Genomic DNA, 72,089 nt, shown 5'->3' with positions numbered 1-72,089 from the left:
TTTAAGGTTGAATTGGAGCTGGAAAACTTGGGAATTAACAGGGATTCTGCTTAGAAAAGGAGTTCAGCTAAAGAGGTAAGTTATAATTATGAATTAGAGGCTTAAATTCAAGTTTTGCATGGATGGTTTTAGTGTTTGAAGTTCTTGAGTTTCAGAAATTGAAGATGGGATTTCCATGAGTTTTAGGTTGAGATTTTAGTTGAATTATGTTGTTTAAGTCACTCTAAAAGTGTTGGGATTAATTGGTTTTGAATTAGGAAACTTTGGGGTGTTTTTGGGTAAGGTTTTAAGCTTGGAAATGGAGGAATTTCTGGGTTCGAAGGGAAGGGTTGCGGCTCTATTCTAGAGCACTGCGGCCCTAGGATGAAGATGAGCCAGGAAGGCTCGGCCAAGGGTGAGCGCCGCAGCGCCCAAAGCAAGGGCCGCGGCGCATGTCTTCTTCCAAGGAGGCCCTAGGTTTTGTTTTAGGGCAGGGTCGCGGCTAGGCTTCAAGGGCCACATCCCTTAGGTGTGTACTTGAACATTTAGGGTTTTAAAGCATGGGAATCTAGCCTAGAGTGATCGGGATCGATTTCACCACCGTGCTTGGTGGAATTTGGTTTCCCGGAAGTTAGTTCTGTATCCGGAAATCTATATTTGAATGTTAATGGAACCCTATATCTTGGTTGTGACTAGGTGTTGAGGCTAGGGCTCAGGAACGGATCGTGCTTGAGAAGCGTTGCTCGTAAACAGTAACCGCAAAGATCAAAGGTAAGAAAACTGCACCTGGTTGTATGTCTGTAATGGGACTAAGGGTTCCCTAATTTGTATGCTTGAAAGGATGGTATTATGCCATGCAAACTAATCAGTGAACCAACGGCCTAAGAGTGCCAAGGGTTACACTAGCGCACAGGGTGTGGCTTGGCCACTAGTAGCCAGGGACAGCTTATTATGCACTGAGCTCAGTTTAAGTGGACCGAAGTCAGTGGGGTAAACAGAGGGTGTGGCCTAAGTTGTAGGCCCTGATTATTATGTGTTATGGATGTTATGAGACTTGAGTGCTATAAGTGATTAATTGCATCCTTGATTCTGAATATATGCTGAATGGTTAATGTGGGTTATTTGATGAAAGACTATGCTTAGTGAATTTACTATTTGTTATTATTGCTTGTGTTGCACATTATGTTTTCTTGCTGGGCCTTGGCTCACGGGTGCTATGTGGTGTAGGTAAAGGCAAAGGAAAACTTGATCAGCCCCGATTTGGAGAGCTCTGTGAGCGAAATGTACATGACCAGCTGCTCAGCTGTCAAGGTTGAGGTTTTAGGCAGGGACGCGAGACCCAAAAATGTTCATTTTGCCTTAGTATGGCTGACAGTTGTCTGTATTTTGGAGAGTCTGTAATCAAACTTTTAAACTCTGTTTCTTATGGGATCCCATGTATATAACTGTTTGATTATATAAAATGTAACTTTTGAGACCAAAACCTTTTTTAACCATAGCTCATACATGTTTAGTGACACGTTTTTAAATTAATGACTTGATTAACAAGTCTTGCACCTTTAAAAGTACACAGTGTAGCGGTCTTGGCTATCCAGGGCGTTACAACTTGGTACCAGAGCATCCTAGGTTTAAGGGTTCCTGAAGACAGGCTGGACATGTACATTCGCTGCTAGAGACAAGCTCAAATCAAGGTTCGGTAATGTGTATATGTGCTTAGATGCTTATATGTCTGGAATGAGTTATGAATGCTGTTATTGACTGGATTAATAGGAAGCATGAGATACTGATAGGGCCTGGCCCTTGACTGTTGTGTGAGAATATTGAGGCATGTTTATCAGAATAGTCGTGCATGTATATGAATATTTGGATGATTAACTGCATATTGTGTATGGATGGATGCTTGATACATAGCTATTGTGTGATGAGATTGGGGCATGCTTATTAGCAGACGGTGCATGTGGATAAATGCCTATATGTTGATTATTGTGTGTGGTTATGTTCCATTGGTGGATTTTGGAGAAGCTTTTACCCTGTCATCATGGTCTGACTGCCGAGTCGTTGATTGCAGATTAACTTGGATAGTTATGCGTCCAAGAAAATCTACGCGACTAGCCGGCACTAGGTCTGGGACCGGGGGTGATGACCAGGGCCAGGTTCCTTTGCCAGTCCCTGAGAATTAGCAGTAGTTAATGACAGATATGCAGGCTCGATTACAGAGCCAGGATGAACAGATTCGCCTATTGCGACAGCAAGCTCCATCTGGGAGCGCTGCCCCCATTGTACCACCTGCAGTGGTACCGGTTGTTCAGTCTGGGGAGGTTGGGAACAGGTGGGAGCCGTTATATGAGCGGTTCAGGAAGCAGCAACCTCCAATCTTTGAGGGTGGACCAGATCCATTGAAAGCCGAGCAATGGCTAACTATGATTACTATAATTCTGGATTTCATGAGAGTAGAGGGGCATGATAGAGTGGCATGTGCCACTTATATGTTGAGGGAAGATTCCCGCATCTGGTGGGAAGTGGCATCGTAGACCAGGGATGTTACTGCTTTGAGTTGGGAAGGTTTCAGAGATTTGTTCAGTCAGAAATACTACAATGTTGCCGTCAGGGCAGCGAAAGTTAATGACTTCATGAGTCTGGTGCAGAGCAATATGACTGTTACCGAATATGCCCTAAAATTTGATAGGCTTACAAAGTTTGCACTAGATCTTGTGCCTACTGATGCTGCTAGGCAAGATCGATTTATCAAGGGGCTTAATGCTATGATAGCCCGGGATGTCAGGATCACAACGGTACCTGGAGGAACAGCTTATGCCCAGGCCGTTGAGAAAGCTCTTACCATTGAGGAAGCGGAGAACAAGATATGGAGGGAAAGTGCAGTGAGGCATGAGGGCCGCAGAGTGGTGCCACCTTATTCAGGGACAGGTAGGGGCGGAGGCCCCAGTGACTTCAAGAGAAAGGCTCCTGACACTTCGACCGCTACTGGTCCTGATAGGAGGGATCGTGGCCGTCAGGGTGGCGGCGAGGCATGGCGGACCTATCCAGAGTGCCCGAGGTGTAGAAGACACCATCTGGGTGAGTGTCGGGCCAAGGCTTGCTTTGTGTGTGGAACAGTAGGGCATCTCAGGAAAGACTGCCCAACAGTGAAGAAAGGTGAAGCGGGAAAGTTGGATAGCTTGACTCCAGCTCGAGTATTCACCTTAACTCAGGCAAAGGCCAAGGCTAGTCCCTCAGTAGTGGCAGGTCAGCTTTCTAGCGCTGACACTTCTTTTTCTATATTGATTGATTCTGGTGCTACACATTCCTATGTTTCTAGTAAGGTGATTGATAGATTGTGTAGACCTAGTGAGTATCAGACTGCAGGGTTTAGGACTTTATTTCCCATAGGGGAACTGGTAGTTTTCTAGGAGATGGATTAGGGCACTGCCAGTGATAGTTGATAGTAGGGAACTTGCGGTGGATCTGATTGAGTTAGATATGGAGGATTTTTATATGATTTTAGGGATGGATTGGTTGGTCAAGTATGGAGCTACTATTGACTGTAGGAAGAAGATGGTGACTTTTGAGCCTGAGGGCGAGGATCCTTTTGTCTTTGTGGGTGCGGTGTCTGGATCCCGCGTACCCATGATTTTAGCGTTGAGAGCCAGAGACTTGTTGTAGGGAGGATGCATAGGTTTTCTGGCCAGTGTAGTGGACACTACTAGGGTTATGCCGGCACGGCCGGGAGAGACCAGATTGGTATGTGAGTTTTTGGATGTATTTCCTGAGGATCTACCAGGGTTGCCGCCGCGCAGGGAGATTCAGTTTGAGATTGAGTTAGCACCGGGGACAGAACCAGTATCAAGGACACCATATAGGATGGCACCAGCAGAGTTAAAGGAATTGAAGATACAGTTGCAAGAGCTTCTGGATTTGGGATTCATCAGGCCTAGTTATTCTCCATGGGGCGCTCCAGTATTGTTTGTTAAGAAGAAGGATGGGACTTTGAGGATGTGTATAGACTATAGATAATTGAACAAGTTCACTATCAAGAATAAGTACCCTCTACCAAGGATTGACGACTTGTTCGATCAGCTGCAGGGAAAGACGGTGTTCTCAAAGATTGATCTTCGATCTGGTTATCACCAGCTGAGGATCAAAGATGAGGATATACCGAAGACGGCCTTTCGGACACGGTATGGGCATTATGAGTTTTTGGTCATGTCTTTTGGTTTGACCAATGCCCCAGCAGCTTTTATGGATCTGATGAACAGGGTGTTCAAGGACTTCTTGGATCAGTTTGTCATTGTCTTCATCGATGACATCTTGGTTTACTCCAGTTCGGAGGCAGAGCATGAGCAGCATCTTCGACAGGTTTTACAGAGGTTAAGGGAGCATCAGCTGTACGCCAAGTTTAAGAAGTGTGAGTTTTGGTTGCCAAAGGTGAATTTTCTTGGGCATATAGTTGGAGTGGAAGGGATTAAGGTGGATCCGTCCAAGGTAGAAGCGCTAAGAGATTGGCTAAGGCCAAGGAACGCCTCGGAGGTGCAGAGTTTCCTTGGATTGGCAGGTTATTACAGACAGTTCGTAGATGGGTTTTCAAAGATTTCTTCATCGATGACAGAGTTGACAAGAAAGAATCAAAAGTTTGTTTGGTCAGAGAAGTGTGAGAACAGTTTTCAAGAGTTGAAGCGACGACTTATTTCTGCACCTGTGCTGAGTCTTCCTTCGGAGGAAGGAAAGTTTGTAGTCTATTGTGATGCATCGAGGATGGGTTTAGGCTGTGTGTTGATGCAGAATGAGAAAGTTATAGCTTATGCATCACGGCAGCTGAAGGAGTATGAGCAGCGGTATCCGACTCATGATTTGGAACTAGCAGCAGTTGTATTCGCACTGAAGGTGTGGCGTCATTATTTGTATGGGGAGAAGTACGAGATATACACTGACCATAAGAGTTTGAAATATTTCTTAACTCAGAAGGATCTGAACATGAGGCAGAGGCGTTGGTTGGAGCTGGTTAATGATTATGATTGTGATATCCTTTACCACCCTAGAAAGGCCAATGTGGTGGCAGATGCGTTAAGCCGGAGGGGCCCAGGACAGTTGTATAGTTCCACCCAGATCTCGAGAGAATTAGCTGATGAGATGGCTAGGGCAAATATAGAACTGGTGGTAGGCCAGTTAGCTAGTATTACCTTGCAGTCGACCCTGTTAGAGCGGGTCAAGGAGGGTCAGTTGGTGGACGCGCAGTTGTAGGAGGTTAGAAAGCATGTCTTAGCGGGGACAGCTAAGGATTATTCTGTTTCTTAGACAAGTTTGCTTCGATATCAGGGACGGATTTGTGTTCCAGCAGATGAGGGGATCAGATGGGAGATACTGGATGAGTCTCACACTACGCCATACTCGCTTCATCCGGGTACCACAAAGATGTATCGGGATCTACATACATTATATTGGTGGCTTGGGAAGAAGAAGGATGTGGTGGAGTATGTGGCGAGATGTTTGACGTGTCAGCAGGTAAAGGCTGAGCATCAGTGACCAGCAGGATTACTTCAGCCTTTAGGTATTCCAGAGTGGAAGTGGGAGGACATCACGATGGATTTTGTGGGAGGATTACCCAGAATAGTGGGACTTTGTGACTCGGTGTGGGTGAAAGTAGACAGATACACCAAGTCAGCTCATTTTCTACCAGTGAAGTCGACCTATACAGTGGAACAATATGCAAAATTGTATGTGAGGGAGATAGTTCATCTCCATGGGGTTCCAAAGTCTATTGTGTCAGATCGAGATCCCATCTTTACCTCCAAGTTTTGGGAAGCTCTGCAGAGAACTATGGGGACTCAGTTGAAGTTTAGCACAGCTTTTCATCCTCAGACTGATGGACAGTCTGAGAGGACGATTCAAGTATTGGAGGACATGCTTAGGGCGTGTGTGATTGATTTCGAGGGGTCTTGGAGTAAGTACTTACCGTTGATCGAATTTTCATATAACAACGGTTATCAGTCCACGATTGGAGTGGCTCCTTATGAGATGTTATATGGAAGAAAGTGTAGATCACCCATTCATTGGGATGAGATGGGTGAGAGGAGATATTTAGGGCCAGACATGGTTCAGAAGACCAATGAGGCTATTGAGAAGATTCGGGCTAGAATGCTTGCTTCGCAGAGTAGACAAAAAAGCTACGTTGATCCTAAGCGTAGGGACGTGGAGTTCCAGGTTGGAGACCACGTGTTTCTGTGAGTTTCACCACTAAGAGAGGTGAGGAGATTTGGGGTAAAGGGCAAGCTGAGCCCTCAGTTTGTTGGACCTTTCGAGATTTTGGAAAGGATTGGACAGGTGGCTTATAGGTTGGCCTTGCCACCGTCGCTGTCAGGAGTTCATGATGTGTTCCATGTCTCCATGTTGCGGAAGTATGTTTCAGATACGACACATGTGCTGAAGTATGAGGACTTAGAGTTGCAGACAGACTTGTCCTATAAGGAGCGACCAGTTCAGATTTTGGATCGGAAGGACAAAGTCTTACGGAATAAGACAATTCTGTTAGTGAAAGTGTTGTGGAGAAATAGTAAGGTCGAGGATGCGACCTGGGAGTTAGAGACAGTGATGCGGGATCAACATCCCGAGCTATTCAAATAAATTTTGAGGACGAAATTCTCATTAGGAAGGGATAGTTGTAACGACCCCAAATTCGCTAATGAGGCTTAAGGGCCTTGATTAGTGTGCCGGGAGGGCATAATTGGGTTAAATATGGTTTGCATGAATATATTGATTTAAATGCATAATTATCTGATTAAAATGCCTGTATGATTATATTGATGTTAATGTGATATATATATATGGTATATGTGAGAACCACATTATTATGTGGGTAGGTTTGCAGAGCACGACTCGAGGCGATCCTAGGGCTAGATAACGGGAAAAGTCACAACGGGGCTTAATAGTTGACTTTGGATAAGTCAGGGGTATTTTAGGTATCGGGTAGTTATTTAGACTATCGGGTTATGAAAATAAATATATGGAGATATATTTGAGGTTAGGAAGTCTAAGCGGGAATATTGGGGAATTTTACCGTTTTGCCCTCGGGGACGTTTCCGGCACCCCGAGCCTCGGGATTGACCTAAGTGATAAAGGATAGACTTACAAAAATAGAAAACAGTAGAAATAAATAAACCGACCCTTTTTCCTTCTCAGCTCTTCTCTTTCTCTCAAGGAAACTAAGAAGAAAACACAAGGAACACTGAGAATTTTGGAGAAATTGCTGGAATTTGAGCTGGGATTTCAGAAGAATTCAGAGGGGAAATTAGAGGCTAGCTCAAGGATTATCCAAGGAACATTTAATCAAGGCTAAGGTAAGAATTAAACTGTGTTTTGAAGTTAGAAACTTTGAGCTTTTGGCTGAGTAATGAGATGATTGTGATATTGATGTTTAAGGTTGAATTGGAGCTGGAAAACTTGGGAATTAACAGGGATTCTGCTTAGAAAAGGAGTTCAGCTAAAGAGGTAAGTTATAATTTATGAATTAGAGGCTTAAATTCAAGTTTTGCGTGGATGGTTTTATTGTTTGAAGTTCTTGAGTTTCAGAAATTGAAGATGGGATTTCCATGAGTTTTAGGTTGAGTTTTCAGTTGAATTATGTTGTTTAAGTCACTCTAAAAGTGCTGGGAGTAATTGGTTTTGAATTAGGAAACTTTGGGGTGTTTTTGGGTAAGGTTTTAAGCTTGGAAATGGAGGGATTTTTGGGTTCGAAGGGAAAGGTCGCGGCTCTGTTCTAGAGTGCTGCGACCCTAGGATGAAGATGAGCCAGGAGGGCTCGGCCAAGGGTGAGCGCCGCGGCGCCCAAAGCAAGGGCCACGGCACATGTCTTCTTCCAAGGAGGCCCTAGGTTCTGTTTTAGGGCAGGGCTGCAGCTAGGCTTCAAGGGCCGCATCCCTTAGGTGTGTACTTGAACATTTAGGGTTTTAAAGCACGGGAATCTAGCCTAGAGTGATCGGGATCGATTTCACCACCGTGCTTGGTGGAATTTGGTTTCCCGGAAGTTAGTTATGTATCTGGAAATCTATATTTGAATGTTAATGGAACCCTATATCTTGGTTGTGACTAGGTGTTGAGGCTAGGGCTCGGGAACGGATCGTGCTTGAGAAGCGTTGCTCGTAAACAGTAACCGCAAAGATCAAAGGTAAGAAAACTGCACCTGGTTGTATGTCTGTAATGGGACTAAGGGTTCCCTAATGTGTATGCTTGAAAGGATGGTATTATGCCATGCAAACTAATCAGTGAACCAACGGCCTAAGAGTGCCAAGGGTTACACTAGCACACAGGGCGCGGCTTGGCCACTGGTAGCCGAGGACAGCTTAATATGCACTGAGCTCGGTTTAAGTGGGCCGGAGTCAGTGGGGTAAACAGAGGGTGTGGCCTAAGTTGTCGGCCCTGATTATTATGTGTTATGCATGTTATGAGACTTGAGTGCTATAAGTGATTAATTGCATCCTTGATTTTGAATATATGTTGAATGGTTAATGTGGGTTATTTGATGAAAGACTATGCTTAGTGAATTTACTATTTGTTATTATTGCTTGTGTTGCACATTATGTTTTCTTGCTGGGCCTTGGCTCACAGGTGCTATGTGGTGCAGGTAAAGGCAAAGGCAAACTTGATCAGCCCTGATTTGGAGAGCTCTGCGAGTGGAATTTACATGACCAGCTGCTCAGCTGTCACGGTTGAGGTTTTAGGCAGGGACGCGAGACCCATAAATGTTCATTTTGCCTTAGTATGGCTGACAGTTGTCTGTATTTTGGAGAGTCTGTAATCAAACTTTTAAACTCTGTTTCTTATGGGATCCCATGTATATAACTGTTTGATTATATAAAATGTAACTTTTGAGACCAAAACCTTTTTTAACCCTAGCTCATACATGTTTAGTGACACGTTTTTAAATTAATGACTTGATTAACAAGTCTTGCACCTTTAAAAGTACACAGTGTAGCGTTCTTGGCTATCCAGGGCGTTACATTTGTAGTGGTGGATTGTTCCTTGGCGTACTACGCCATCTTGGGACGACCTGCACTGGTGGAGTTTTGGGTCGTCACCTCCATCTGTCATCTGTGCATGAAGTTCCCCACGGATGCAGGTATCGACACAGTCCGTGGTGACTAGAAAGAGGCGAGACAGTGGTACAATGTCTCCCTCAAGGCTCCAGTGATGATGGTAAGGGAGGAAGGTCACGAGAAGTTCAAGGCCTCGAAGGTACAAGCTGTCTAAGAGTTGGGGCCCGACGAGTTAGACCCAAGGGTTCAAGAGGAGAGGTCTGTTGAACCAATAGGGAAGGTGAATGAGGTAGTTCTTGATACCTCCACCTCGACAGGAAAGTAAAAGTTGGGGGAAGCTTGAAAGCAGAAGTCTGTGAGGCATTGGTAGGTTTCCTTTGAGGAAACCAAGACGTGCTCACGTGGTCACATTTCGTTATGACTGACATTGATTAGAATATCATATGCCATGCCATGCCTTGAATATCGATCCTAGCTTTGCTTCCATCTAGCAGAAGCAACAGACGTTTGATCAAACGCAGAAAGAGACCCTCAAGATTGAAGTGGACAAGCCCTTTTCCAATGGGTTTATCCGAGAAGCCCAATATCACAGGTGGCTATCCAATCTTGTCCTCGTGCCAAAGTCGAATGGCACTTGGAGGACATGTATCGATTTCTCGGGCCTTAACAAGGTCTGTCCGAAGGACTGCTTTCCACTTCCCAAGATAGACCAGATGGTCAATGCCACCTCTGGTTACGAGTTGTTGTCGTTCATGGATGCATACTCGAGATATAACCAGATATCCATGCATGTCGCCGACCAAGAGCACACTAGATTTCAAACCGACAAGGATGTCTATTGTTACATTGTGATGCCTTTCGGGTTGAAAAATGCTGGCGCAACCTACCAAAGGTTGGTTAATAAGATGTTCAAAAACCAATTGGGTCGGAACATGGAGGTCTATGTGGACGATATGTTGGTCAAGTTCAGGACCACCCCAGATCACGTAGGCGATTTGACTGAGGTGTTCGCGGTGCTCCACTAGTTTGGGATGAAGCTCAACCCCCAAAAGTGCACATTTGGGGTAGCCTCCGACAAGTTCCTAGGCTTCATCGTAAGCGCTCAAGGGATTGAGGCGAACCTCGAGAAGATAAAGGCTCTAATCTAAATGCCCTCTCCCTGGAAACATAAAGATGTTCAAAGCCTGATAGGAAGGATCACAACTTTGAGCCATTTTGTCTACGAGGCAACAGACAAGTGCATCCCTTTCTTCAATGTTCTCCGGGAAGTCAAAGGTTTGAATGGACAGAAGAGTGCGAACATGTGTTCCAACAGCTCAAGGTGCACATGGCCAACCCTCCGATCCTATCCAAGCCAATAGATGGAGAGCCCATCCTCCTCTACATGGTTGTGTCGGAAGACACCATCAGTGCTGCATTGGTAAGGGAAGAAAGTCGTGTTCAGCACCCCATCTATTATGTCAGCAAAAGACTCCTCAGGGCAGAGTCTAGATACCCGATGATGGAGAAGTTAACATTGTGCTTAATGGTTGCCTCTCAGAAGCTAAGACCCTACTTCTAGGCACATACAATTAAGGTCCTCACAGACAAGTCATTTTGAAGCCTGAGTCGTTGGGAAGGCTTTTGAAGTGGTCGGTGGAGCTGAGTTAGTTTGACATCACCTATCATTCGAGGACAACCATAAAAGGTCAGGCACTCGCCGATTTCATTACTGAGTGCACCGGGAATCAAGAGAGGACTGAGTGCACCCCAGTGGTCGGACCGGCCTGGAAGTTATTCGTGGATGGGTCTTCGAATGAAAATGGCATTGGGGCGAGACTTATTTTGGTTTCCGCTGAGGGACATAGGGTGCATTGTGCCCTCCACTTTGGGTTTAGCACCTCTAACAACGAAGAGGAGTACGATGCCTTAATATATGGGCTCTGCGTGGCACTGGAGCTCAAGGCCGAAGGACTCGAGATCTTTAGTGATTCCCAACTCATGGTGAACCAAGTTATCTGAGAGTACCAGGCCCAGGGAACAAAGATGCAGCATACTTGGCAAAGGCTCAAGAAATGTTGCATAACTTCCGAAGATTCACTATTCAGCAAGTACCACGGGAGCAAAATTCCAATGCGGACGCCTTGGCTAAACTGGCCATGACCAAAGATGTTGAATTAATCAATGTGGTCCCCATTGACTACTTGGAGTCTCCAAGTATCTTGGCTCCATACGAGGTGGAGTCAATACAACCCAAAGATGGGTGGATGGAGCCAATAGTTAAATACCTTGCCTCCGGGGAGTTGCCCCAAGATAAGAAAGCTGCTCAAAATTTGTTATACCAAGTACCGAGGTACATGGTTATGGATGGTAGGCTTTACAGGCGAGGTTATTCTTTGCCTTTGCTTCGGTGTGTATCCAAGCAAGAGGCAAGTTTAATACTACGAGAGGTACACAAAGGTTTATGCGGAGATCACGCTGGGGGGCAGAGCCTATCCAAGAAAATCTTAAGACAAGGGTATTTTTGGTCCACCATGAATGGAGACGCGATGGATTGCGTCAAGAAATGCGACAAATGCCAACGCTTCACCAACATCCCCCGAGCACCTCCAAATGAGCTTACTCAGATGACCAGCCAATGGCCTTTTGCTTTCTGGGGCATCGACCTTATGGGGTCCCTGCCTACAAGGAAGGGAGGGTGAAATATGCCACAGTGGATGTCGACTACTTCACGAAGTGGGTTGAGGTCGAGCCGCTCGCCACAATCACCTCCCAAAAAGGCTTTGGATTTCTTTATAAAAAATATCATTTGTCGGTATGGGTTCCCGAGGAAGATAGTCTCCGACAACGGATTGTAGTTCGACAGTGAAGTGTTCACGGACTTCTGTCAATGGCATGGTGTCATCAAGATCTTCTCTTCCGTGGCCCATCCGCAGGGCAATGGCCAAGTGGAAGCAGTTAACAAGACACTTAAGTCCACTTTGAAGAAAAGACTAGAGCAGGAAAAATGAGCTTGGCCCGAGGAGCTGCCCATGGCATTGTGGAGCTACCGCACCACTACCCAGACCTCCACCAGCCATTCTCCCTTCTCAATGGCCTACGGGTATGAGGCTATGCTCCTAGTTGAAGCAACAACCTCCATTCACCGATGGGATACGTATGATCCGACCACGAACCATGCTTTACTTTGGGAGTCCCTGGACCTCGTGGAGGAGCTACACGAAGTTGCTCAGCTTCGAGTAGCGTCTTATGATAACTCTACAAAATAGAATTATTCTACCACTTTTTTTGTGCTAATTGTTGCTTAATTCTTGAGTTTTTAAGTAATTTATTAAGTTTTTAAGTAATTTTGAATTTATTAGTCTTATCATGATTTTATATACTTTTGTGTGTTTTTATAGTTATTTTGTTGTAAAATGTTGTAGTTAATTATTTGAATTATTATTGTTAAGTTAGTGGTAAAAAATGTTGTATTATTGAACTCAAATATAAAATATAAATTAAGTTATAATTAATATTTTCAAAGAATTAAATTGATTTATTTTATAGTTGAAAATATTGTATTATGATTTATTTTATATTTATTTTGTAGGAAATTTATGCTCTTGAAAAGCAAGAAAAATGATGAAAAAAAGTGGCATTTTTGTGAAAAATAACAAAAGAATGTGACATTTCTGAAGCAGCAAAATCCAGCCAGCCCAACAGCATGGCCCAGGCCCAATGCCATGCACCCATTCTAGCCACCACGTTCAGCCAGCTTCAACCATTTATTTGCTTTAGTCAAATGCCACTTGAAGACCCAAGACAAATGCCACCTGCCAGCTTCAGTTCCTGCGCCTATCTCCACCAAGCTCACCATTTGGCCATCACCCATCCCAGCCACTGCCACAAATCAACCAACCTTCAGCAATTAAACCATCAATGCCCAGCATTTCCCAGGCCCAACGCCTGGCACCATACCCATCAGCCGCCTAAACACAAGCCACAAAGCAGCCCCTTCATTTATCTTGAGCCCATAAATTGTCCAAAAGCACATTTGTCCCCTATGACAAAAATACCACTTTTTATCTCACTTTCTACATATTTTACCCAAAAACATCATAATTACACCCTATAATTTACCCCTATTTGCCATATTATAATTAATTTAATCAATTTAATTAATTTGAATTGATTATTTTAATCATCATTTTTTGCTATAAATAAGGGATTTGTGGTGTCCATTTTTGGGAGGAGGTTACTATACCATAATTTCTACACATTCAAAACCTTTCAATTCTCTTCTTCTTCTTTTTATTTTTTTTCTATGTATTTTTAGAGGAAAAATTTGGGGGTTCATCCTCCAAATTTTCCTATTTATGTTTGTAATTTTTAGTTTGTATTTGCTATTTTAGTTATGTGTTTCTAATCTTTTTAAGATTATTAAGGTGGTGATGAAATAATATGTAACTAGATAATGTTTATTTTGTATGTTGATTTCCCATTTTGTGCAATAAAGTTTATGAATTTTCTTCTTCAAATATTTTCTTTCATCTTAAATATCATGTATTTTGGATTGTTAGCACATATTTAAACTTTGTTCTTCATTAGTGCAAATACATAATAGTCTTTGTGTAAGATGTGTCATTAAATTGTACACATCCATGCTTAGAACAAAAATATTATGTTTTGCCTTATAAATAATGTTCATTGATTTATTTGTTATTTCATTAGATTGATTTACACTAAATGCTTTGAAATTATAACTTTGAAAAGTGAAGAAATATCCTATCTTTTTAGAATTAATTTGTGCTTAAAATTATAAATCTATTTTGAAAATGATAGTTTGATTTATTTTAACTATCACTAAAACTTGGGAATCAATGTATTTATAAATATTATTGAACTTATATTTTGTGGATTCTATTATCTTAATAATCTTTATTTTACTATCTTCATTTCCACTTTCAATTTATGTTATATATATTGTTTTTAATTTCTTTATTATTATCTTTTATTTTATTTTTATTATACAAAAATCTCATCAATCTTTGGAGCTAGGTTAGAATTTACTACTTTTGATTTAAAATAGTTTTCTCTTTTCAATTTTAGACAACTCCTTTGGGTTCGACATCCTTGCTTACACGATCACTATTCTATATGAACGATTCGTGCACTTGTGATATAAATATTTAAAACATACCCGTTTTGGGTCCATCATCTTACCAGCAGAAGGTAGCCAAATATTTTAACTCCAAAGTAAAAGATAGAAAACTTGGGGTCGGAGATTTGGTGTTGCGAACAGTCTTTTTAGCCACCTGAGACCCCGGTGCGGGAGTGCTGGGACCCAACTAGGAGGGTCCATACCAAGTCGAGAGCGTTGTGTGTTCAGGAACATACAAGTTAGACCGACTAAGTGGGGAGCTGGTTCCTCACGCCTGGAATGTCGAGCATCTTCGTTGGTATTACCAATAGTATGAGCAATAAATATTTTTTGTTTCTGTAATACCCCATGTAGCCTTCAGGCATATGTAATGGAAACCGTGTATGTAAAACACGGTAAGAAATTTATTGTCTGCTTATATTCTTTGGTTCCCTTTACTTTCTATTAATGTTGTGTAAGAGCACCCGCTCGCTTAGACAAGTGATCATAGACTAGTCTTCGACCACTTGGGAGCATGGAGTTAGGGAAACACTATGTCTCACAAGAAACGACCTAGGAAACTAAACTTGTCAATTGTTAAAAGGATTAAGCCTAGCGTCGCCATCCCGAAAATAGAAAGTCCTAGGAAATTAATAAAGTCTAGCCTAGAGGGCAGCTTGTTCCAGGTAGAACTAAGCTTAGCACCTAGGAGATAGATAACCCAAGTAACGCGAGAATAGACTATTGTCACCTCCCGTGGACACCAAGCTCGATGAGCTCTGGCTAAGTCTCTTGGTCTCGAGGTGCAAATGGAAGGCCAATGTAACGCCCTAAACTCCAGGGACCATTACGATGTGCATTTTAAACAGTGCTAAACTCGCTAATTAAGTCATTTGGCCATAATCGTGTAACTAAGTATGATTAGTGATTTAGGGTTAAAATTTTTGGTTAAGATACAATGTTTCTACCGTATACATTGGGATCCCAAAAATATAATTTAAAGTTTAATTACAATAAAATATTTACAACCAGCCGTTCCAAGCGGAAAAACAGGGTTTAACCCTAGTTCCTCTTTCAACCCTCGGCCGTGGTGGTCGAGCAGCCGCATATGTACACATCGTCACCTAAGCTCTCCAACTCAAGGATGGTCCAACTTTCTTTTGCCTTTACCTGCACCACATAGCACCTGTGAGCCGAAGCCTAGCAAGAAAACTCAATATGCTCATGAACAGTAATACACATGTTACTAAATCATAATGTGCATGCCTAGCATTATTAGCCCTATTCACGCATGCAAATAAATCCAAATAAGAATGGTTGTGGGCCATGCCCTCCTGTATGGATGACTATCAAGTCAATCCTAAACAGATAAGTGATTAACACTAAAGGTTCTGATAACCATGTTGGGGCTTGTAGCCCTAATCAAATGAGTGACAGAGGAGTAAGTTACTAACATGGGTTCCACACCCTCAGATGAGTGACTGATGAGCAAGTCACTAACTTAAACCAGATGAGTGACTGATGAGCAAGTCACTAACTTAAACCAGATGAGTGACTGATGAGCAAGTCACTAACTTAAACCAAATGAGTGACCAGGGGGTCACTAGTGTGGGTTCTGTACCCTTAGCCATGTAACGATGCGGTCACCTGGACCTTCTAGTCCTGGCTCTAAGTAACTAGTCATAGACTAGACAAGCGCTTTTAGTTTTTCATCGAACTTGGGGTCGGTCCGGCATTAATGCTCATGATGAGTCATTCAATGCAAATATCGATTAGATCTAATCTTTCACCGGATCTGCGTTCATAACGCTTATGCCGCTCCTGACTCTTAGGTCAGTAACATACGACCAGTGCTCAAATCTACTGTCGAACTTGACTAGTAAGTCACAGCTTCACAGCTAGTTCTGACACTATTGCCGATTCTGACTAATAAGTCAGTGCCATTCACAAGTAAGAAATATTTGCTAAGCATTTGATATGCAATCCATGTCCACATTTAAACACTTCAACATACCTCAATAATAACCATGCATGTCACATATGGGGTGCAGTTTTCTTACCTCGGGTTCAAGCAAGAATTAGTAAAAGAACGACCATTGAGAACAATCTGACTTTTAGTTCCTTAGCGGTCACCTAGTCATAACCAATTGGAATCCATCAATAAAGTAAATTAATAAAAGGTTCATAATCTAAAACCTCACTTCCGGAATCAGTCATGCACTCCCAGGACTCCCAATCCACCCAAACGGGGTAAAGGAACCAATCCCCAAGCCCCCAAAATCATCCCGAGCCCTAAAAATATGACTTGCTGAAGCTGACCTAGAGATGGGGCGCTGCTAGGTAGCGCTGAGGCGCTGCCCCAAGTCAGAGAGACCCACCTCCCTGCTCTGCCTAGCGCTGGGGCGCCACCTACAGGACCAGATTTTTCTGGTCTTTTCCCCTGTGACTTCCCCTGAAGACCATGCTTTGAAACCAACCCCAAACATCATTCAAACATGCCATTTAACCCCAAAACTTCATCCATACCACAACCTCATCAAAACCCTAGTAAACTTACTCAAAAACTTCCATTGATTCCCAACTAATCACTTCAAATTTCTCAACTGAAAACCATTAGAAAAACAGAGTATAACTAAAGTTTCATGGCTGAATTCTTACCTCAAGCTGGAATTGAGTCCTCTTCAATGGATGAACTAAAGTTCTAAGCTCCAAACTTTGATTCCCTAGCTTGGTTCTTAAAATTGGTGTTCAAAAATTGAAAAAGAAAAGGAGGAGGAATGATGATCGGATGAGGGAGGAGAGGTGCTCTGTTTTTTATAAGCTTCTACAGCCTTAATGGTTGATATATATCCTTTAGGGTCAAAAGACCAAAATGCCCCTAGGGTATTTAAAGTTTTCTAAAGGCTCCCAAGAGTAAAACCGTCATTTCCCTCCTATTTCGTTAATCATAATTAACACCCTTCAATTCCCGTTACTTCCAATATTCTCAAATGCTAATATACCATATCCCATTACCCTTTAATTCCCGGCAATGTCTTAATCACCAAATTACCCCGAGACTCACCCCGAGACCCGAAACTAATCCTGTTATGACCAGACTGATAAGTTGCATTCAAATATCGTCTCATGCCGAATGGCTCGAACAAATCCACATATAATGTGGTATTATTTGTAATTCACCACATGCATGAAAATACACAATTACGCCCTCAACAGGCCAAATTGCCAAAATGCCCTTATAATTAAATGTGGACCCATATGCATGCATTTATCATCATATAATAATATAATTCACATAAACATTCATATAATCATTTAATGGCATAATAAGTCAATTATGGCCCTCCCGACCTCCTAATCAAGGTCCTAAACCTTATTAGGAAATTTGGGGCATTACAGCCAAGTTCCCTGTACTTGGCCTCAGGATATCCATGACAGGGGAAGCTTGGTTAGTCGACAAGCGAAGCGCCCCCAATGTCACTATATCCCATATCTAGAAAACCCAGTGTAACACAGACTAAGAATTTAGGTTACCTCCCGAGGACAGTGCGCGCCTGGAGAGTAATAATCAAATCCTAAACTGTGGGATACGAACGGATGCCCAGGCAGCATACGCCTGGGCTCCTCGTTAACATCACCCCCCAAAAAGGTGTAAGATGGGATGGAAATGATAAGATATGCACTCAGAGAGCAGTGCTAAAACCCCCGACCTCTCGAGTAGTGCATACTCGGGGGGCAAGTGGTTTCACATGCTAAGACCCCTAAAATCCCAAATCTTTGGATTATGAGGGCATAAGATTCCAAGTGAAGACCAACAGTGAATTCTGCGTCAAAGTTACTTCTAGGACTATGGGCCTACAAGGGACTAAACGTGGGAGCCACCAGTAGAGTAGTTTGAGTTCTTGTTCTCATGACATTCGTGTTACGTTGAACTTATAGAACCAAGTGTTTAAAGTGGTTTGAATTCTTATTCACGTGACATTCGTGTTACGTTGGATTTATAGAGCTAAGTGTTTAAAACGACTTGAGTTCTTGTTCTCGTGACATTCGTGTTACATTGAATTTATAGAACCAAGTGTTTAACATAGTTTGAGTTCTTGCTCTTGTTACATTTGTGTTACGTTGAATTTATAGAACCAAGTGTTTAAAACGGTTTGAGTGCTTATTCTTGTGGCAATTAAAGTTACGGTGAATTCATAGAACCAAACTAAATAAAAAGCAGGGCAAGCTACATAATTCTTAAACGGGTGAATAATTACAACTATGCTCGGGGCTCGGGCGATTGTTTGTCTATACCCCAATAAGTTTATGGCACACAGGCCTAAGTGCAAAAATTATAATCAGTCTTCAGGAACCTCCACCACCAGTTCAATAATCGAATCTCCACTCAGGGCATCCCCTGCCTAGGCCATCTCAGTAGCTAGGATCGCCTCAATTGGTTGGGTGGCATTGGCAGATGGGGTCGCCTCGGCTGTTGGAACCACTTGGGTCGCCTCGGCAGCTTGGGTAGCTCGAAGGCACTTGGTGAAAAGGAGTTTATACTTCTTGGGCTCCTCAGTGAAGTCTAAGTTCATGTCCTGGTTGTGATACCAGGCCACATAGAAGGAGTCCTCGATGATAGTCTCGGTCTCCCGTTTAAGCTTCTCCACCTAGCACCGAGCAGAGCTGTTCATCTCCATGGCTTGGAGAGCCTTCCTCTCAGCTAACTTAGCCAAGTTGCTAGCCTCCTTAGTCTGCTCCTGAAGTTGGGAGTTCTCCAGGGCCACTCGGGCAATCTCAGCTGTGGCTTTCTTAGCCTCCTCCTGGGCTCGCTGCATGCCCTCAATGGCCGCCTTCATTTCCCCTTTGGCTTGTTGTATATCCTCAAAGGTCGTTTGGATGGTTTCAAGCTCCCATGAGCATTTTTGCTCGCCCTTAAGGGCAGCCTTGGCTTGGGCAAGTTCTTCCCGAAAGCCTTCATCTTCTCCTTAAGGGAGACAACCTTATCCTGGGACTTCTGAAGTTCGTATGACTTCTCCATCATGATGTCTACCAGGCGCTAATAGGCCAAGGAAGACTTCAAAATGAAAAAATAAAAGGAAGGAAACCTTGCTGAGTTGAATTCAAGCATGGGAACGATTAACTTACTTGGATAGAGGCGTACCGACACGAGGCCACGATAGATGCCTCGTTACTATCACTGAGTTGGGAGAAGCTTCGGGCAATCAACTCGCACATGGTGGAGCTGACCCCCTGGAGGAGCTCGACGGCGAGAGGAGCAACGATCTCCCCTAGCTTGATGGAGAACAAAGTCTTCAGCTCGGCCCAACTAATTGGAGGGATGATGGGGCTCTCTCGGGGTGGTTTGAGTTGACGAAGGGCCTTAGTTGTCTCGTGCAAGGCTTTATTGCCTTCTTCTAGCCTTGCTTCAAAGTGTTGAAGCATCTTCTTGTACTGTTCCAACAAAGCCCCCTCATACTTCTCAGGGTACACCAGGAGATGGATTTGGGGTGGCACCGCCTCCTGCTCCGAGTCTTGAACCGACCCTTGGTCCGATTTTGGGACCTCCTCCTGCCTTGCCTCTTGAACGCCTCATCTGACCTAGGCGAGGAGGGGATCTCCACTATCGGGGGCAAGTCAGCTGTAGGGCCCTCCGTAGGGGGAGTGGAGACTCTCTACCTCTTGGCCGGAGGAGAGGGTTCAGGTTGCTCCCTAGGATGCGACGACCCCTCTTCTGCCGAAGATCTGGGGGGCACTCCTAACCTTAGCATAGACCGGGCAATGTCCGCCAATCCCATGTGAGATGTAGGACAAGTTAAATAGTTAGCGTACATTTTACACAAAAGGAAAATGCAATAAAATAAGCTACTCGGAGGCTCACCGTGAGTTAAGCCTCGGTGCAAACAGTGAGGGTGTACTATCCTATTCCCGACCTCACAACTAATGTTGATGCCATATTGGCAAATCCAACTCGAGATGAAGGACGTCACTCGGAATAAGGGTACGAATCCATGAGAGGTGGACTACCTCCTAGGGCGGTGGAGATAAATGTCTATGAGATCTAGGTAATCCTGGAATTCTTTCCTAGTCCAACGCCGATGTGAGATTTGACCACAACGAAGGAGTGATGGGGAAGCCCAGACATGCTCAGGACTTATCCTATCACCTACTCGGAAAGTAGAAGTCAGAGTGAGAGGTGATTTACCTGAGTCCAGGTGGGAAGCTTCCTTCCCTGCCTGAATCTCTTCCACGAGCTCCTGATCCTCTTATGACTCTTGGGCCTCTTCTGCAGCATGCCCATTCACCAACCTTTCCTCCACCAACCGTTTGTGAAACGATTTCTTGGCCAGCCTTTCTATGTAATTGATATGATGGGACACCAACACCCAAGACTTCTTGGACTGACGGTATTTGGTCAGCTCTAGGTTGCTTATTCGTTGTTCGACGTTGAGAATCCCCGACCTAATAAGATTCGATCTTGTTACCAGGACGCTAAGGTCAAAGTCCCGGTCGGGGAGAGCCTTCATTGCCTGGAGATGATCCTCGGAGAGCTAAACATAGGGAGTTCGGCGGAAAGAACCTATTCAAAGGGAAATAACTAAGTATCGAATACAGAAAGGCCCTAGTGAGGCAAGGAATAAGCGCGTTCAGAAAGATACTCACCTACTCGGGTGAAGTCGAGAATCAAGGTCGGGTTACCACGAGTCGGGAAGCCGTCCGTGAAGAAAAAGGCATCCTTGTAGTCCTAAGCGTGATTCTCGTTATGGTGGGGAGCCTTGTAACTAAGTGACAAAGTTGGGTACTTCGCCAGGGCATAGTATCCATCTCGCTTGGAGCCTTTCTTCCAAGGATTGGTTTTGAAACTGTAGAAATAAAGAATCTCTGTCGGTGAATGCTCGAGCCATTTCTGCTTCCAGTACAAAATCTACATCCTCGTGAGCACTCTGTAGCCGTTGGGGGAGAGATGGAAGGGGGCTATCCCCACGAACTTCAGGAAGTTCACAAAATATTGCTTGAGGGGTAGGGCAGCCCCCGCCATCAGGTGGGCTTGGCTCCAAGTGCCCAGGTCGTAGACACTGCGATGCGCCCTCTCGGACTCTCGGCAGAGGCAGATGAGGCATTTGTCTCCGAGCGAGTAATACCTCATGATCGCCTTGTGGGCCTCGGGGTGTCGAAGCAGAGTGTGGTAATCCTTTGCTTCGAATGCATCACCCTCGTATTTTTGTGTAGGGTGTGGAGTGGGGGCCCTGTTTACCTCCTCCATAGTGAGCCCCCGGTCTTCGGACATTTCGGGCCTCACCGCCACGTGAAGGTCAGGACGAATGACTAATTCCCCGGTCGGCTCTTGAGTTACCGTCCTTACATTGCTTTCAGAAGCATCTCATGCTCGGGTCATATTAGAGATCTCCTGGTCGAAGAGACAGAACCCGTGTTTGTGTAGTTGATGGAGTTCCTCGGATATCTGAGACAAAAAAACCAAGCAGTTAGTATTCTGATCGAAGGAAAGATGGCCAAAACATGAACGACTCTTGGAATACTGCTCGGGAAGGAAAGTAGAGTTTTGGAAATGCGAGGTATCCCCAGTGCCTAAGGACAAACATGAGAAGATGAACCTACCGGAATTTGGAAAATTCCCAGATTCCGGTCATAGGCTTAGAAATGCAAAGTTGACAAAAAGACTCCTGAAGGTCATTTCGAACGAGCCTAATATTGAAATGTGCCTAAAATGACTCGTGAAAACAAGAAGCAGGCTCCAAAATTCCATACTACTGCCATTCTTAAATGTATATCGAAAAACACCAAGCACACACCAAAAACAGAAAAGTGGGTTGAAGGTACTTACCCGAGATAAAGTGAAGGTAGGTGCTGAGGCGAGTCCTAACCTTGAAGTACTGTTTGCCGTCTGACTAGAAGTAAGACGATTCACGCCAGTCATCCAGAACTCTGGGAAAGGGTTGAAGATGAGAGGCAGACGAGAGAGAAGAAAGTGTGCTGGGAAAGTTTTTGATTTTTGAATGGTTATGGTATGAGACTGAAGGTTTTTCTTGGATTTTATACCTAGTAAAACGTATTAGGGAAGAAACTTCCCCACAACCATCAGATGGCTTACCCTAGTAAGTTCACGAAGGTGATCCGACGGTCAGGGTTCAAAAGGCGCGGATCGCAATCATTGTTTCTTTGGGAAAAGAAGCCTCGGGCGCAGAGTGGACGTTTGGGATATCGAGTTGGCCCCTAATTAAATGCACGGATTGATGGGCCCAACAATGGGCATTGACATGTGGTTTTGCTTTCCAGAGTGACATCAGCAGAAGTCCAAACGTTTCCTATCCGAGGACTTTTCGAAGTCTTCCTCAGTTTGAAGTCTCCATTGTCCGAGGACGAGTAGAGACTTGAGGGGCAAATGTTGTCCGTATTTTCACCTCCAACATGTGGCAACCCCCAATGACTGGCTTGGATGTTCGTAGGCATCCTCGGGGCATGTTACTACCCGAGGTCTTTAGTCGGAGCAAGGGTCCTCTTAGGTGAGACCTTGCCTTTGACAGTGGATCGCGGGTGCCCTAGTAGATTACTTCCGATGTTCGTTCTTGGAGCTGGAGGTTCTCCAGCTCGGGCAGTTAAGGCGAGGGGTCTCGCCTCCCAGTCGTCTCTCAGGTTCGAGGTTCTGGTACTCAGACCTAAGATAAGGCACAACGTGTCAGAAAATGCGGGTTTTCAGAGCCAGATGATCGTCTGACAACCTTTATGGGTGTCTGACAACCTTTATGGGTGATCCATCAACAGTGTTGTCGAGTGTACGGCTCGACAATTCGCACACCCACTACGCCGCCTGACATTGATGTACTTACAACACGCCCTGACAGTACCTGGGGCATGTTCCCTATAAAATAGGTGCTTTTCGACAGTGGGCTGCACAAATCTCGTTTGAGCCATGGTCTTTATTCAATGCATCCCAATGCATTGAATTGGTATTAATCGCACAATAATGGGAAGAATGTGTATTAATTACTTATGATTAGTATTAATGACCCCAGCCTTTATAAATAGGCTTGGGAGTCTCATTGTAAAGGGTTCAACTTTTTAGAGAGAAAACACTTTGTACTCAGAGCAATCTAAACGCTGCGTGAGAATACACCATTGAAGCTTGTAATCACAAGCTTACGATCCTCTTAATACCAGAGACTCGTGAACTAGGGTTCTTTTATAACCTGAACTACGTAAAAATATTTGTGTTCTTATAGTTTATATCTTTAATCTCTCTTATTAAGGTTGATATCGAAAAATACAGTCAACAAATACATTCAATTATATTTATCTAGCAAATAATTACTAATAAGCACTAAATAATTTATTCATAAAATAAATTATTTCAAATTCTAATTCTAATGCTCTGAAATCCTCTCACTAATTAGAATAATAACATTATTCTAAAATGTAAAAATATACCAAGTATTACACATTGATGTTCCTAGCCCACCGATGTCCATTGTTGATAAAGTTTGCCATTGCCAACCGCCGTGCGTGGAGCTTGTTACACCCATTGCATTATGTCGATTTTGCCTAACACCGATGTCGATCCAAACTTGCCAAGTTGCGTCATCAATAACTCCGACCACCCATTACCATCCTTATCTCTTCAATAGTCTACCTAAAATCTAGACCTGGGTTGATCCACGTAGAACATATTTGGGTAAGAAGAAGAAGAAGAAGAAGAAGAAGAAGAAGAAGAAGAAGAAGGAGGAGTTGAGAAGGTGAAGAACACCATGGGGATACAAATCTGGATATGAAGAAATTAAGAAGAAGAGGAAGAAGAATTGGTTGAGAAGGTGAAGATGGAGGAAAAACAAATATATACCATAGTTTATTCTTTTTTCTTTTAGATTTGATTATTTATTTTGAGTTTTAAACTAAATTATAATTTATTTAACATATTTATTTGAATTTTAAATATTTTTAATGAGTTTTTGTAAATAAGTAATATAATTTTTTTTATTATTTTTAATAATGAGGAGAATTAATGAGTGACACATGTGAGCCATGTCAAGTTCATTAATTTAAGTGTTAATTTTTTTACTTAAAATACTTGAGTGTTAATAACATAAAATTTTTTGGTTATTTTTGCTACAAATATCTCATAAATTTATATATAGGTACTCTAATTTTTTTATATTACGGTATCTAATGTAGTTACACGAGATTTTCCACAAAATTTTAAGAAATTTCGAATAATTTAGGATACCAAAATCAATATTCAAATAGTTTGTTACATGTATGCTAGTTTCAATATTTATACACGAATACAATAGGCTGTTTAAATCATGATTTCAGCATAATAAATTATCAAGAGTTTTTGTAAGAAATTTTATGTAACTACATTATACACCACCATATAAATAAAAATAGAATTACAATTTGTCCATATGCTGAAAATACTAAAAATACCCTAAGATTAAAAACAATCATTTCCTAAATTGTTTTAAGATATATTTATATTGACATAAAATACATAATTTGATAGATATTCGCATCATTTTTTTTTATAAATGATTATATTTAGTTTTTTTGTGCACTTGCTGTATTAATTATGAAAATTAAATAAAACAAAATCAAAGCATCAATAGCAGGAGGGCGCGTGCGAAGTTGATATTTGACAAGTTTGCCTGGAAGGTTTGAAAATGGAAGACCTCTCACCACCAGCTCCCGCCGCCGGGAATGACTCCGCCGATTTCAAAACCCTATTTTCATTTTACTCCAATTACCTCCGCAGTCGAGCCCTCGCTTTCCTTTCCTCTCCTGCTTCCAATTTTCTCGGGAAAGTTTCCAACCTTTACCGCCAAGTTTCTCGCGCCAGATCGAGGAGACGTCGCCCGCGTCTTCCTCTTCCATTTCATTCCAAAGCTTTCGATTCGACTCTGTATGCTCACCTTTCTTCTTGCTCTCACACTTTGTGTTATAAATGCGTGCTTTTTCTATGTTTTGTTGGTGAGAGAAATTAGTCAATGAGTTGTTAGGATGTTATATTATTGTTGCTGCAGAACTAAATGAATTTAGTATATTGCTTCTCGCTTAAGCATACCACAAATGGAATCTAGGCGAGAAAACTTAGTAATGTTGATTCAGTGTGTCATTACAAGTTTGAACCAAAAACTGGGATATGGAATAATTTTTTTCATTTGCTCTCTTCGTTCCATTTGTATTCCAATTTTGTACAAACAAAACTCAAATTCAACTCGTCTTGTGACTTTTAGAAATAGTGAGAATTATTGATGGTCAAATGCCATAATCTTATATTAATGTGGTTGTGATATGTCACCATGTGAAACCATAGCCACTATACAAATAAAATGTGAAAGCAAGAGTAAATCCGTTAATGATTACTAGAGGGAAGGGGCAAGCTGTTTATAAGTTTGGTTAACGAAAACATTGACTTTATGAGCTCTAGTAGAGTGATATGAAGTATGAACTTGATTATACAGAGAAAATGTACTCTTTTGTCATGTATAATAATACACCATACTCGGTCGAGTGTCCGTGAGTAACCTGAAGTTAAGTACACATTCATTCATTGGCTTTGTAATATGGATGTAATCCTATATGCTCATTTACTTTTTCTTTCTTAATTTTTTTGGGTTGTGTTGATTAATTTTGTCACGGTCGTTAATGAGCCATATATACGATTGTTTAAGAATCGTACCAAGTGTTTCAATTGTAGGAAAATGTGCTCTTTCCTCTCATATCTAATTCCTTTGTACTTTGTTGATTCTAAAATGATATCATCATCAAAGAGTTGATTCATTTAACGTACAGGGTGAAAACAGAGGCATCTAGTGTTATTATTGTTCTGGAGGATATTTTGGAACAGATATATTTAAATTTGCATAGCATTCAGAAGAACTTGCAGTTTTGGCAATCAAGGGCAGAGGTCAGTCAATCAACTTATCTGTAAATTTTTATTTCATGTTGTAATCGAAATCAGAGGAAAGTAACTGAACTGAACAATGTGTTGTATTGATCTATCGTGTCAATAAGATTACAAGAGTTTACATATATATATAGTCCCAAGCTATTTACAGTAAAACTATCAAACTATTAACAACTTGTAACCGACTAACAACTTTAGCTAACAACAGCGAAAACAGAATAACAGATAACTAAGCTCGCTTAACAGCCCCCCTCAAACTTATCGTTGAAATTGCTTCAACTTTGAGTTTGTCTCTTAGAACTGGAAATCTGGAACTTGAGATGGCTTTTGTAAAGCAGTCAGGAATTTGATCAAAGGCAGGGACATGTCTAACATCTAACTCTCTGCTTAGAACCTTTTCTCTTACAAAATATAGATCCAACTCGATGTGCTTGGTTCAAGCATGGAGGACTGGGTTAGCAGTCAACATCATGGTACTTAGATTATCACACCAAAAAAATGGGTACTTGGCTGTAATACTTTCAACTCTTTCAGCAGAGATTTAATCCATGTAAGTTTAGTGGTGATGTTGGCAAGGCTTCGAAATTCAACCTCAATTGAGGACCTTGAAATAGTTTGTTGTTTCTTCGATTGCCAAGCTATGAGATTTGAGCCCAGGAAAATGCAATAGCCACTCGTGGACCTTCTGTCATCCGGGTCAGTCACCCAATCAACATCACAGAATCCCACTAAGTCAAGATTGTTGGACTTCTTGATATGTAGACCATGATCCACTATGCAAGATAAATACCGAAGTATTCGTTTCATTACACACCAGTGAGATTGCATAGGCGAGTGCATAAACTGACAAACTTTGTTGACACAATAAGTGATTACTGGTCTAGTGACAATGAGATATTGAAGAGCTCCTACAATGGACTTGTAGTATTGAGGGCTTTCTAGTGGTTCACTTCCAAATGCTGAGAGTCGTAGGCCTCCATTCATTGGTGTTGACTGTGGTTTGGCGTATTGCATCTTTGCTTTGGCTAGTAAATCCTTGAGGTACTTAGATTGAGATAAGAGCACACCATCACCAGTGTGAGTAACCTCAATGCCAAGGAAAAAATTAATTTCACCAAGATCTTTTCAAGCAAATGTTCTGTTCAGATAAAAAATGAGAGTAGAGATAACATGAGAACAACTACTGGTGATGAGGATGTCATCCACATATGCTAGAATGATGGTGGTGTGAGTTGGATATGCCTTAGAAACATTGTGGTGTTAGTCCGAGAAGAAACAAACCCAAAAGAGACAAGAACAACAAGAAGTTTTTCAAACCAGGCTCTTGGAGCTTGCTTTAGTCCATGTAGGGCTTTGTGAAGTTTACAAACAGCTGCTGGATTGTCTTTGTCTTCAAAGCCTGGAGGTTGACTCTGATAGACCACCTTTGACTTATGTATACACTAGGGGGGTAGGAAATGTATTGGTAAGGCTGCTGTAGGGGATAATAAGTTGGGGAGGTTAATCAAGTTGTTATGTGGGTTTGTGTGGTCTGTGGGTGAGGTACATGGTAGTAGCATGGTTATTAGAATATAACCAAGGCAGTGAGCCTTTAGGTAGTCTGTCGAGTAATTGGTGGGTGTAACCCTTTGGGGAGAGAACTAGGCTCTCGAAATCCTAGCTATCAATACAGAGGCAATCATTTTCTTTCCTATTTTCTGGCTGTTCTAACTATTTCTGCAGGGTTAACTTATCAGACTCATGTAAACTTCGCTTAGATCAACCATTTAAAAATGCATTGTTCACATCGAGTTGATGAACTGACCAACTTTTTGAGAGAGCAACAGTGAGAACTACTCTGATAGTTCCTGGCTTTACAACTGGACTGAAAGTTTCTTGATAGTCTAGACTAGCTTGTTGATGAAACCCTTTGGCCAATAAGCGTGCTTTATACTTGTTTACTGACCCATTTGGATTTTCCTTTACTTTGAAGATCCATTTACAACCTACAGATTGTCTTCCAGCAGGAAGAGAAACAAGAGTCCATGTGTTATTCTTGTAGAGAGCCTCTAGTTCTTCATGCATAGCTGAAGTCCACTTTGGATCAAGTAAGGCATCTTTGGGTGTGTTGGGAACAATAGCTGCCATGAACACCTTAGGTTTGTGAATGCCACTTTTGGAACAAGTTTGCATAGGATGAGCACTAGTGATAGTAGCAACAAGTGCTGAAGTAGTTGTGGCATTTGCATCTTTAGGAGCTGAAGAAGTACCTACACACAAGTTAGTGACTACAACAGAAGTTAGGTTAGGATTAGTTTCTGTTGTTAATGAATCAGATTTAGATATTATAGCTTGCTGGTCAAATATATGAGAAGAGTGATTCTTTGACGATGAGTGAGATAGAGTTGGTTGAATGCTGTTGGAAATGTCAGATTGTATGTTGGTGTGGTGTGATCTAGGGATTAAAGGAGGTGAAGCTGATGGTAGAGATATGAAAGGAGAGGAAAAAGTATGTATTGGAGTTTTATTGGTTTGAAAAGAAAAATAATGTTCATCAAAGATTACATCCCTTGAAAGGAATATGCGGCTATCGGTACTAAGGCACTTGTAGCCTTTATGAGCTAAACTATGCCCAATAAATGTGCATTTTTGTGATCTAAACTGAAACTTATGACGATTATAAGGTCTCAAATTGGGATAACATGTGCATCCGAACACTTTAAGTGTGGAATAGGTAGGGAGTTTATGAAAAAGAGTTTGAAAGGGTGAATGATTTTGAAGGATTGGTGTTGGCAAATGATTTATCAAGTATACAACTGTCCTAAAAGCCTCATCCCAGAATTTTAGGGGCATGTGAGCATGAGCTAAGAGGGACAAACCACTTTCAACAATGTGTCGGTGCTTTCTTTCGACAACCCCATTTTGCTTGTGTGTATGTGGGCAAGAGTATTTGTGAAGGATGCCATTTTCTAGGAAAAAATTATCATAAGCTTTGAACTCGCCCTCACTGTCATTTTGTACTGCTTTAATTTGGAGTTCAAACTGTAACTCAACCTGTTTCTTAAAGATTTGGAAAGTTTGGAAAGCTTCTGATTTTGTGCGCAAGAGATATATCCAAGTGTACCTACTGAAAGCATCCACAAAACTAATATAATATTTGTAACCACTAGATGAGACACTAGGGGAAGGACCCCAAAGAACAGTATGAATGAGTTAAAGTAGTTTTGTATAAGAACAGGAAAAGGGAAGTTTATGTGCTTTACCAAGACAATAAGCATGACAAAAATCTGAAACAATTTTATTGCTTGATTGAATATTACATTCTTTTAGTATAGTTTTAACAGTGTGAGCATATGGGTGGCCTAATCTGCTATGCCACAAGGAAAAAATGGAAGATACATTATTAGGATCACTCTTATTTGTGGTAACTAAGGCAACAAAATCATGAGAGGAATTATTACAAACAAAAGCTGGAATGGAAGTGGACGAAATCTGAGTTGAATGGTTGATAGACAAGGGAGCTGTTAGTAGGTGAATTTGGTTTTGATTGAGGACATACAACCCCTTTTCATGCTGGCCAGTAAGTATAGTCTTCTTGGTAATTTGATCATTCACAAAGCAACAATTAGCATGAAACTCAAAATACGCATTATTATCTTGAGCAAATTGAGACACTCGTTAGATTTTTTGTAATGGCAGGAACATGTAAGAAATTATTTAATACAAGAGGTTTAGAATGCAAGGGAGAAATGAAACAAGATTGACCAACATGCTTAATATCCAAACCAGAGCCATTACCAACAAGGATCTGATCCTGACTATGAACATTTGATGAATTCAAGACATTGTGAGAATTAAGAGTGAGGTGGTTGGTGGCGCTTGAGTCCGGGTACCAATTTGAATTTGCTACTGTATTTTGAGTGGCCATCATGGCCTGCATAGGACCAATAGTGTTGGCACTCGAACTAGCAAAGGTGTTGGGGCCAGTGAATGATTTGTCAAATCTGTAAAAACATTGAAGCACCACATGACCTGGTTTTTGACAAAGTTGACAAAGGGGTTTGTTGTTCCATTGGTCACCACGATTTCCATATCCACAAGATCCACCTCTAGGTTGATAGCCTCCTCATTGATCAAGATCACCTCTGGAAGCATAGCCTCCATAGCCAATTTGAGGGTTGTGGAAGAAGGGAGATCCTCCATACTGATGTGGACCATTTGGGTAGGATAATTGAGTATGACTGTGACCTCCACGAAAATTACCAGATCCACTAGTATAGCTGCCTCTTTGAGTTCCAGAAGGTTGAGAGTCACCTGCTTGGGCAGTGAGATTGGCTTCACCAACATAAATGTCAAGTTCAGTTGTAATCGTGTCATTCTGAGCATCTTGAGCCATGAGTAAGACCTCAATTTCATATACAGTATATTCTTCAGTTCGAGTGTTCACAGAGGTAATAAACACTTCAAATTCTTTGCCTAAGCCATTGAATATGGCTTCAAGATGATCAGATGCTATAACCTTATGACCAATTGAGTTAAGCAAATCAACAAGATTTTTGATCTTAAGTAAGTATTTACTGATATGTAACGAATTCTTTTTGGTAGTACGAAGTTGAGTTTTAAATTGACTTATCATTGATTTTGTTTGGGATGTGTAAAACTCTTGAAGCATCCCAAAGTTGAGCCGAAGTATCGTTGCCGACCATCTGCGTGAGAATTGGCTTAGTCATGGAGGAAAGGAGCCAGGAGAGCAGCAGTTGATCTTGAGCTTCCCAGTCAAGCCAGTCCGACGAAACACGACGACGCTCCTCATCGACGGTGGTGGTGTACTTTTGTGGCTCCGATTAAGATCTGAAATAGGATGTGAGACGATTACCTCGAACAATGGCAAGAACCTGGTGTTTCTAGGGAAGAAAGTTGTTATCATCAAGACGAATGGACAAGGCGTGCTTGAATTGAACTGAATTCTTTGATCCTGAAGCTGGAGTTGCAATAGCCGTGGCAGAAACGAAAAAAAAGGAAGAAGACGTAGGGTTCACAGGGAAGGACTAAAAATGGCTCGATACCGTGTAAACGAAATCAGAGGAAAGTAACTGAACTGAACAATGTGTTCTATTGATCTATCGTGTCAATAAGATTTCAAGAGCTTACATACATATACAGTCCCAAGCTATTTACAGTCTCGTAACCGACTAACAACTTTAGCTAACAACAGCTAAAATAGAATAACAGATAACTAAGCTCACTTAACACATGTATAAGAAAAGAAACATTTGAAAAAGTATGTCTTCTTTCATTTAGTAAATTATTTCTTGATTTTTTGTAAAGTTCATTTTTAAAGTATACATATTGTTCTTTCCTTCATCCATATTAATTCATTGTGCATAATGTCTGATTTCAGGAAACAAATGCTCGAAAGGCATATTTTATGCTGTTTGAGAGAGGGCCGCGGGCTTTATGTGATGGAACGATTCAATTGATACGTGAATCTGTTACTGAAGGTTCTTCCATGCAGCATATAAGTCATTCTGCATCTGCTCATATATCTGATCGGATAGCTGTCTTAAGTAGCTTGCAATGTTGTCTTGCCACATTTCTGGCTCAGGTTAGTTGGTTTGCTTAACCTTGTTCTTAATTGAATTGTATAAGAATGCTGGTGGTTTGACATTGCTTTTGACAAGAATTATGGGGCTCTATCTAAAACCAATTGAGTATTAGTGGAGTTACACAAGTTCTTATTAATGACTCAATATTTTTACACTTATCCCATATGGGACATCTCCCTCGAGATGACGATTTTTCGCTCACTAATCTTGAATCACCTGATCACAAGGGTTCATTTTATTGGATCTCAAGTGTCTTTTTGCATTATGCGGATCTCGTGCGAATTAGCTCATTATTTAGATCTCAAGTGTCTTGTGGCACTATGCAGATCTTAAGTTTTTTTTTTGTTTTCAAGTTGACTCACTCTTTGGATCGGTGTGGATCGAATGTCTGCTGAGGTTCCATCTAAAACCAATTGGGTATCAGTGGAGTTACTCATGTTCTTATTAATGGTTCAATATTCTTACACTTATTCCATGTGGGATACCATACTCCAATAACTTTTATCTCTGAATTTTGGGATTTTTTCGAAATTTTTGTAGAAAGAATGTTCTGATATGCGATGTTCGTATGTGTATGTATGAGAGAGACTTTGTTACTGGTATGTTTTATACATATCAATGTTTAAAATAGCACTTTAAGCTTCAAGACGTTTTGTTTTTGTGAGGCAAGGCTTATGCCTCAAGGCGCATTGAGGCGTCTCAAATATTTAATTAAAAAAATATTTTTAGAACACCTAAAGATACAAAATAAGATGAACGTGTCTTATAAAACTCAAACACTCAAACATAGAATAAGAAATGTCATAAAACTCAAACATACCATAAAATTCAAACATAAATATCTCATAAATTTCTAAAATAAAATTAATGTTGTTGATTTTAAATTTTATTGAGCCTATTTAAATCTAATTTTATTTGTTTTAAGTTTTATTGGGCCTATTTCAGATAAGTTGAGGTCTATTTAAGATCAGTTATGTTTTAATGTGATTTCAGGCCTTTTTGGGCATAAAAAAACTCATTACAAAAATACAAACCAAAGGCGTACGCCTCTCTCAATTTCCACCTCAGCTGCCCCCAAGAAGCGCCTCACTTCTACCTAGCAAGGCGCACGCCTTGATGCGTTTTTCTTTCGCCTCAAAAACGCCTTTTTAAACATTACTACATCCCAAGAATGCCCATTAGGTTCTATATGTGTGAGTGTGATTTGAGTGGGTCTTTTTTTTTTTAATAGAAACAAAACTTTATAAATAACCAGAAAGTACAAGGACAGGAAAGTTGTTGGAAAACCACAGAAACAAAGGCAACAAGACTGGGATTTACAGCAAACTATCCCAGTCTCTACACAGATCAGAGAACATTACATTTTTGGACTGTTGAACATTGTAGACCCATAAAACTACCCAATACCTAATCTTTTCCCATAAAGCCTCAACTGTAGAACTATTTCTCTCAAAGGTTTTGCTATTTCTCTCCAACCAAATAGCCCAGAAAATCGCCTTCACTGCAGTTTTCCAAAAAACAGAACCTGCCTTCTCCCTGCTTAACTTCAGTGTTTAACAAATTGATACAGTGCCTTGGCATACAACACTCCACCCTATTCATACATAGTTGTCTTTTCATCCACAGGACCATGGTTGGCTGGTTCATAATCTCCATTTTCATTTCATATGTGCATGCTCTTGCAAGTGTACATGCATTGACGCAGACGCACAAATGCACCTGCACTCAAATATATACATGATCTTTTATGTGGAATCCAAATTTTGTTGCTATTCAGTTCCATGGTTGTCTAACTCTTTTACAAGAAATATATATGAATTGCTCTCTAATGTGTTTAACTTAATTTTAATTTATTTTATATCATTCATTGTTGTTTTTCTGTAGTTTTATGTTGAAGCTGACCAGTTGGGGGAGGAGTTCTTTAATGATCCAGACAAGGCCTTGGTTTCATTATTGGTTAAAATTAATTCCTTATTTTCCAAGTTAGAAGCATCAATTAGCCGATTACATACAAAGCACCAGGTATCTATATGAAGATAAGGCCTTGGTTTATCACTATGGTCTTTGTGGTAGAAAGTTCACCTTTCTCCAATCAAATTTATCAGGGAATTGGTTCCATTTTACATATATTTTTTTTTCCTTGCTATGATTATGCAGATTGATTCGTTGATTGATGCAACCTACTCATTTCCACCACAGTTTGAGAAGCTTGAAGAAGTTAATCAAGAAGGTCCTCTATGGACAGATTTCAAAATCAAGAATGCTATTAACTTGGTTTATCAAAATTTAAACAAGTTGGAGTCTTACATATCTTTTATTGTAAGAGCTTGTGCCATTGTTTATGTTCTTTGTTCCATGATTATTGCAGGATTTGATATGTTTGTCGACTTAAAATCTGTACTTTATAAAAAGCATCTATGTTTTTTTTTTAAATCATGTGTATTAGGTTTTTGCCATGTCAACGTATCATGCTGAAATAAGATAGTAACAAAATGTAGTTGGATGTATGTTAATGTATTAGTCTGATAGTGGTCAACTCAGTCTTTTACTGCAACTACACGTTGGATGTTATAACCTGTTGAATCTGTTTGTGTGTGTTCTTTAATAGAATATATCTTATATATATATAAATTTATTATCTGGTTACTAACTTGTGTATGCATATTTTGTGGCTACCATCACTTGGATTTGGACGGTTTGTTTTGTTGCAGGCAATGAACTTTCAACCTAAAGACATGTATTATTAGAAGCCTTGCCATTGACACTTTTGTTTTTTGATCAGGTTCTCAAACATCAGAAACCAAGAAAAGTAACTCAATACTGGATTCATTATGCATGTGGTGCAGTTGGTCTCTCTGTTTGTTCTATGTGGCTCCTAAAACATAGCAGTCTAATGGGAAGTTCTGACATAAACAATTGGATACGTGAAGCAAAGGATTCTACAGTGAGCTTTTTCAATGACCACGTGGAGCAACCGGTATGGTCTTCTCATTTGTTGTGCCTTAATTTTTCTGTTATCTTTTGCGTAGTGGCTTGATGCTAGTTGGCCAATAGATTGCTAACTTAGCGTTAAGTTTTCTCAATCAACTAAAAATATTTGGTGTCAAAGCTAAAAAAAAACGTTAATGAAAATATTGATACATTGATCTGAACATGTAAATATTGATTGGAAAATAATATTTATATAGGTTTTAACCTACCTACATTGCACAGAACCGTAAACTTAAACTACCTACACCTCATATCGTAGCTGTTCTTTGTTTTGGTTTTCTAGATTATATACATCGTTTTGTTAACAAAACACTCTTGACTACACTAACAGTTTGGCACATTCTTTTTCTTTAAAATCTTTCAAACCACAACTTGCTTACGCAAAGTTTCCTTGCATGTGATGTAGTTTTATTTCAAATCTAAATCAAGAGTAAGCTCACCTGGAGATATACATATATAACTTTTTTCTTTTTTTTTTTTTAATTTTTTTTAAATTGGACTCCTTGTCTAACCCTACAATATTCGAGGAATAAGAAATTATAGCAATTGCTATGTAGGTACATAGAAAGGAGCAAGCCACAGGCCTCACTGCTTGAGCTACCCATCTTGGGTCAAAAAATATGTAGAAATAATTTGAATTATTACAGCTAAGCTAAGGTGTAATTAATGTAAATTAGTTTATATCTAGAATATTCCTTTGTACTCAACTTATTTAAAGGTTATTCCTTTAGAAGTAAAATTAACAATCAAGAGTATATTTTTCCACACGGTATCAAAGCTTAAAAATTGAGAATTTTTTCCAAATTAGGCTTATTTTTCCGCCTTATCTTCAAAAATTAAGGTTTGGCACTCTTAGGTTCAACCTTAGAAAACTATTTTGGAGTTGTTTTCTCTTCTCACCTCCACCACAGAGAGATTGCTCAGCCTCTGGTCAACAAAACCCCGGCGTCCACCTTCCGGATCACCGGAGAATAATGTTCACGCGTGGTACTGTTCACAGATTTTTTTTTTCTTCCCAGCTAGCACCTTTCCTCTGATTTTCAACGGTTCTGGGCTCTATCAACTGATTTCTCTGTTGCACCACTTCCCAATCCTCTCCTCATCGTCTCATCATCTTCTTGCACTTGCTGTTTTTTTTTGGGTTTGTTCAGTTGTTTTTTTTTCCTTTCTGACCATTGAAAATCGACCATGGTCACTTCTCCAATTGATCTCAACACCACTTGTGATAATTCCACCATCATTGAAATCTCAAAAACGCTCTTTGAGGTTGTTACCCATCACTTTGAACAGCCTAATCTTCACCACTCAGCTGCTAAAAACAATTTTAAAGGGCGCCCTTTCACCACAGATCAGATTGTTCCACTCCATAGGTTTGCTCAAGTCAACTTCCGCACCAGATTTGAACTCTCTGGGATTTTTCTCCACTCCAAACACTTCTGCTGCGTTTAATGCTCAAACTTTGCCGGGATCGTCGACTTTGGCGCATCTGACCACATGACTGGTCAATCTCATCAGCTCATTACTTATAGTCCTTGTCTAGGTACTAGTAAAATAAAAATTGCTAATGGCTCTATATCAACTGTGGCTGGTAAAGGTTTCGTTTATCTATCTCCTCTCCTTACTCTTAAAGATGTCCTCCATGTGCCAAATCTATCTTGTAATCTCTTCTCAATTAGCAAAATTACCCTTGATCAAGGTTGTATTGCAAAATTCTCACCCTTACATTGTGATTTCCAAGAATTGTCCTCGGGGAAGACGATTGGAAGTACGAGAGAATGTAGCGAGCAGTACTACTTTGATGTTGACCCTTCATCTGCTCAAGGTAATAAAAGGCTGCATTCTGTTTGTACTACTTCTAATATTGATATTATGAGATGACATTATTGATTAGGACATCCTAGTTTTTCCTATCTGAAACATCTGTTTCTTAGTCTGTTTAAAAACAAACACTTGAACATGTTCCAATGTGAATTGTGTCAATTTGCAAAACATACTCGAAGTGTTTTTTCGTTCTCCCCCCTATAAGGCATCTCATCCTTTCGCTCTCATTCATAGTGACATGTGGGGGCCATCCAGGGTTACAAATATCTCTAATACTCGCTGGTTTATATCTTTTATAGACGATCCTACTCATTTAACTTGGGTGTTTCTTTTAAAAGACAAATCTGATGCCGCTGCCACCTTCAAAAAATTTCATTCAATGATTAAAAATCAATTTCAAGCTAATCTCCAAGTTCTGCACACTGATAATGGTACAGAATATTTTAATTCCATCTTAGGTAATTATCTTATCTCTAATGACATTGTCCATCAAAGTTCATCTGTTCGTACTCCCCAACAAAATGAGATTGCTGAAAGGAAAAATCGACATCTGTCGGAAGTTGTTAGGGCTCTCATGTTTACTACTTCTGTTCCTAAGATTTTTTGGGGAGAAGCTATTTTGACAGCAGCTTATTTAATTAATAGAATGCCTTCTCGTGTCTTACACTATCAAAGTCCAATATCTTCTCTTCTTAAGATTTATCCTCAGACTCACACTCTCAGATATTCCACTAAAAACGTTTGGTTGTACAGCCTATGTTCATGTTTTAGGACCTAATCATACCAAACTTGATCCTCGTTGTCAAAAGTGTATTTTCCTTGGGTATTCTTCCACCAAAAAGGGTTACAAATGTTACAACCCTCTCACTCGTCGCCTTAGTGTCTCATCAGATGTCACATTCAATGAAGAGCAACCTTTTTATCCCAACACTTCACTTCAGGGAAGGATTGTTAAGAATACTCACTGCTGGGATACCTGTTCACCAATGATAGGACCTGAGTTCAATCCACCCATTGAATCTAATCCACCAACTGAGTCTAGTCCGCCAATTGAGTCTAACTCTGTGCTAAATTCTGAACAAAACACTTTTGAAATGGAAAAGACAGACCAAATAAATTCAGAAAAAGAGTTGTTGGTTTATACTAGACGACGGGACAAACATCAAGTAATACCGCCAGCTACGGATCTCGTCTCCCATGAGTCTGGATCAGTGACAAATCCCAATGTAAGTGATTCGTTGAGTCCAATTTCATTTGATTCTAATCCTAGTTCAAGTGTGATAGAATCAGATCTGCCCATTGCAAAAAGGGAGTGGGGAATTGTACTTTACATCCTATATCTAAGTATGGGTGTTATAGCAGACTCACACCAAAATTCAGAGCCTTTGCTGCCAAAATTGAGGAGACAATTATTCCAAAGAATATTGATGAAGCCTTGTCCATTCCTGAGTGGAAGAAAGAGGTTGAAGAAGAAATAGGGGTGTTGGAAAAAAATGCTACCTGAAAAGTAGTTGCTGAGTCAAAAGACAAACATGTTGCAGGATGCAAGTGGGTATTCACAGTGAAATACAAAGCTAATGGTACTATAGAAAGATACAAGGCGAGACTGGTTGCAAAGGGGTTCACTCAAACTTATGGGGTGGACTACATTGAGACATTAGCACCAGTGGCAAAACTAAACACAGTAAGAATTCTCCTATCAATAGCTGCTAATCTTGATTGGCCATTGCAGTAACTTGATATTAAGAACGCCTTTCTAAAAAAAAATTTAGAGGAAGAGGTCTATATGAAGATTCCTCCTGGTCTCGGAAGGAAAATATGGAAAAGAAACATGTCACTTAAAGAAATCTCTCTATGGCTTGAAATAATCACCATGAGCATGGTTTGAGAGGTTCAATCAAGTGATCAAGAAGCATGGGTACAAACAAAGTCAGTCGGATCATACTCTATTCTTCAAACATTCACAAGATGGTAAGATTGTAATTCTTATTATCTATGTTGATGATATGATTCTAATTGGAAATGACCTTAATGGAATGGAGGAGCTTAAAAGACTACTAGCCCAAGAATTTGAGGTAAAAGATCTTGGTCAGATGAGATACTTTCTGGGTATGGAGTTTGCAAGAACCAAGCAGGGGATTTCAGTCTCTCAACGTAAGTATGTTATTGATCTACTCAAAGAGACTGGTATGCTCGGATGTAAACCAGCAGCAACCAGTGGAACCCAAAGGGAAGTACAAGAAGAAAGAAAAGGAGAAACCTATAGACAAAGGGATGTATCAACGACTAGTGGGAAAATTGGTCTATTTGTCTCACACCAGACTTGACATTGCTTTTGTAGTTAGCTTGGTCAGTTAGTATATGCACAACCTTTTTGAAGAACACTTGGAGGCAGTTTACAGGATATTACGGTATCTAAAGAAGACACTTGGAAAAGGTCTATTGTTCAGAAAAAATGGAGAAAGAGGCATAGAAGCTTTCACTGATGCAGACTGGGCAGGTTCAATTGAGGACAGAAGATCAACATCTGGATATTGTACCAAGGTATGGGGAAACCTTGTAACTTGGAGAAGCAAGAAACAACCTGTTGTTTCATGTAGCAGTGCTGAAGCTGAGCTTAGAGCTCTTGCTCAAGGAGTATGTGAATTGATCTGGATCAAACGAGTTTTTGAAAAACTACAACTTCAAAGAGCGAATCCTTTGAAACTATACCGTGACAATAAATCAGCTATTAATATAGCACACAATCCGGCTCATCATGATAGAACCAAATATGTGGAGGTGGACCGTCATTTCATAAAAGAAAAAATTGAAGAAAAAAGAACTGTGTCGTTTATGTGCCAAGCAAACAACAAGCTGCTGATTTGCTAACAAAATGATTATCAAAAGAAAGCTTTGATGAGCAAGTGTGCAAGCTGGGCATGTGGGACTTGTATGCACCAACTTGAGGGAGGGTGTAGAAATAATTTGAATTATTACTTAGTATTTTACAGCTAAGGTGTAATTAATGTAAATTAGTTTATACCTAGAATATTTCTTTGTACTCAGCCTATTTAAATGATATTCCTTTAGAAGTAAAAATAACAATCAAGAGTATATTTTTCCACATAATATATAGGGCTAGACTGTGGGGAAAAACAACTATAGTTGTGAGGAAAAGCAGTAGCTCTGCTGTGGGGAAAAATTGCTAAGTGTTTGGTAAATTATAAATTTTAAAGTGCTGTAAGTTGGAAAAGCTGTAACAAGAGTGTTTAGTAAACTATATAATTAAAGTGTTGTTAAATATTAAAAGACCAAAATAGATGTCATATTTATTATATTTTATTAAAATAAATTCACATACTAAATAAATTTCAATATAAATATTGCATTTCTTTAAACATGTTACAATTAAAATATGTTTTCGATAAGACACTAATAAAGTGATCATCAACAAAAATGTTATATTATATAATATGCACATATAATTGTATATATATATATTATAACTAGTCGGTGTAGCCAAAATTCTAATTATAATGATAGTAGTATAATAATCTCCTCATGATGTAATCATAAATATATAAAATTTAAGTTATGCAAAACTCACTTTTTATGTTTGTAATTACATATTGAATAAACTGTAAATTAAAAATACTATGAGATGCAAAAATAATATTATAGTGTTTAAATAAAATCTATATTAAACATTTAAAAACAATATCTCTATATTAATGTTATTTGTTAATATAAAATTAATAAAATAAAAAATATTTAAAAATGAACAAAATAAATATATTTAAAATTTAAATATTGTTTATGTTATTATTATATTAATTTATCTTAAATATTTTAATTTGGATTAATATATAATAAATAAGTAAATATATTTAGATAAAAATATTTATTATTGAGTTTTTTCTAAAAACAAAAAGTAGTTTTTAGAAAAAACTAAAAGCTAGGTTGTGCCAGCTTTAGCTTTTATCTGTAGTTTCTGCATAAATTTTCAATAAACTGCTTTATGACGGTTTACCAAACACTTTTATTGCACAACTTTTTTAGAAAGTAGCTTATAGCTTTTCTAAAAACTGGACCAAACTGGCCCATAATCAATAACCAATTTTAAGAAATTACTCTCATTTATGTAATTTTAATGATGAAAGAAATGATGATATGGGTCCTAGAGATTATGCTGACTTTGATTTTTTTTCTTTAATAATATAGAAAATGTCATCTCTTGTTAATTTCAGTACCTAATTTAAGCAAATATATCTCTCATTTCATATATGTATGTATATTATATCTAAAACATGAGTCATTTAACTCATTTTTTTTCCTCAGCTTCTGTCTATTAGAGATGAACTTTTTGAGACGTTTAGAAAGAGGCACAAAGGAATGATGGATCTTGAAGAAGTACATTTGACTTCCAGTTCGCTACACAGGTTGTTTATGTATTATTTTTTGAGTTCACCTTTGTATAGTTAGTGCTAGACAGTAGATTGTAGCATTTTCTGTTGGTTTTAATGAAAAAAAGTAAGAGTAAATTAGGGAATTTGTCCAGTTTGATGTTCTATATTTTTATATTCTGGTTAACAAATTTGTGTTGTGCTTTTGGTACGTAATTTCTATGCCTGAAGGAAAACGTGGAAAGATGTCCCCTAAAGGATATAGGGAGCTTCTTTGATGTCTAGTGGTTTTACACATTTGAAGCATATGTTTCAACTATGTAGGCTGAATTCTTGGACAAAATTGTCCTCATATTTTTTTAATCTGAAGTACAAAAATGATCAACTTTTAACACCTCACGACACTAGGTTTTTACCAAGCTTGAGTTCAATGCTTATTCTAACCTATATTAATTTAAAAATTTTGAACTGGTCTACTTTGCTAATTTAGTGTTTAATTAATTGGAATATGTATCTTATTCCTAATCTGGATCCTGCCATTGTACCATTTCCAGGATTCCAGCATAAACTATGTGTGCATCTATACTAAACATATAAAAATCTTGTGTATGTCGACCCTTTAATTCCCACCACGAAACCTTGTCAAGAATTGTGGCATTTCTTTCTATATTTAAATTGAGAAGTGACTGCTTTATATCCTTGTTGCCAAAAGAATTACATCCTTAAAAAGGGACCAGTTGATATTCTTACATTTGTTGTATTTATTGCATTTTTCTTCTACATGCTCCAATATAATTCCCTAGCTTCTGTAGAGGATGCACAGAAGCACATCGAACTTTCATTATTAATTTTTATTAAAGTTGGGCTTCTCATTTAGTTTCTTTTATTCCTTTTAGTTAAAAGTAGCTAGATTGTTGGGGTGTTGATCTCCATTTAAAATATACCTGCTGTTTATTTGCAGGATGTTATTAGCTTTTAGTGAGCAGATAAAAGGTAGTAAGTTACCAGAGAATGCATCAGATCAGGAAATGCTTGAAATAGTTATGGCCAGGTAGGTCTCACTTTGTAACTTAAATGAAGTTGTGGCATTGTGTGCTAGTGATGAGTTGTTTACTTGTGCCAGTTACAGTAATATATTGAGCTATGTACACAACTTAGTGCCTTCCAAAAGTTTGACTTGAGAGGTTTGTGGTTTTCTGTATATAGGTATGAAACGGAACTTATGCATCCCATTCAGAACCTTCTTAATGGAGAGCTGGCTCGTGCTCTGCTCATCCAGGTAATTATGATTTTTGATGTCACTGTGGTTTATGATGCATCTGTATTATGTTGTTTTATATTATTATTTTTGCATTACAGGTTCAGAAGTTAAAATTGGACATTGAGACGTGAGTTTCACTTTGGTAGATAATAAAAGAATTCAATTACTCAGTTTTTTTTCTCCCCTTAGTTGCTTAATGTTATTTTATATGCAGGGCGATGCTTGAACTCAACCAGATTCTCAGGGCAAATGAGATAAACTTTGCTATATTAGCTGCATTACCCGCATTTTTTCTGTCTCTTCTTCTGCTGATGTTAGTGCGTGCATGGTATACACAGGTAGATTACACAAAACTTCTCTAATTGTTCTTGCCACTTGCAGCTAGCATCCATTTTCAGAGTTTAATTGATGGAATAAATTGGACAATCTAAAACCATCTAATTTGGCATTGAAAGCAATGTTAAATGTTACCCAAAGAAAATTTTACTTAATTAGTATCGGAACAACTTTCCTATTCCATATCTTCTGCCCTTCTCGAATATTTTGATTTTTACTAATAAAGTTTTACTTCTGTGAAAATTTTAAAAATTGTGACTACATGTCACATAAAGTGCATAATATGTTTATTGATTGATTACCAGTTATTCTAAATACCTAAGCAGCTTACACAGAAAAAAAGGTTCTGTTGAACTTGTTGGATTTTAGTTTTTGTTAAAAAAAACTATATATCCTAGAGGTTGTTATTGAGAACCTTACACGTGTCCTTTTTAAAAAAAATGTGCTCCTTATCTTTCTGTTTTGGAAGGATCTCTTTTTAACAAAATTGCTTAGTTTCTTTCTTATAAATAAATGTGTGTGCGCGGCTTTTCTGTCTGAAAGTAAAATGGAACGTTATTCTCTGTTTTACCTCTTTAATGTTGTCTGACGAATTTCCTGTTTCTGTGACATTTAGTTTGGGTTTTGTTGCTGCTGCTATGTACTGCTGTCATTCTAGTCTCAAATGCTTTTTTCAAGTTGCACTAGTCTCTTCAAGCCATTTCTACAATTTTTTGATCTAGTTATGTAACCAGGATCCTTCTGAAAAATGTGATATTTTGCCTAAATGTTCTATTAATGTGTCTTTCATGAATTTTATCTTTTTTCCCTGACAGAAGGATTGTTTTTAAAATATTTTCAAAATATTTCGTTGGCTGTCGATGTCATTTTCCAAGATCATATGCCCAAATTCAACAATTTCATAAAGCGGAAACATTTTATTGTTTTTGACTTTCGTATCTAAAGCAACAAAATAGAATGGTTGTACTAGTGATGCAGTTTGGCTTTCTTCTTTCCCCTTGCGAGGCAAGAAACGAGCCACTATGATGGATAGATAAATCTAAAGTTTGCTTGTACTCAGCTTTTTTCTGAACGTTCAGATAGATGTTGTATACGTTGAAAAATTACTAGATGGAAAATGGGAAGTTAAAATGAACTTAATGGGAACTCTCTTGTTTTATAATTGTTTCTGGTGACCAGCTACATAGACTTGTAATTGCTTTCTGTTCAGGATACTAGAGCAGAAGGAAGAGGAAGAATTTCTCGCATCCAGAGAAGGTTACTTGTTGTTGAGGTTGAGAAAAGAATCATGCTGTATCAATCTTTTCTTGACCAAGGGCTGGTGAGAAGCTAAATTGAACTTTCATTCATACAATTTACAATTTTACTTCGTTTCAAATGTCAAAAATCTGTTTATTTGTGTTTTGCTCTTGATAACAAATCCAAAGGCTTCTTCTTATGAGCAAACGTGATTTTCTTAAATGATATATAATACATTTATGTAAGGTGGTTTGCTTTGCAAATTAGATTGTTTAAACCTATTTTTCTTGGAACTGTGAGATGGGCTGCCTTGGCTCTAAATATAGGTTTCCTCTAGCGATTTATTTAAACAACTAATTTAATTGCAATTTTGGAGGATAAGAGGATCTGGATTCCTGACAATAGCGGTGTTTTCAATTGCAAGACAGCCTTTCATAGTTTGAGCTACGCTCATTTAGGCACAAAGGTGTCTTGGGCTAAGAGGTTATGGAAGAGTGCTGTTTCTTCGAAAGTTAAAGTGTTTGGTTGGCTGCTATTCTTGGATAAGTTAAATGTCAATGATAATTTGCAAAGGAAATGACCTTTTCAGTTGTTGTCGCCCAATTGGTGTGTTTGCTGTAAGAATGAGGGTGAGTCAGTGAGTCATTTATTCATGGAGTGCTCTTTCTCCGGGGCATTGTGGGTAAAGTGCATAATGAGTTCGGGTTCTCTTGGAGTATGCCTTCATCATGTTCTCAATTGTTTTTAAGTCAGTTAGAGGGAGGAAAAAGGAAGACCCGTTTATGGCAAAGTACTGTGTTGGGCACTTTTTGGGCAATTTGGTTGGAGAGAAATAGTAGAATTTTTGAAGGGTCTTCCTGTTTTGTGTACTCTCTTTGGGATGAAATTAAGTTCTGGGTTGCAACGTGGGTGTATAGATCGAAAGGTTTTGAGGGAGTTTATTTTTTGGATTTGTGTAGGGAGTGGGCGTTTTTGTGGTAGTAAATTATTTCTGGTTTTACCACGGTATTCCTCCGCCATAAGTGAGAGTTCTTAATGTTATTGAGTAGAGGTCTCCTTCGACCTCTGTCTCTTTTTTTTTTTTAAAAAACAACTAATTTAATTCAATTTGCTAAAATATTTAACATGTTAGTTTTTAACCATTTCATAGCGCTCTGTTTTTAGATTCTTAAAAACCTGTGTAAACAAAAGGGCATAAACATGATTGCTCATGATTTTACAGGAAAATGATGCGCAATGCATGCTTGGTTTGATGTTGTATAGTCTGGATCGCCTATACCGTGCTGTGGAGAGGCATGCGAAAGCAAGTGGTGAATGGCAGTGGTTAGTTTTAAACAGTTTTATCAACGTATTTTAATCAAGTAATTTAAGCATTGCTTGCCAACATTAAAGAGTGAAATGAGTAGCATAGATGTTCTCAAGAAACATCTCTAGAGGAGCTCCACCGTTCACATCACATCTAACTACAAAAATATTGACAAGCTAAGCCATATATATTCGATATAATTGTGTGTTTATTAGAAAGAAAGACTTTTTAATTTTTAAAATTTTGTTTTTTAGAAGAAAGAAAGATCTTAAAATGATAAAAACATGACTTGGACAAAACTAATGAGTGGTATTATTTGAAACAGCTTAAAGGAAGACATTCTTGACTTGGGAAAGCCTGATCTTCAAACTGGGTATAAGCTCACTGTGACATCACGCATGGGACGGATGTATGAATGTTTGCTTCCTTCACTGAAACGTCAGTAGTTTCTCCTTTTCTCTTCTCTCACTATTTTTTTTTGTTGGGAGGGGACCCCTCTACCTAATGGAAATTTTCACCGTAAAATGCACCAAACCACAGTTCTGTAAGGACTCCAAAACATTTTTGACCATCATAATGATCAAAGCCACCAACAATTTCACATTTTGAATCTCTCTCTCTCTCGCTCGTGTAACTTTGGTTGTTTTAGTGCAATGCTTAAGCAAAAGTTGGATCTGAAATTCATTGCGAACCAGTGTTACAGGTAATCAAAGCCAAAGGTATACTTTAAATTTGTTGTAATTGTTTGGTATAGTATTAAAGAGGAAACCTTATCGATGATTAATATTCAATGATTATGTAATGCCCTACTACCTTAGAGCCGTTACTAAGTGAGTTTAAAATGTGCAATTAACTCGCTCAGCGGGATTTTTAGAACAAAAGTGCGATTAAACAAAAAGACAAGGTTGTAATCTTTAAAAGTACTCCATTTCACTAAAAGTTCCAAGAGTTTAACATTTGGGATCCCAAAACGAGGTTTGTTAAGTATTTACAATTCAAAATAAATTTACAGATGACCAATTATCAAAACACAGTTTAGTACAGCCATTTCTCAAAATGCCCCCAACCAAAGTAGTCGGGCAGACCAAACATGTACGTGCTGCCCCCACGCTCTCCGTACTCATGGCTGGTTGACTTTCTCTTTGCCCTTACCTGCAACATAGAGTACCCGTGAGCCGAAGCCCAGCAAGAAGACTCATACAGCACATAACATATGCATATCATACAATCATTATAGTAGATAACTCGTATATAATCAAACAGTCCATAAGATTTAAACACATATACGGCCATGCCGTCCTAGAAGCATTGCCAAAGCCTGGGATCTCGGTCTACACCGTAAGGATATCCCATGTATCCATTGGGGTCTCACCCTAACCACAAGCACTCCATGTACTAAGTGGTATTCCCGGCCCCACTGCCGTTATCGGCCTTCGCCGTTCTCAGTCTTCGCCGTTTTCGGCCTTCGCCGTTCTCGGCCCTTTGCCGTTCCCGGCTCCTTTGCCGTTCATTATGCTATAACCACATATAGCATTCTCAAACAACAATCAACATATAATAATTCATTTAAAGCTACATCCTAGCAATAATAGAATCTAGGGCCGTGCCCTGCAACAACACCATGGGCCCATGCCCTGCTCTACGGGTGTTATAGTTTTCTTACCTGTATCCCGAGCTTTCCGATGCACCAAGGTCACAAGCACGGTCCTCTATCACGAGCCTCTCCAAAATCCTAGTCACAACACATATAAAACACTTTTAATACTAACCAATCCCAAAACCACTTCCCGGGACCAATCCCGTACTCTCGGGACCTCTAATTCCCTAAAACAATGTATTGGAACCATCCCCCGAGCCCCCGGGCAAAAGCCCTAAAAATGTAATATTTGGCTGCCAAAAATAGCCTAGGGCCGCGGTGTAACATGCTGGCCTTGATGGCATGTTACAAGTTAGGATGGTGCTCGGTCAGATGCGCACGCGATGGTGCAGGCTGGTGAGCATGCTGATGCCTAGTTTGTACGGCAGTGGCATTTTCATAAATATCTTCAATATTGCCCGGAAATGGATGGGACTTGGTAGGTTCCATATTGAAGGGTCAATGAACGCAATGGTATGATCGGATTTGGGAGATTCGGAGAATTGGCGAGCTGGAAGCCAAATATGTCTCCCAAGCGAAAATCATATATGTTCCTGGTAGAAGGCTGAAAGCTCAGAAGACTCTTTGTAGGGGGAGCACCTGGTGTCAGCTCTCCACCACCCCCTAGCGCAGGTGCGTCAAGTGAGCTACTACTAGTTGGTAGGACTAGTAGGGCGGGCATATGAGGACCACGAGGGGACTCATAGGTCTCCATGAGTAGGAGTACTCATGGACATTATCGGGCCGCCCCGGTAGTGCGTCGAAGTGTGCTGCCAGAGGTTTAAGGGTACGATTCCCTTGGCTTGCCGGGATGCCGCTTGCATGGAACGTGGCCCAAACCTTCGAGAGATGTCGTGGTGCGCCATGGCCACGAATCTTGACACGAGATGGCACGGGAAGTCATTCGTGGGACTTGTTAGCATGCAAGCATTGGAGGGTGCACTATGCTTGAGTAGGACAGAGGTCCAGTGTGTGCTACTAGTCTGGCAGCCAGTCCCGATGGCCTGCCAACATGCACGATGGTATGGTGCCTTGAGGATTGGACCATGGACGTATGGGAGTCCTTGGTTTGTGACGTGAACTAATCGGATAGTATCGAATGGGACATGATGGGAGGTGTTGGCATGTCAGCTTGGTGGGCTCTTAGCCACACATGCTACCTTGACTTGCGAATGTCTGGGTGAGCATCGGTGTTGGGATTTGCCTTGCCATAGTGAGAACCTATGGACAGTGTGAGTGTCTTGGCTAGATAGCCTTGATGCATGATTGCACTCATAGATGCTGAAGAGCATGACTCGACGAGAGTTGTTCGAGAGACGGAAGTGTGCAGAGGCACACGGTCGCGCGAAAAATGTGCCCATTGTTATTCGAAAGGTTGGAAGGCTGACCTTGGCTCAGAGGAGTCAAGGTGCCGCACGGGCATTTCTGCTGTCAAAATGTCAGCCCGTGACACGCGGCACTCCCATCAAGGGCCACGGCGCCCATAAGCTTTCCCCTAATCCTGATGCATGCTTGCGCCGCGACACCAAAGAATAGGGCCGCAGCGCCCCTACGCGAACCCAGATTTCTGGGTTTTCCCCCTGCATTTTCCCGAGCCAAAACAACTCCAATTCAATCCAAACAAGTACCTAAGCCCCAAAATCAATTTAAAACCCCAAATGAACCTTTTAACAACCTATAAACATAAAAAACAAACTCAATTACACAATCATACTCAAAATCCATTCTTGAGTTTCAAATTCCTGAAACTTAAACCATGGCTTCCAAGACCTAAATCAGAGCTTGAAATCTATAAATCATGCCTCTAAAATCTTAAACCACACCAGATACGAAAATTAAACATGCTAAGGATTCATACCTCAATCAAAACTCAGCTTGAACTCCTCTCAATTTCAGCCTCCAACCTCTTTCCTCTTGATTATTCTAACTGAATTTCCAAGTAAAACCAGCCATATTTCCTTTAGGTTCCCACACTCAATCTTTGAAAATTCAAACTTAAATTTAACAAAAACAGAGCACAATTCTTACCTTTGAACAATCCTAGCTTAAATCTGGTTTTGGTTGCCTCAAACTCCTTTGAATTTCCTCCTAGGTTTCAAGTTCCAGCCCTCCTTCTTGCTTCCCTTTCTTTCTAGCCTTTTCTTCCAATTTTCAGCTTAAACCAATATATGACCAAGTGTTATACGTGAACCATCCTTCCCTTCAGCTCAAACTTATCTACCCTTAGCCAATTGACCATTCTATCCTTCCCTAGAAATTCTCTCCTAACTAAACCTCAAGGGCACTCTTGTCCTTTCACCTATATTACAATTCTACCATTTTTCCATCTGAACTTGTTACTCTCAGCAGTTACTAATGGACTTGGCCCCGGGAAGTGGTTTTGGGATTGGTTAGTATTAAAAGTGTTTTATATGTGTTGTGACTAGGATTTTGGAGAGGCTCGTGATAGAGGACCGTGCTTGTGACCTTGGTGCATCGGAAAGCTCAGGATACAGGTAAGAAAACTGTAACACCCGTAGAGCAGGGCATGGGCCCATGGTGTTGTTGCAGGGCACGACCCTAGATTGTATTATTGCTAGGATGTAGCTTTAAATAAATTATTATATGTTGATTGTTGTTTGAGAATGCTATATGTGGTTATAGCAGAATGAACGGCAAAGGGCAGAGAACGGCGAAGGTCGAGAACGGTAGTGGGGCCGGGAATACCACTTAGCACATGGAGTGCTTGTGGTTAGGGTGAGACCCCAATGGATACATGGGATATCCTTACGGTGTAGACCGAGATCCCAGGCTTTGGCAATGCTTCTGGGACGGCATGGCCGTATATGTGTTTAAATCTTATGGACTGTTTGATTAGATATGAGTTATCTGCTATAATGATTGTATGATATGCATATGTTATGTGCTGTATGAGTCTTCTTGCTGGGCTTCGGCTCACGAGTGCTCTGTGTTGCAGGTAAGGGCAAAGAGAAAGTCAACCAGCCATGAGTACGGAGAGCGTGGGGGCGGCGCGTACATGTTTGGCCTGCCCGACTGCTTTGGTTGGGGGCATTTTGAGAAATGGTTGTACTAAACTGTGTTTTGATAATTGGTCATCTGTAAATCTATTTTGAATTGTAAATATTTTACAAACCTCGTTTTGGGATCCCAAATGTTAAACTTTTGGAACTTTTAGTGAAATGGAGTACTTTTAAAGATTACAGCCTTGTCTTTTTGTTTAATCGCACTTTTGTTTTAAAAACCTCGCTGAGCGAGTTAATTGTACATTTTAAATTCACTTAGTAACGGCTCTAAGGTAGTAGGGCGTTACAGATTAGATAGTTTGCCAACATGTGAAACTGCTAAAACAACACGAAAAGAAAGTTGGTTCTACTCTGAATTTGAATTTGGTTTACAAGTGAAAGTTATTACCAACCGTATAAGAAGGTTATTTATAATCATTAAAATTTCAAAAAGAATCGCTTCACTCCAAATTTCCAAGAATCAATGACCCACATCATTCCAAGATCCAATAATACAAAATCGAAAGACTAACAAATATTCAATAATTTAGGATTAGTTTGCAAAGTTGATTTTAAAACTGATATACAAACTTTCTTATTTGGAAATTCAGCCAAATAAGCCAGAACTTTCTTGCAGTGGGGCAAGATCATTATCTAATTAAAAACAAATACAATAAATAAAACACATTAGCAATTAATTGTGAAAAATTACAATTGTTCTCAGCAAGTTGTCATGTTTTGCCCCCGAACTATAGTGTTCATAGACTTTTGCCCTCCAAATTCTTTTGTTTGTCAAAAATATCCCTTGAATTATATTAGTTATGGACTTTTGTCTATTTCATCCAAAATAGTAGCGATTTGATGACCTGACAGTTAAAAAAATATTAAAAAATAATTTTTTATTAATTAATTGAATTCAAATAAAAAAATAAATAAAAATAATTTTAAAAAATAAAAAATCAATAAAATTGAATTTTTAAATTTATTAAATTATATAAAATCCAATAAATAAAAAATCAATATACATAAATAGTTTTTAATCCAAATATAATTTAAAAAAAACTAAAATCAATATTTTAAAACTAAATTACACTTTGACTAAACTAAATTAAAATCTTTAATTTTTTGCTTGATTGTTTTCTAAATGTGTTTGATTATCTGTATTTGAAATATATATTTGGTTGAGTTTTTAATTTATTTTGTTTAGAAATATTGATTTTAGTTTTTTCAAAATTATATTTGGATTAAAAAATTTTATGTTTAGTAATTGTTTTTATAGGATTTAATATAATTTCATAAATTTAAAAATCAATTTTTATTAATTTTTTATTTTTTAAAATGAGTTTTATTTATTTTTTCTACTTTAAAATCAATTAATTAACAATTTAAAAAAAAATATTTTTTAACTGCAACGTCAGCAAACTATTATTATTTTGGACGGAGTGAACGAAAGTCTACAAATGTTATAGTTCTGGGGGTATTTTTGCCAAGCAAAAAAATTCAGGGGACAAAAATCTACAAGTACTATAATTGGGATGGAAAAATAATATTTTGTACTATTTTGAATACATTTCATAATAAGTTCATTACTAACACCATTGTATATTTCTTTTTCAATTTATACAAATAAAATATTATTTATTCATTGATCTCCATTTGATTGCGTAGCGAATTCTTCATAAAATTCACTGCAGAAAACACTCTTTCGACTATAGCAGTAATAACTAGTAGAATTAATGTCAATGTAAAAAGTTGATAAACCAATTCGTATATTTTCCTGTGTCAACCATTTTCTGTCGAAGATCACTAATACTTTTCAATTCTAATAAATCCTCACTAGGACGCATATCAAGAATAGAATTTTCAAGTTAATTATCTAGTACTATAAGTTTTATATTTGAAAAATGTTATGGATAACACTCAACAAAGTGATCAATCTTTTTTTTTTTGTCAAAGTCTGAGAGTGAATCATTCAGAGATAAACGTGTTACACAAAGAATCAATTCAGTATTTATCTTATCCAAGTGATAATTCAACTCGTGAAGTTGTATATCGATAACAGTATAAACCTCATTTGATTTAACATTTTTTAATTTGCTTTTAGCTTCTAGAATTAAAAAATATTTTTAAAAGTGGTTAGGTAAAAAATAAAAAATATTTTTTTAATTTAAAATGCCTCTTTATAATTTTATTATTCTTAATTTACTCATAAAATATATTTTTTTTATTAAATATTCAAATACTATAATTTAAAAAGAACTTTTCATAAAAAAAAATATCTTTACGTAAAAGTTATCCAAATAAAAAAAATAAGTCAAAGAATTTATCTTTTTAGCTATAAGCAAAAACAAATTTTTTGCCAAATGGGACATAAAATAACTCTACCCACAAATTATGTAAATTTGTAACTTTCTGAGTCTTGCACCTTGATCTTCCATGACTTGAAAAAGTATATTATCCTTTTCAACAAGGGTTTTTTTTCAGCTATGGTCTTCATTCTTTACACTTTGTAACACTTAGATCCAAAAAGTTGATTTTGTATCAATTAGGTTCTAATATTTTCAAATCGTATCATTTAGGCCCCTAAATGCTATTTTTGTTTCTTTTTTCTTTGAAAATACATAAAAAAAAATACAAAATAAATGGTGAATCGTTCTTAAAATATTTGGATATTTAATTTATGACAATAACAAACATGACATGAGAAAAAAAATATTTTCATGGCATTTTTAAAAATATTTAATATTTTTATAAATTAAATTAATGTTTTATTAAAAAAAATATTCTTACCTACATTGTTGTTTTATAATTAATATTAATAACTATATTATCTAGATTATCTTGCTATTATCAATTTTTATTATGTTTATGTTTTTTTTTATTTCATACATAGACAAAATTTACAAATTAAAAAATAAAAATGTACATTAAAAATATTGATAATCTTGTGATAGTTCAGTTATTAATATTAAAAATTTATAAGTAAGAATATTTTTTAATGAAAAATTAATTTAATTTATAAAACCATTAAATATTTTGTAAAATGCCATGAAAATATATTTTTTTCAATGCCATATTTGGTATTGTTATAAATTAAGTGGTCTATTTTTTTAAGATTGATTTACCATTTTTTTATATTTTATTTATGTATTTTGAAAGAAAAAAGAAATAAAAATAGCATTTAAGGATCTAAATGATACGATTTGAAAAGACTGAGTACTTAATTGATATAAAATAAACTTTCGAGACCTAAGTGTTACAAATTATGAAGAACGAAGGCTAAACAGCTTCAAAAAATAAGTCATACTAAAAAAATAAAAGTTATCCTACCCACTATATCTCATTGCTTGCAGTCACTGTTTGCAAATTCCTACCAAATTTATAGCATTTACAATATCTTGATTTCTTTTACGTGAACCCCAACGTGCATCGCTACAACGATTAAGAGTAATTTCTTGAATTAGGCCTCACCCACATGAGATCTCACCACTATAAAGTTCTTCTGTAACCTTAGCACACCGCTTTTCGAAGGATATGGCAACGTTTAGGTGAAGTTGCAACAACATTTACTACACTAGCGGTCAAACTAAATAGAGATGCAACTTGAACGTGTTTCTTTGATACAGCCACAAAAGCAAGTTGGAGTTTGTTTGGAATTTATGTATGGAAGTGCACACAATCATAATATAAGTAATAAAGTGATAAAGATAAGTTCGTTTTCACGAGAATTGATTACTAATTACCAATTTTTCTCAATTTCAATTCTATTTAGAAATCTATTAACTAGATTTTTTAAATAACAAAAGAAAATGAAAGAACAAAATAAATTACAAATAAATACACAAATATGAAATTTAAGAGATTAAAGACTAGAGACATTTAATTTCATTAAGTATCCACTCTATTATTATAATTAATCTAATTTTATAATTCTCCATAAAATGATAGCAAGTTCACTTAATCAAATCATATTCTTTCTCAAGTTATAAAATCTTAATTTACATGTAAATTTTCTACATCTCTCTGATTATTCTAACATGTAAAAGACATTAAAAACAATAACTCAAAAGCAACATAGATCATACAAGTATTCCCATCCAATATGTATTTATGATTATTTAATCATAGCATATACAATTATCAATTCTCAGATCTCAAATCAAAATCATAAATCATGTAAATAGTGATCAAGCTCTTATAAGCATTAAACAATTCAATATGGAAATGAAGGAGAAATCATAAAATCATCATAACTAATAATAGAGGTTCAAGCGACTACATTAAAACCCTAGAAAATATGTTTAGTTCATAATAACAATAAAAACAACCATTGAATTAAAATAAGAGTGCATAAAGCAGAAAAAGAAAGAAAAACTCTAAGATGAATTCAATCATTCTCTCCAATAGCCTCCAATGTGTTTGTAACGACCAAAATTACCTAATAAGGCTTAGGGCCTTGATTAGGGGGGTCAGCATGTCAAATTATAGAAATTATGTGTATATGTGATATATATGTGTGTCATTATGTGATTATGTGATTATGTGAGTTATACAATAATATGACTAGATATGCATGTTTAGGTATATTAAATATGCATGTGGGCCCGTTTCTTATTAGAATGACAACTTTTGTAATTTGGCTCGTTACAGGTATATTTGAAGTATATGTGCATATATGTGTGAGACCACATTATTATGTGGATATATTTTGGTTACTCGACACGAGACGATCTTAGGGAGTAAATTAGTGGGAAAGTCACAACGAGACCGAATACCCGACTCGGGGTGAATCAAGGTGTATTTCGAGTATCTAGTACATTATCGGGTTATCGGGTAATGGGAATAAATATTCGATGATATATTTGGAGTTAGTGAGATTAGGAGAGGATTTAAGGGATTTTGGCAATTTTGACATCAGAGACGTTTTTGGTACCCCGAGCCTCAAGATTTGCTTAAGGTTACTTACTGTCTAAGTAAACCTCACAAACACTCAAACAATCTCTTTCTCTCTCTCTCGGCTACAAACTCTCTCTCTCTCAAATTCCTTGGGAATTCTTGCGGTTTAAGGAGAATTGAGGCTAGCTTAGGCTCGGGATTGCTTGGTACTTACCATCGATTGGGGCAACGGAGCTAACGATTTTCAGCCTTGAATCTCTCCGTTTTTCTGGTTTTTAGTTGAGTTTTGGAGTTTTAGAAACTCAGTTCTGAGTTGGGGATTTGATGGGGTTTTGGCCAAGCTTTTGCTTGGGTATTGATGATATTGGACTGCTGAATCGATTGGGAACATTACTTTTGAGATTTAGCTATGTTTGGATAGGTTTTTGGTGGGTTTTTTCTTGAAGAAAACGAGGAAGTTTATGAGTTTTCATGACGAGCCATGACTCTATTTTTGGGGCGCCGCAACTCTCATGAACAAGAAGGAGAAGGAGGTGCCGAAACTCCATTTAACGCACGACACCAGTAGGGGCGTGCCGCGATGCGTGTCGGAATAGAGGAGAGGCTTGGGTTCTCTGACTTAGGCGGGCCACGACTCCTTTGTTTTGGGTCGCGACGCTTAAGGGGTTTTTGGGCCTTGGGAAGTTTTTATGTGTGGGAACTCAAACCTAAGGGCTTGGGATCGATCCTACTACCCGATTTAGTAGAATTCAACATCCCAGAGGCTAGGACTTGGTCCAGAAGCCTTTATTCGCTTGTTTTGACGAGATTCTCTATTGGTTGTGACTAGGTTATCGCTAGGGGCTCAGAAATGGGATTGTGCTCGAGGGTCATTCTTATTATTCATTGCACTCGGACTTGATGTGAGAAAACTGCACCCAATACATGATATATGTGAGTAGGGCTTGGCCTGGTTGTTGATTATTGCTATGAATAGGGATCGACCCCTGAGAATGAACGTGATTAAGTAATGTTTGTGCTCGTTGATTAAACATGCTTGAATGCTCCGTTTTTGGCTAGTTGTTTATTGATCATATGGATTTTTTGCATAGGTAAGGCTTGTTAGGAGCGATTCTTAGTGTGTAGCGGAAATTGTGGTAATGGTATACAACAAAAATTTTCATATAAACAAACTTTATATGAGGATCCTTTAATTTGCAATATGTTAATCAATATATAATATGAATATTAAAAATAATACGAAACTTTTTACCTCTTGTAGTCTATCAAGACTCCTTGAATCTTTTTGTATGTATTTCGATCTTCCTATCATTGCTTGAGTACTCACACCTAGATCTTCCAAGACGTTCTCTACACCTCAAAATGTGGGTGCACACATAGAGAACAATGGTCAATTTTGTGAATCAAAAGTATTCTAAACACTTGAGACTTTTGATTATAGGCTAGAGAGAATATGTTTTTTTTTTTTTTTGGTTGTGAAAAGATGATAGTTTTTCTTCTCTGTATAAAAACTTGTCAAAACTTGTTATTTCTATTTTCTATCAAATAGAATATATAGACATTATTATCATAATAATAATGAAAAAAAATCAATCACCTTTTATAATAATAATGATAATAGACAAAAATCTAACATTCCATTTTAAAACCCCTTTTAAAATGTTTAATTAATTAATTAAAAAATAAAAATAAAAAAACAATATCTGATAATATCAAATTTGCCACACACATAGAGCAATTCAAACTCTATGCGTGCGGCCTATTTATGAAAAATGGGATTTTGATTTTTCATGTGATTTTACTTTTAATTAATTAATAATTAGATATTCAAATAAGGTATCATCTTTTTAAAGAAAAAGATAACAACTTAAATTTCAAAATTCAAAATTTGAATTTTCATCATCATCTTATTATTAATTAAATAAATATAATAATCAAAACTAATTTTGACTATCAATATTTATTTATTCACATTTAAATAAAATAATTGATTAAAATCAATTTCTTTTATTATTACACAATTTCGAAATTGCACAAAAAATGAAAAAATAAATTGTGCAACTTCAATTATCACATAATTACACATTTATCTCGAAGAATAAATATTCTCTCAAATAGCTCATTCACAGTTTAACCCTTGTATCAACTCTTACCTTGATTAGTGTTGATAGAACCGCCCCGGGGACCTATGGACTAATAATTCCAAGCTCCAATAAATAAAAGATTATTAACCAAAACTCTTTGATTCAATAATCATATTTATTAATCTCATGATTATTCCATTATAGATATAAGACTGAACTCTTGAGAATTAAAGACATATAATTATCGAGTACTTTATTGTAACCACAAAGTGTCAATTGATATAATCATTTCATACAAATTAATCCTCTATTGATGATTCATAATTAAATGAGAACAAAATTACATTTTACCCTTTTAATTATATCTTGATTCCTAGTGTACCATTGACTTTACTAGTGAAGGTTAATTCATAATCTGATTATGAATTTGACGTCAATAACCTTTTCAGTTCCAAAAGCCAACCCAAAAGGGAATCATCATTCAATCTATAAGAAGGTATACATTCCATATCTGTTAAACTATGTCCCTAGCCATAAGTCCCCAAAACAATTGTTCTTAGCCTGATCATTCTGACAAACCGTAACACATGAATCAAATGATAAAGTAACATATATAAGAGTTCATAGTAACTTCAGGATTAAGATCAGTTTGTATATGATCATCAATTGATGTATTTTATAATACTACGAAACGGTATTTAAACATGTATTATTAGAACACATCTGGTCCAGTTCTACATACTCTCAGCATGCAAAGTACCTCCACTAAAGTGTCCTACTACACTAGTAACCTTGATCTAGGTTACATGTATTCATAATACTAGTGGACCGTACTAGCAGTAATTAATCTAAAGATTCGATAACTTTATTTTATTGCGAACTATTTAAGTTTGTTATCCCTAAAAAATACAAGGATGACGTGGCGAATGAGAATGTGACACGTGACATCACAAATCAGGGAAAAACGACAAAGTATTGAGAAAAGACCAACGGGCAAAAAGGATAGGTCCAGGACCTATAGGAAAATCGACCAAGCCAATACCCCTAGGGGTGATCGGCCCAAGCAGGCCCTATACCCCCTAGGGGTGGTCGGCCCAAGCAACTCCTATACCCCCTAGGGGTGGTCGGCCCAAGCAAGCCTGTACCCCTTAGGAGTGGTCGGCCTGAACCTACTCCAGGTCAACAGGCCTAGCACCCTGAAGATCAATAGGCCTAGCACCCAGAAGGTCACAGGTCCAACACCCAAGCATTGGTCGTCGGGCCTAGCACCTAAGTCTGACATACCAACAGAGACTTAGCATTTCCCAAAAGTTTCTATCGTGCATTATCCACCACGATCTATAGAAATAAGAGAAGACCCATGATCTCATAATCGTGGGAAGATGGACACATACCTATACTCACCATGATCATGTACCAAACCACGATCTCTAGTATTAATGACCGTGTAACAGCCCCTGGGTACTATAAATAAAGAACCCAGGGCTTCATAAAAAGGACTTCTTTAGGGGGGGGGGGGGGAATTCTTTTTGAACTCTTTTCTGGACTGGAAAAACTCTTCTGAGAAGTGAATTACTGAGTTCATACTTGTAATTGTCGAGTAACTCAATACTAAAGACTAAGTGGATTAGGTTATTACTGTTCATCAGAACAAGGCTGAACCACTATAAATTTCTGTGTGTTTACTTAAGATAATCATATTTTGTCATTTATATTACTTATTCCGTTCAAAAGGTGTCGTATATTGTACATGTGATCGTTGGCCAATTTCACAGGTCAACATTTTGGTGCTTTCATTGAGAGTACGAGATCAAGAAACATACTTTCGTCATTTTTACGAGGCCTCCAAAACCTAGTCATACCAAGAAGACTGCTCCCAGGGACTTAACCACCCAAGATCCCATAGATCCCGTTAACGAACCTCAGGTGGAGGTTGGAGATCAACCTGATGTAGAAGATCCACAGGACGCTCACCAGGAGGAGATGGTGCAATTTTTGGCGAGGCAGGAGGCCTTTGCTGTAGAAATTTCCCTTCAGAGGGAGACTATGGAACGACAACGATGGGAGATCGTTGAGCAGGTCTAGAGGATGGTCCAGAGGGAGCATGAGGCTGACCGGAGGCACTAGGAGGCTGCTGTGGCCTTAGAGGTGGCTACCCAGTTAGCCCGAGCTAACACTGAAGCTGCTGCTCAGGCGGTGAGGGAGGCTCAGGCCAAAGTAGCAGGAATGCAAGACCACAGTAATAGAGAGTCCTAGGGGAGGAGTAGGACCCCAAGGACACTCTCAGAACCACTTTCCTAGGATGAAAAGGCACAGTCAAAGACTGCCTCCTCCATGACTAAGAAGAATAACACTCCATCTAGGAGTAGGAGTATTACCAACCCGAAGGCCCCCTCCCAGAGGGACTGACGAAACAACGACGGAGATGAGGGTCAAACATTTGAGAGGTGTGACAAGAATGGAAATGGCCACTCCAAATCTCAAAGTCATGTAGGAGGAGAGGCTTGGGGGTAGGGTCGCATTAACAGGGGCAAGGCAGACCTATCGCCCCTACACCCTCAGTCTCGTAAGGGAAAGGAACCGATGAATAACACAAATACTGTGTTCGATAGGCTGGGGAAAGATGCGCGACCTCATGATTTGAGGGAGGTCATCAATAGGAGGACCAGTGCTCCGGAGGAGGGGGTACCAGGGATATCCACCCCACCTGGAGCAGCGATCCCACCAGCAGTACAGGCTCAAATAGATGCACTTGTTATGGCTGTTCAGGGTCTAACAAAGAAACCTTTTGATATCGAGTTGGCTCATAGAAGTGGGAGCCCTTTCTATGCCAAGATCCAAGCTGCTCAACCACCACCGAAATACAAGACCCTGAAACTTCCTACACTGGGAATTCCTACATACACTGGGAAGGAGGACCCAGTATGGCATATTGGGAAGTTCGAGGATCAGATGGAGTTACTCGGTGTGGAACATGATTATAAGTGCAGGGTATTCCCCACCACTCTCTCTGACTCAGCTCAGGAATGGTATTGGAAGTTCAAACCTGGATCCATCACTTCCTGGGAACAGTTCAGGAAGGAATTCTGCAAGGTCTTTAGTGCCGGCCGAATCCAACCAGTTTATGCCAATTAGTTAGCTGACATCAAGCAAGGGAAAGACGAATCCCTGAAAGACTACATTCAAAGATTCATGAGAGAGGAAAACCAAGCGGCCACGGTAGGAGAGGAAGGAAAGTTCATTGCCATCTCGGCAGGAATAATTTATCGTAGTCCCTTGTGGGATAGTATACACAGGAACCCTATCAACACCTTGTAAGAGTTCTTAGACCGAGCTGACAAATACATGAAGCTAGATGATGCTATCATGAAGGAAGAAAAATGCATAAACCATCTGACCACTGTCAAGACGGATAAAAATGGCGCAAACCCTCAGGGAGGCAGTGGGGGCAACGGTAAGAAGAGGAATACCTCAGGGGCCGAGTAGGGTGGAGAGAAGAAAGCTAAGTCGGCACCCGCCGAAAAATGAGAAAAGCATCAACTGTACCAACCCAGGTTCACCAATCATACCATCTTGACAACATCAAGGGCTGAGATTTACTTGGCAACATACCAGGAGGTACCGTACCAAAAGCCACCCCCGTTGCGCTCAGAAGGAAAGAAGGACAAGAACAAGTTTTGTCATTTCCATAATGATTATGGGCATGACACAAATGAGTGCAAACAATTGAAGGATGAGAAAGAGTTTCTTCTCCGATCAGGAAAACTCTCGAGGTATCAAGGCAAGATCGAGACCCCAAGCAAGAATCCAGAATTCTGAAGGCAGAGGAGTCCACCACTTCATCCGGCAGCTGTAGACTTCACACTGGATACCATATGTGGATGACCCCACATAGCAGGCAACAATAACAATGCTCGTGAGTGATATGCAAGGACCCTCAGGCATGAGGTAGGGAAGTCTTCCCAGTGTATGGAAGTCGAGGAGCAGTCTCCAAAGAATCAGAAGTATGAAAGCCAAACTCTCACTTTTACAGAAGATGACGCCAGACACGTATGATACCCCCACAATGACCCTCTGGTCTTTACCATTCAAATCGCCAATGCCCGAGTGAAGAGATGCTTGGTGGATATGGTAAGCTCGATAGATATCGTCTACAAATCATCCCTCGAGAAGATGAAGATCATGATCAAGGACCTAACACCGTGTTTGTAATGCCCCGGATTCCCTATTATGGTTAATGGCTGGATTAGTAGGCCGGGAGGGCCATAACTGTTTAATTATGTCATTTAAATGTGTTTATGCATGTTTATGAGAATTATATTATAATATAATGTTAAATGCATGCATGTGAGTCCACATTTGTTTACAGGGGTATTATGGTAATTTGGCCCGTTGAGGGTATACTTGAATATTTGTGTGTATGTTAATGATATATTGTGAGACCACATTATAATGTGGATTGGTTCGAGAATTTCGACATGAGACGATCTTTAAACGTGATTATCGGTTTGGTCATAACAGGTTTGAGCTCGGGGCTCGGGGTGAGTCTCGGGGTGATATTAATGGTTATAGCGTTACCGGGGATTTTAGGGTAACGGGATATGAAATGTTGGTGTTTGAGGATATTGAGATTAGCGGAAATTGGGAAGCGTTAATTATAATTAACGGGTTAAGCTAGAAGTACCAATTTTACCCCTAGAGTAGTTTGAAAGGCTTAAGATGATATGAAGGGCATTTTGGTCTTTTTAGGGGAGGATATATATAAGGTTTAGTGGCTGAAGGCTGTGGAATAAAACAGTGTAAAAACAGAGTTTTGCCTCCTCCATTCCCGTACATCACCCTCTTCATTACTCCTTTGAGGTTTTGAGCTCTAGGAGTGGGATCAAGCTAAGGAAATTGAAAGGCAAGGTTGGAGCACTTGTTTTAGCTGGTGTGGGAGGTTTAAAGCTAGTTCCAAGGTGAGTTTTTACTATATATCTCAGTTGGTGCTCTGTTTTATCTTTGGTATTTAGTTCATGGTTTTTGATGTGGGAAGTGAGGATTAAAGGGAGTTCTTGGTGTTAGATGATTGGGTTTTGGTGAGGAGGTGTTATAGGTAAGGTTTGGGGGTTCAATTACATGTTTGGAGAAGGTTTTAAGATGATTCGAGGGACTGGTTTGAAGGGAAAAACGCAGGGTTAAATTCTGGTTCGTGTGTGTGGCCGACTTGCTGATCTGGGCTGGGCGCCGCGGCGCAGCAGGGGTGCGCCGTGGCCCTTGGCATTTGGCAGGCAGGGAGCCTCTCTGTCTGGAGGCGCACCGCGGCGCAAAAGCAGGGAGGGCCGCGGCCCTTAGAGCCAATTTTGTTAAAATAAGGTTTTTAGCTTGGGGATTCAAACCATAGGCCTCGGGGTTGGACCTAGTACCCGGTTGGGTAGTATTTGATGTCTCAGGGGCTGGGATTTGGTTTGGGAACCCTTGGTTATCATTTTTATTGATGAATCCTATATTTTGGTTATGACCAGGTGACCGTCGAGGAATTTAAAGGTTGATCGTTCTCAGGGGTCGTTCATATTATAATACTCACTCGAACCAGAGGTAAGAAAACAGTGTATGAATACAGTTGCACCCTGTATAGGTGTATGACATGCATGGTTTGATATTAAGGCGTGTTGGTTGATATACGTGGACATGGATTGCATATTAAATGCTACTGAATGCCGATTACCTGCTTGAGACACTGACTAGTCAGGGACCGACTCTAAAGTCGAGAATCATGCATTGAATGGCTCTATAGCATTAATGCCTGACCGACCCTAGGGTCGAGAAACTTACAAGCGCTTGCCTGGTCTACGACCAGATGACTATAGCCAAGGTATGTGACCCCGGTGACTGTTTGTCACAAGGCTAAGGGACGTTGTCCATAGTTTCGACTCTAGAGTCGTGAGGAAGGTTATGTTGGTGACCAATCACCATGCACCTATCCTGAACAAGCTTATGAAAGAATCACCTATCAGTTAAGCCCTGGTGACCCTATCGTCACATGGCTAGAGGGAGCGATGCTCATTATTGTGACTTTTGGCTATTGTCACCTATTTGTTGGACTGATAGTCCTGAGGGAATAACTATGATTATTGTTGATATTATATCATGCTATATTGTGTTTTCTTGCTGGGCCTCGGCTCATGGGTGCTATGTGGTGCAGGTAAAGGAAAGGAAAAGCTTTGCCAGCCTTGAGTGGAGAGCTTGGGCGATGTAATGTACATACAGGGCCGCTTGACCGCCACGGTCAAAGAGTTCTCAGAGGGACTAGGGGTTTACCCTATTTTTGCCGCTTAGGCCGGCGGGAATTGTATATATGAACTGTAGCAACTCTTTTGTAACATGAACTACTTGTAAACGTTTTAAAAAGGCTCATGAGCAGTGTATTTACTTAATGAAAAGTGCCATTTCCTTTTTACTGGTTTTATACCTTAACCTGTTAATGACACTTAGATCACGTTTTTAACCAAAGGACTCGGGTAGCGGGTCAAATTTCCGGTTCACCGTTCACCGTAACTATTCTGGGGTAACCAGGGCGTTACAGTGTTCCCAAGTGATATATGGGTCCATGGGAGAATGCCTAGCACTAGCAAGAACTATCAAACTACCGGTCACAGTGGGGGATGCCCCTAGGCACAAGACTGTGATGACAGAGTTCCTGGTAGTAGATTGCTCATCGGCCTACAATGTAGTACTCAGGAGACCCCTCCTGATAGCACTGCACGCAACAGTATCTATTTGACATCTATCTTTGAAGTTCCCCACCAGCGCAGGACAAGGATGCGTACAGGGTAACCAAAGGGAGGCACGAGAATGCTATAATGCGTCAGTGGTCAAGGCAAAGAAAGGACCATGCGTAAACAACATGATAGTAACTTGCTACGAATAAAGTGAAAAAACCGATGAGGTTGTCAACATGGAAGTGTTAACCCAAGATATGTTTCCAAGAGGGGGGGGGGGGGTGAATTGGAAATTTAAACTAATTTCAGAAATTTAAAACTGAATATGCCAAATTATGCAATAAATCAAATTTATCAAGTAAAAGCAAATAATATGGCAATCAAATAGATATAGCAAATAATCGAACTTGTAATGTAAAGAGTTTAAGGTTAAGAAATTGCAAACTCTCGAATTTTACAAGGTTCGGTAGAACTAAGCCACCTACGTCCTTGGTCTTCAAAGCTATGGACCTAGCTTTGAGTTCCACTATCGAGCCAAGTTAACGGGCTTGACTAACCCTTACAACCGGGAATTTTTCACCAAGGTATTTCCAAACCTCTTACAATAGTTTTCCACCACCAAGGTATTATCAACCTCTTTTTCGGATTGTTGAAGTGCCAATCTCACTCTAACCGGGTTGTTTACAAAACCGGTGCCAACCTCACCTCAATCACAATATGGGAATGTGTTTGATATTACAAGCAAAAATCACTCTAGAAGTATGATGATACAATGAGAAACCTAGAGTGATTAGCAAGCACACTTAGAAGAAATAAATACAGATTTTGGCTCAAGTGTGTGAATATGTGTTTGGATGATTTAAACTTTGGGAGCTCTTTGAAATCAATGGATTAGGTTTGATATATGTAATAAATGCTCAGCCAACCTCCTAATTTTGAGTGAAAAACAAGTTTATATAGAGTTTGGGAAAAAACTAGCCGTTTATAGCCGTTGGGGGTTACTTTTTGAAGCTGCCTGCCGCGAACCGGAAGTCCGGATGGGGAACCAGAATTCCGGATGGCAGGCAGTGAGCAAAAGTTCAAAATATGCCTATTTTCCCGTTTTTCAATTCTTTATAACTTTTAGCTCGTTTATCCGATTTCAAAAATTCCAATTGCGTTACGACCGTATCGGGATGTATTTTATTAAAAGTGATTTTAGGATGTCTAGTTCTCATTTTGAAAAAGCACCATTTTTAGCACGTGAATGAGCCAAATTTTATACTTATGACTTTGTGTAAACTTGCAATCACTTTACAAGATTAAGAAATGAAATTAAACCTTTATCTTGAGTTTCTTGGGTCTTGAAATCCATTTCGGGTCATTTCCGGAAAATTTGGTAGAATGACCATTTTGCCCTTGGTCATAAGTTTGACTTTGAATTTGCTAATTCACTTTGGTTTTTGCTACAAAATCAACAAATCATTAGTAACAAATAATAATCAAATATTTGTTAATCATCAAAAAAAGGAGACTTAAGAGTCTGGGTCAACAGGAAGTTGACGTTGAAAGAAACATTCTACTAGAGTCGAGGGCTCCTTTTAACAAAGATTTATTATTATAGCAAGTTTCCCAAAGCGAGGGAAATGACATCGATCCTTTCTTTGGGGATGACGTCATGGGGGTAGGACCAGTCGAAGATCTTGACGAAGTCCTACTAGATGAGGAGGACCCGACTAGAGTAATTAAAGTCGGAAAAGAGTTAAAGGTGGAAATTAAAGCACGATTGGTGGAATTTTTGAAGAGAAACTAGGATGTCTTTGCCTGGTCACATAAGGACATGGTTGGAATTTCTCCATCCGTCATAAGTAATGTCCTCAACGTAGACAAGAACTACCCACTAGTGCAACAAAAAAGGAGACTGCTTGACAAAGACCGATCTCAAGCCCTGAAGGAGGAGGTCGAGCGGCTCAGGGAAAACGGTTTTATAAGGGAGGCCTACTACCTTGATTGGGTATCAAACCCCATGTTGGTCCCAAAACCAAATGGGAAGTGGAGGACCTACGTGGACTTCATAGATCTGAACAAGGCCTGCCCCAAAGACTGCTTCCCATTACCCAGAATAGACCAACTGGTCGATGCAACGACATGACATGAAATACTCTCATTCATGGATGTGTATTCCGGGTATAATCAAATAAGTATGCACCCTCCCGATGAGGAACATACCAGCTTTTGGATAGACAACGGATTGTACTGTTATAAAGTGATGCCATTCGACTTGAAGAACGTAGGAGCCACCTACCAGCGTTTAGTGAATGGCATGTTATGAGACTTGATCGTAAAAAATATGGAGGCATACGTCGATGACATGTTGGTCAAGTCCAAAGAAGATGGAGGGCATGTTCAAGACTTGGAGGAATGCTTTGCAATACTTAGAAAGTATAGCATGAAGCTAAACCCTCTCAAGTGCTCGTTTGGAGTTGCCTCTGGTAAGTTTCTCGGATACATAGTCAATTCACGTGGAATCGAGGCTAACCCTGAGAAGATCAAAGCATTCATCGACATGAAGTCACCTACCACACTCAAAGAAGTGCAAAGCTTAACTGGGAAAGTAGCTGCCCTCAGTAGGTTCATACCAAAGTCTACGGACAAGTGTGTCCCTTTATTTAACTTACTGAGGGGCAGTAAGAAGATCCAATGGACCGAGGAGTGTGAGGAGGCTTTCCAAGCCCTTAAGGAACATCTCGCCCAACCTCCCATCCTAGCAAAGCCAATATATGGTGAAGTATTATTCATCTATTTGGCAATCACCGAGCATGCAATTAGTGCTGCTTTGATAAAGGAAGAGAATAGGGTATAACACCCTGTGTACTATATCGGTAAAAGGCTAGTAGGCGCGGAGTCTAGGTATCCCCCTCTTGAAAAACTAGCCTACTATTTAGTAATCACCTCTCGAAAGCTGTGTCCATATTTCCAAGCTCACTCGATCCAAGTCCTGACCGATCAACTGCTGAGACAGGTTCTTCAGAAACCAAAGGCCTCAGGATGATTACTTAAGTGGGCAGTGGAACTAGGACAGTTTGATATCACTTATCATTCGAGGACGGCGATAAAAGGACAAGCATTGGCCGACTTCATAGTCGAAGGCACCAACCTTGAAGACTCTTTCGACCAATCGGAAAGTGGAGATACCGAGAAGGAAGGAGATACTCCTGTATGGAAACTATATGTTGATGGAGCATCAAATGAACACAACTCAAGCACTGGAATCATACTGATCACTCTGGAGAATCATCGAATCCATTGCGCTCTCAGATTTGGATTCAACACTTCAAACAACAAAGCTGAGTATGAGGCATTATTAGCTGGATTATGTTTTTCTTGAGATGTGCATGCACAGTCCCTGGAGATATTCAGCGATTACCAAGTGCTCGGGGAGTATCAAGCCAAGGGACTTAAAATGGTGCAGCACCTGAACAAGGTGAAGGAATTGTTGGCGCAGTTCAAGAGATACTCAATTACATAAGTCCCAAGAGAGCAGAACGCCAATGCCGATGCCTTAGCCAAAATTGCCAGTGCCAAAGACGCAAACACCATAAATGTTGTTCCCGTCGAATACTTAGCAGAAAGAAGTATAACTGAGCAGGAGGCACCACCCATTGAGTTAGGAGATACAATGATGACCCGTATTATTAACTATCTTAACCAAGGAGTAGTACCCAGCGATCGGAACAAAGCAAGGAAGTTGGTGAGACAAGCTATACGGTATATGATATTTGAAGGGGTATTGTATCGACGAGGGTACTCCTTACCACTGCTAGGGTGCGTTACACCCGACCAATCAAAGTTGTTAATGATCGAGGTACACGAATGGTTTTGTGGAGATCACGCTGGGGGGCAGAGCCTATCAAAGAAAATCCTAAGGCAAGGATACTTTTGGCCGACGATGAAGGAAAACTCGATGGAGTATGTTAGAAGATGCCACAAGTGTTAGATGTTCTCCAAGATACCCCGAGTGGCACCTAACGAATTAACACAGATGTAGAGCCCTTGGCCTTTTGCTGTATGGGGGATCGACCTAATCGGAAAGCTACCCACGGGAAGGGGAGGAGTCCAATTTGCTGTTGTAGCTGTGGACTACTTCACCAAATGGACCGAAGCAGAACCGCTTGCCACAATAACCTCGAAGAAATTCCTAGAATTTGTGGAGAAGAATATCATATGTTGATTTGGCCTACCAAGGAAGATAGTCTCAGACAATGGGACTTAATTCGACGGTGATATGTTCACCGACTTTTGTACAAGGCATGGAATCACAAAGAGATTTTCCTCGGTAGCACACCCCCAAGCTATTGGCCAAGTAGAAGCAGTGAACAAGACTATCAAAGACACTCTAAAGAAACACCTTGAACAAGCCAAAGGAGCCTGGCCATAATTACTTCCTGAGGTCCTATGGTCACATTGAACGACGGCGCGAATGGCGACAGGACATACACCATTCTCTTTGGCATTTGGATTTGAAGCCATGTTGCCAGTTGAACTTACTCCCCCATCGCATAGACGAGAGACATACGATCGGGGGAGGAACCATCAACTAATAGAAGAGTCGCTCGATTTAATCGAAGAAAAACGAGAAAAGGAAAGTCTTAGAGTAGCAGCACATCAACAAAAAGTGGCCAGATACTTCAATCCAGAGTGAAAGATCGAAAATTTCAGGTTGGGGACTTAGTACTCAGGAGGGTGTTCCTAAAAACTAAGGACACTACGGCAGGGGTACCAGGACCTAACTGGGAAGGGACCTTGCGGAGGAGATGATCCCACCAAGGACGTACATGATAGCTCGACTGAATGGAGAACTAATAAAAGGTACTGGAATGGTGAACACCTCTGCCGGTACTATCAGTGAAGACTGATCAGCAGCAACACAAGTTTTAATTTGCAAAAATAGTATTTACGAATTATCTATGTAACATCCATTGTGCTTCAATGAATGAATTTAATTTCTAAAGTTTCTATAGTTCTTTAAATTTCTTTCGATAAGGGACTTTTCCTTTAGACCTGTCAACCCCATCGGATCATGTTCGATCTTGGTCCTTGAGGGACCTATTGGCCCATAAGATCCATACGAAAGACAAGTCCTAGGACCTTGTCGCCCAAACATTGGATCATGTTCGATTCTGGTCCTTGAGGGACCTATCGACCCCTAAGATCCATACGAGAGAGAGGTCCTAGGACCTTGTCGCCCAAACATTGGCTGATGTTCGATTCTGGTCCTTGAGGGACCTATTAGCCCATAAGATCCAAACAAGAGACAGGTCCTAGGACCTTGTCGCCCAAACATTGGATCATGTTCGATTCTAGTCCTTGAGGGACCTATCGGCCCATAAGATCCATACGAGAGACAGGTCCTAGGACCTTGTCGCCCAAACATTGGATCATGTTCGATTCTGGTCCTTGAGGGACTTATCGACCCATAAAATCCATACGAGAGATAGGTCCTAGGACCTTGTCGCCCAAACATTGGATCATGTTTGATTCTGGTCCTTGAGGGACCTATTGGCCCAAAAGATCCACACAAGAGACAGGTCCTAGGACCTTGTCGCCCAAATATTGGATCATGTTCGATTCTGGTCCTTGAGGGACCTATCAACCCATAAGATCGAAACAAGAGACTGGTCCAAGGACCATGTCGCCAACTATTTGATCACGTTCGACCTTGGTTCTTGAGGAACCTATCGACCTATACGATCAACAAAAGAGACTAGTCTGAGGACTAGTCACCATTATCAGATCATAATCGAATCTGGTCCTTGAGGGACCGATTGATAATTTGATCTAAAACTCGTTGCAGGCTCGATTAGCCCATCTAGACCCGATTGGTCCAACTTAGACATTTATGTCTACAATCATTATAACGACTACACGAGAGATTACATAGATTGTGATCGACACTTGCTACACAATCTGGATCTGTGTATAAGTATCATTACTACTGAGTATGAAACCATTACCCGACTACCAATGAGGGACAAGCATTTGCTGCTTGCATCATTGGATGAAAATGATAGCACAATGCGTCTAAATGCTCGAATTAAGGCATGGTCAAGTAGCAAGTGACCAAGGCTTTTAAACCCATGATCACTTGGGGGGCATATAGTACATACCGATCGGGTTATACACGAGCAATGATGGTGTGACCTTAAGTACTAAGCAAGCTTAAGTTTTTCTAGGACATTTGTTCAACATATGTTCCAAAAGTGCAAAAAACAAAAACAAAAAAGGCATTGGTACGGAGACTCCTAGTCATGTCCCTTATAGGGTGGTCGACCAGTTTTTTAACCCTATAGGGTGGTCGGCCAATCACCCATGGGGTGGTCGACCTGACCATTTTGTTCATGGTACTTGGTGAAGTACTATACTACTCACATTACCGTGGTTGTTGTCATGAAAAACGTAAAAGAGCAAGGTTAGTATGGCACACAAATACATGTGTTCAGAGTATACTGATACCTGAACCAATGAGGGTTGTGAGTTGATATACTTAGTAAGTATTGGAAATGAAAATTTTCAATAAACACACTTAGTACTCATAAAAAAAAGGCATAAATGTCATATGTAAATACTGACAAGTACAAGGTTCCCCACCAACGGCATGAGAGGAAAAACAGAATAAAAGACCAAGAAGACTAACTAGGGCGAGGTGTACCATCTGAAAGATTACTCTGAGCCTCGGTAGCCTCACGAGCCAGACATTTCCTAACCTCCTTTGCCCGCATCTTCTTAGGAAGGAAATCCAAGTTCAGATCTTTGTTGGGCTTCTAGATCAAGTAGAAGCAAGAGAAGGCTGTCTCTGAATACTCCCCTCGAGCCTTGTCCTGAGTAGCTTTAATCTCTTGCTCCTTCTCGACAAGAAAATCCTTCCGCAGTTGGTCCATGTTGGCAATTAGCTTCTCTTTCTCAGTTTCAGATTGTTGGATCTGATCGACAAGTTCCCTCTCCATCTGGGTTATCTTTGAAGTTAACTCGATCACTTCTTTCTGTTTGAGCTCCACAGTACTGCGAAGGGTGTTGATCTCTTCATCCTTTGAGGTAATGTCAGCATCCCCAGAGTCGAGAATGCGCCTAAGGTCCAGTACCTCTTGGTGGACGGCTTCAAGCTCAGAGCGAAGGTTGGAGAGCGTAGAAGTACACTCTACAGACCGATCACGAACATGAGAGACCAGCATCAATGCTTGCAAAAAACATACAAGTGTCATATAAACGGCAGAACACAAGATAAATAGAAAAGAAGGGAACTATAAAGAACTCACACTCTGAATGTCTAAGAGTGACTTCTTAAGAATGGTGTTCATGTCCTCATTCTTGATCCCATTAAAAGTTGTTGTTGTTTGCTCCAGATGCGATGCTCAGTCCATGAGGGCGCTTAAGTTCCGTAAAGCAGACTGATGTGGCTCAGATAAAGGGGTGGGCGCAGAGCAAGAGGTACCCGCATCAATGACAGTTGAAGGAAATGGTGTAGACAAAGATGGCTCAACCTCTGCGACAAGGCTAGACGCCAAAGGAGTTGGAGGAGACACCTCAAGAGGAACTTCCATAATCGACTCAGCCTCGACCCTGGCCCTTTTTTTTCGCTCAAATAGAAGGACTGGCCTCGGCGGGAGTCGACCTCTGCTGGGTATGGACAAAACCAAACATATCTGAGCCTGGAAAAAGAGATCAAATGTTAGAAGGATATTAAGTACCGATGAACCATGGAATAAAAGTGATAAAGTGTCAAACCTTTTGAATGTGATTCGAGTTCGAGTGCAGCCTCATCAAAGTCATATGAAGAAAGCGATGAATACGTAGCAGATGCACCCACCTCATCACCCTCATGTACGGCTAATACTAGCAAAGAGGACACCTCCTCGACATGAATGGGTCCCGGGCTCAGAACCATCGTCATCCGGAACATCTTATAGGTAGGAGAAAACAGCCCTACCTTGTAACGAGGGTCTTGACATTCTTTTCCTCAGGGGACATGAAAATCAATGCATTGGCCCTAACGATCATGCCCTGGGTCGGGAGTGGTCTATAAAAGGGCCCAACGTGCTTAAACTTGGAGAAGTTGGCCTCTGCGTCCTTGGTAAAGAAATAGTTATCGGCATATCTGAATGCCTTGCTATTTCTAGAGATCTGTTCCAAAAAGATGTTAATACCCTCACTCATATAATGGTGGAAGTGGAATATCCCGAGTTGCGCTGAGAAGGGCTTGTCTTTAGGTCAAATAGATAGTGGATCTCATGAGGCACCAAGGCAGCCCACTGTCTGCGGTGATAGATGATGTACAATGCAGACAAGGCCAAGATCGCATTAGGAGCCAGTTGAGAAGGACTAGTACCAAAGTAGTCAGCTACACTTTGGAAGTACGGATGAAGAGGAAGCAGATCCCTAGACCTAATGGCGGAGCGTGTCCAAGCGCACATACCCAAAGGGGGATCCTCAGCTCTGTCATCTGGACAAGGGATAATGATGAAAACCCCGGGGAGGTCAAAAGTCTTCCTCAAATTCTTTACCTTCTCCTAAGTCATGTCAGAGGCAGCCCCCTTGAACAAAACAACCTCATAATCAGCAGGGCGAGGCTTCTCAACCGTTTTCCATATGATCTCACTGGCGAAGGTAGCCCTAGAATCTGATGAGTAGAACTCCTTTTTTCGTCTCTTCTTCTGCTGCTCAGCTGGCGAGACTGTTTTGCTCTTGGAAGGAGGGCGAACTACTTTGGGACAGAATCTGTGATTGGGACGCTCCTGAGCATGAGCAGTGCGGCGACGTGAGCCCTCGGTGCGATCTTGCCGAGAAGAAGATCAATGGGGAACTTGACTA

At 39.7% G+C, this 72,089-nt stretch overlaps 1 protein-coding gene and 1 long non-coding RNA gene across 2 annotated transcripts; both read left to right on the top strand.

The window, feature by feature from the left end:
- The first annotated feature begins 24,554 nt into the window (after positions 1-24,554).
- On the top strand, positions 24,555-45,536 carry LOC133788771 (protein DGS1, mitochondrial). Its single transcript, XM_062226369.1, has 14 exons — positions 24,555-24,994; positions 25,888-26,002; positions 31,383-31,586; positions 33,472-33,609; positions 33,745-33,906; positions 34,370-34,564; positions 40,720-40,820; positions 41,746-41,835; positions 41,991-42,063; positions 42,144-42,172; positions 42,260-42,383; positions 43,592-43,702; positions 44,843-44,943; positions 45,252-45,536. The coding sequence occupies exons 1-14, from the start codon at positions 24,756-24,758 to the stop codon at positions 45,370-45,372; spliced, it is 1,803 nt and encodes a 600-aa protein (XP_062082353.1). The 5' UTR covers positions 24,555-24,755; the 3' UTR covers positions 45,373-45,536.
- A 934-nt stretch (positions 45,537-46,470) lies between these two features.
- LOC133788772 (uncharacterized) lies at positions 46,471-49,764 on the top strand. The gene is made up of 2 exons (XR_009873371.1): positions 46,471-49,057; positions 49,206-49,764. It is a non-coding gene; the product is annotated as an uncharacterized LOC133788772 (long non-coding RNA).
- Positions 49,765-72,089: the final 22,325 nt, after the last annotated feature.

Source organism: Humulus lupulus, chromosome 7 (genome assembly GCF_963169125.1).
Source record: "Humulus lupulus chromosome 7, drHumLupu1.1, whole genome shotgun sequence".
Taxonomy (NCBI): domain Eukaryota; kingdom Viridiplantae; phylum Streptophyta; class Magnoliopsida; order Rosales; family Cannabaceae; genus Humulus; species Humulus lupulus.
This window is presented reverse-complemented; position numbering and strand designations above follow the sequence as displayed.

Coding starts and splice junctions, on each gene's coding strand:
- LOC133788771 (XM_062226369.1), top strand. CDS start 24,756: ATGGAAGACCTCTCACCACCAGCTCCCGCCGCCGGGAATGACTCCGCC. Junction 24,995..25,887: donor AAAGCTTTCGATTCGACTCT/GTATGCTCACCT, acceptor TTTAACGTACAG/GGTGAAAACAGAGGCATCTA. Junction 33,610..33,744: donor GATTACATACAAAGCACCAG/GTATCTATATGA, acceptor ATGATTATGCAG/ATTGATTCGTTGATTGATGC.